Source organism: Rhinoderma darwinii, chromosome 2, assembly GCF_050947455.1.
Source record: "Rhinoderma darwinii isolate aRhiDar2 chromosome 2, aRhiDar2.hap1, whole genome shotgun sequence".
In the NCBI taxonomy this organism is placed as follows: domain Eukaryota; kingdom Metazoa; phylum Chordata; class Amphibia; order Anura; family Rhinodermatidae; genus Rhinoderma; species Rhinoderma darwinii.
Genome location: NC_134688.1, coordinates 289,750,348 through 289,822,436, shown reverse-complemented (window position 1 = coordinate 289,822,436; position 72,089 = coordinate 289,750,348). Strand labels below are relative to the sequence as shown.

General features: G+C 43.3%; 1 protein-coding gene across 5 annotated transcripts; it reads left to right on the top strand.

Moving 5' to 3' along the window:
* Positions 1 to 21,651: 21,651 nt before the first annotated feature.
* WDTC1 (WD and tetratricopeptide repeats 1) lies at positions 21,652 to 63,809 on the top strand. Of its 5 annotated transcripts, none has more exons than XM_075853443.1 (16): positions 21,652 to 21,789; positions 23,988 to 24,107; positions 31,005 to 31,088; positions 31,192 to 31,238; positions 38,233 to 38,344; positions 39,456 to 39,643; positions 39,742 to 39,924; positions 42,193 to 42,284; positions 46,181 to 46,296; positions 48,650 to 48,725; positions 48,884 to 48,968; positions 57,610 to 57,783; positions 57,872 to 58,107; positions 60,123 to 60,288; positions 60,455 to 60,647; positions 62,688 to 63,809. In XM_075853443.1, the coding sequence occupies exons 2-16, from the start codon at positions 24,060 to 24,062 to the stop codon at positions 62,904 to 62,906; spliced, it is 2,019 nt and encodes a 672-aa protein (XP_075709558.1). In that variant the 5' UTR covers positions 21,652 to 21,789; positions 23,988 to 24,059; the 3' UTR covers positions 62,907 to 63,809. The 5 variants fall into 5 exon arrangements, with proteins under 5 accessions (XP_075709558.1, XP_075709557.1, XP_075709560.1 ...); XM_075853442.1 differs by having other exon boundaries at positions 21,652 to 21,912; XM_075853445.1 differs by having other exon boundaries at positions 21,652 to 21,941; positions 48,887 to 48,968.
* Positions 63,810 to 72,089: the final 8,280 nt, after the last annotated feature.

Here is a 72,089-nt window from a genome sequence, read left to right as displayed (position 1 = left end):
TGTTGGATACTCAACTGCACTGCTAAATACAGCTGTAGAAACTCCTTTATACTGCAACTTCTATATTATATATATATACATATATATATATATATATATATACATATAGTCCAAAACTAGATGGACACAGCACTCCAATGTTTCCAAGATCAGGCCATGTGCTCGTCACCAGGGGATGAATGATTTCCCCAATTTAGAATAGAGAAAAACAGAGAACACAGTAACGGCACCAGGACTTCAAGGTAGATGAAAAAGCAGGGTGGATTTATTCACCTCAATACAGCAACGTTTCGGTTCAACAGGTTTTTGAGAAAGGTTCCTGTTGAACCGAAACGTTGCTGTATTGAGGTGAATAAAACCACCCTGCTTTTTCATCTACCTTGAAGTCCTGGTGCCGTTACTGTGTTCTCTGTTTTTTTCTATATATATATATATACAGTGAAGGAAATAAGTATTTGATCCCTTGCTGATTTTGTAAGTTTGCCCACTGTCAAAGACATGAACAGTCTAGAATTTTTAGACTAGGTTAATTTTACCAGTGAGAGATAGATTATATATATAAAAAAAAAAGAAAATCACATAGTCAAAATTATATATATTTATTTTCATTGTGCACAGAGAAATAAGTATTTGATCTCCTACCAACCATTAAGAGTTCAGCCTCCTCCAGACCAGTTACACGCTCCAAATCAACTTGGTGCCGGCATTAAAGACAGCTGTCTTACATGGTCACCTGTATAAAAGACTCCTGTCCACAGACTCAATTAATCAGTCTGACTCTAACCTCTACAACATGGGCAAGACCAAAGAGCTTTCTAAGGATGTCAGGGACAAGATCATAGACCTGCACAAGGCTGGAATGGGCTACAAAACCATAAGTAAGACGCTGGGTGAGAAGGAGACAACTGTTGGTGCAATAGTAAGTGTCACGAAGCGGGTTAGTGGACCCACTAGGCCGCACCGCCGCAGCGGGGAGGCAGCTGGCCAAACAACAGGACACCCCAGAAATACAATGTCCCGCACAAGGGTACCTGAATAGTCCAGATGGTGGCCGCAGCTCTGGCACAGATGAGATGGGTGCAGCAGATGGCGCCAAACGTGGCGGATGACACAGGAGCCGCAAGTTGCGCCAGATGTGGCGGATTCCTCCGGATGTGGCAGATAACACAGGATGTGGTGGATTCCTCCGGACGTGGCGGATTCCTCGGGACGTGGCAGATGAAACAGGACGTGGCGGATTCCTCCGGACGTGGCAGATGACACAGGACGTGGCGGATTCCTCCGGACGTGGCAGATGACACAGAAATTAGCGGATTCCTCCGGACGTGGCAGATGACACGGGACGTGGCAGATTCCTCTGGACGTGGCAGATGACACAGGACGTGGCATGACTAGATACTAGGGCAAAGCACGGGAAACAGGAACGGGGAACAAGGTACGGGTAAAAACAGGAACGGGAAACACAAAGGGACCATTTGCAAGACAGACTGGGAAAACTAACAACGCTCAGGCATCGAACTATGGGGCTGGACCCCTCTTATAGCCCAGGGTACTCACGGGTCAAAGGTCGTTCAAGATGTCCGGTGCGCGCGCTGCCCCTTTAAGAGCGGGGACGAGCGTGCGCACGCACCCTGCGGGCTCCGGCGGAGGTGACTGGATGCAAGCGCTGGCGTCTCCTGAGGAGGAGGCTGGGCCAGCGCTTGCCGACTCGTGGCTGCGGCTGTCAGCGGGAGGCTGGAGCTGACAGCCCGCAGCCACGGACATTACAGTATCCCCCCTCTTACGCCCCCTCTTCTTGGGACCAGAGAGAGAGAGAAACTTCTTTAGAAGAGTAGGGGCATTGAGGTTCTCCTCTGGCTCCCTGGACCTCTCTTCGGGACCAAACCCCCTCCAATCCACCAAATACAAGGTCTTTCCTCTCACTCTTTTTGTGTCCAAGATCTCCTTTACCTCAAAGATGTCAGAGGAGCCGCTGGGAGCAACCGCAGGGCTGGGAGTCTTGGAATAGCGGTTTAGGATCACAGGCTTCAGGAGGGAGACGTGGAAGGAGTTGGGAATCCTGAGGGTAGGAGGCAGCCGAAGCTTGTAGGCGACAGGGTTGATCTGCTGCAGGACCTCGAATGGTCCAAGGAACCTGGGAGCGAACTTGTATGAGGGCATCTTCAAGCGAATGTTCCGAGAGGACAACCAGACTTTCGTCCCCAGAAGATACTGAGGCGGCTCTCTTCTCTTAGTATCTGCCTTTCGCTTCATGCGATCTACTGCCAGCAAAATAGAGGACCGGGTCTGTTGCCAGATTTGCAGGAAGTCCCCATATGCAGAGTCAGCACCGGGAACCTGGGATGAAGTCGACACAGGAAGAGGGACTCTGGGATGTTGACTGTAGACGATGTGAAACGGAGAGGAAGTGGTGGACTCACTTGTGTGGTTGTTGTAAGAAAATTCGGCCCATGGTAGAAGCTGTACCCAGTTATCATGCTGTGAAGAGATGAAATGGCGGAGATAATTTTCCATGATCTGGTTCATCCTCTCAACTTGCCCATTGGACTGGGGGTGATAGGCAGAGGAAAAGTCCAATCTCACATCCAGGAGTTTACAGAGGGCTCTCCAGAACTTAGAGGTAAACTGAACCCCCCGGTCGGACACAATGTGAAGAGGCAAGCCATGCAAGCGGAAGATGTGCTGGATGAAGAGACTTGCCAGACGAGGAGCAGAAGGTAGGCCGGTCAGCGGGATAAAATGAGCTATCTTAGAGAACCGGTCCACCACCACCCAGACAGTGTTACATCCTGCTGAGGGGGGGAATGTCAGTGACGAAGTCCATCTCAATGTGCTGCCATGGGGCATTGGGTACAGGCAGAGGTTGAAGCAGGCCGGCAGGCTTGCTGTGAGTCACTTTGTTAGAGGCACACACCGTGCAAGAAGAGACAAAGTCCAGAACATCCTTATGTAGCGTGGACCACCAAAAGTGACGAGCGATCAGGTCTCGGGTTTTACGGACACCGGCGTGCCCAGCAAGTTTAGAACTATGTCCCCAGCGGAGAATTCTTCTCCTGTCCGCCAACCGAACAAAAGTCCTCCCAGGAGGGATGTCTCTAACCTGCAGAGGATTAGCAGTGACGATGCAGGACGGGTCTATGATGGTCTGGAGGGACTCCACCGTGTCTTCCGTCTCAAACGATCTGGACAGGGCATCTGCCCTCACATTCTTGTCCGCGGGACGGTAGTGGAGCGCAAACAGAAAACGGGTGAAGAACAGCGACCACCTGGCTTGACGAGGATTAAGTCTTTGAGCGGACTGAAGGTAAGTGAGGTTCTTGTGGTCGGTGAAGATCAGGATGGGGTGAGCAGCGCCCTCCAGAAGATGTCTCCACTCCTCCAGAGCCAATTTGATGGCCAGCAGCTCCCGATCTCCAATGGAGTAATTGCGCTCAGCAGAGGAAAACAGTCTAGAGTAGTAGCCAAATACTACAGCCTTTCCTTTGGAGCTCCTCTGGAACAGAAGTGCACCTGCACCGACAAAGGAAGCGTCCACTTCCAGTGAGAACTGCCGAGATACGTCAGGGTGATGGAGGATCGAGGCTGAAGTGAAGGCACTCTTCATGGCTATTAAATGCAGACTCTGCCTCTGGAGTCCACACTGTGGCGTTCAAACCCTTCTTGGTAAGGGTCGAGATGGGAGATGTCAGAGAAGAGAAGTTAGGAATAAACTGCCGGTAGAAATTGGCGAATCCCAGGAACCGCTGTATGGCCCTTAAGCCTTGGGGACGTGGTCACTCCAGGACAGCCTTCACTTTCTCAGGATCCATCTTGAGGCCTTGATCCGAGATGATGTAGCCCAGGAAGGGCAGAGAACTCTTCTCAAAGACGCACTTCTCCAGCTTGGCGTATAAATGATTCTCCCTCAATCGTAGTAGAACCTGACGAACATGCCTCCGATGAGTCGTCTGATCTGGGGAGAAAATCAAAATATCATCGAGATAAACAACAACACAGACATAGAGTAGATCTCGGAAGATGTCGTTAACGAACTCCTGAAACACTGCTGGAGCGTTACACAGTCCAAAGGGCATCACCAGGTATTCGTAGTGCCCGTCCCGGGTGTTAAATGCCGTCTTCCATTCGTCACCCTGGCGAATCCAGACTAGATTGTAAGCCCCACGCAGGTCTAGCTTAGAAAAAATTTTGGCCCCACGTATGCGATCAAATAGCTCAGAGATGAGTGGCAACGGGTATTTGTTCTTAACTGTGATCAGGTTGAGGCCTCTGTAGTCAATGCAGGGACGAAGGGATCCATCCTTCTTTCTAACGAAGAAGAATCCAGCCCCGGCCGGGGAGGAAGATTTTCGTATAAAACCCCTCTCCAGATTCTCCTTTATATAGGCCGAGATGGATAGAGACTCAGGCAAGGAGAGAGGATATACCCGTCCACGGGGAAGAGAGGTATTAGGAACCAGTTCAATGGGGCAGTCATAGGTGCGATGTGGAGGCAGCGTCTCAGCCTCCTTTTTGCTGAAAACATCTGCATACTGAGCAAAATGGGGAGGCAGTCCCGACAGCGACTGAGGCAGAGAAGGCTTGACAGGATGGATCTGCAACAGACAACGACCATGGCACTTGGAGCCCCATTGGAGAACCTCTCCAGAATTCCAGTCCAGGACTGGGGCATGAAGTCGAAGCCAAGGCAGGCCCAGCAGAACAGGATTAATGGCCTTGGGCAAAACAAGGAACAAAATAAATTCAGAGTGAAGTACTCCAACCTGGAGCTTCAATGGCTTGGTTTTAGAGATAATGGGATCAGGCAGATGCAGTCCATTAACTGAGGCCACAGCCAAAGATGTCTCCAGGGGAACTGTGGGCAGCTGAAGATGATCCACAAGCTCTTTCTGGATGAAATTTGCAGCAGAGCCAGAGTCAAGATAGGCAGAGACTTGATGCGGCCTGTCGCCGGATACTAGGGTCACAGGAATAGTCAGTTTGGAAGCGAATCCTCTGTTAGATTCTGTTCCACCTAGTGTTGTCTCTCCAACCAATCCTAGGCAATGGGGTCTCTCCGGCCTCTGGGGGCACAGACGCACAATATGGCCTCCATACAAACAAAGTCCAGAAGTGCGTCTGTGTTGTTTCTCCTGGGTAGACAATTTAACATAATTACTCTGAGGAGGATTGCGGGACAGCAGAATCCAGCCTAGGAAGTTCTCTCTCCCGGAGAACCTCTTGGGAACGTTCCCGGATCCTCATGTCGACGCGGGAGGCGAGTAGGATAAGATCGTCCAGGGTAGATGGCAGATCGCGAGCAGCCAGCTCGTCCTTGATCCCTGAAGACAGTCCCTGCCAGAATGTAGCCAACAAAGCCTCGTTGTTCCAGGTCAATTCAGCAGCCAGGATACGGAACTGAATGGCATACTCGCCCACGGAGTGGTCTCCCTGGTGTAGGGTTAGCAGGGATGCAGCAGCCGAAGAAACTCTTCCGGGTTCCTCAAAGATCGAGCGGAAGGTCCGTAAGAAGCACTGCAAGTCCCTGATGTTCCCACAGAGGATTGGCCCATGCCAGGGCTTTGCCGGTAAGGAGAGAGATGATAAAGGCAATCCGGACGTCATCTGAGCAGAAGGACCTGGCATGTAGTCTGAAATGGATCAGGCACGGATTCAAAAATCCCCTGCAGGACCTCGGATCTCCGTCATAGCGTGGAGGTAGCGGCAAGAAACACAGGGGGTTGGTACCGGTACAGACAGGAGGTGTAGCAGGCGGAACCGCAGGAACGGGTGCGGTGATGACTGTGGACGGAGCAAGCAGCCGATGGGCTATGGCGTTCACCGACATGAGGAGCTGGTCTTGTCGTGACTGGAGATCCTCCATCTCAGCCAGCATGGCTTGTGTAGTCAACGTCTCAGGTTGACTGAGCGTACTGTCACGAAGCGGGTTAGTGGACCCACTAGGCCGTACCGCCGCAGCGGGGAGGCAGCTGGCCAAACAACAGGACACCCCAGAAATACAATGTCCCGCACAAGGGTACCTGAATAGTCCAGATGGTGGCCGCAGTTCTGGCACAGATGAGATGGGTGCAGCAGATGGCGCCAAACGTGGCGGATGACACAGGAGCCGCAAGTTGCGCCAGACGTAGCAGTTTCCTCCGGATGTGGCAGATAACACAGGACATGGTGGATTCCTCCGGACGTGGCGGATTCCTCCAGACGTGGCAGATGACACAGGACGTGGCGGATTCCTCCGGACGTGGCAAATGACACAGGGCGTGGCGGATTCCTCCGGACGTGGCAGATGACACAGAAAGTAGCGGATTCCTCTGGACGTGGCAGATGACACGGGACGTGGCAGATTCCTCTGGACGTGGCAGATGACACAGGACGTGGCACGACTAGATACTAGGGCAAAGCACGGGAAACAGGAACGGGGAACAAGGTACGGGTAACAACAGGAACGGGAAACACTAAGGGACCATTTGCAAGACAGACTGGGAAAACGAACAACGCTCAGGCATCGAACTAGGGGGCTGGACCCCTCTTATAGCCCAGGGTACTCACGGGTCAAAGGTCGTTCAAGATGTCCGGTGCGCGCGCTGCCCCTTTAAGAGCGGGGACGAGCGTGCGCGCACACCCTGCGGGCTCCGGTGGAGGTGAGTGGATGCAAGCGCTGGCGTCTCCTGAGGAGGAGGCTGGGGCCAGCGCTTGCCGACTCGTGGCTGCGGCTCTCAGCGGGAGGCTGGAGCTGACAGCCCGCAGCCACGGACATTACAGTAAGAAAATGGAAGACATACAAAATGACTGTCAATCGACATCGATCTGGGGCTCCATGCAAAATCTCACCTCGTGGGGTATCCTTGATCCTGAGGAAGGTGAGAGCTCAGCTGAAAACTACACGGGGGGAACTTGTTAATGATCTCAAGGCAGCTGGGACCACAGTCACCAAGAAAACCATTGGTAACACATTACGCCGTAATGGATTAAAATCCTGCAGTGCCCGCAAGGTCCCCCTGCTCAAGAAGGCACATGTACAGGCCCATCTGAAGTTTGCAAATGAAGATCTGGATGATTCTGAGAGTGATTGGGAGAAGGTGCTGTGGTCAGATGAGACTAAAATTGAGCTCTTTGGCATTAACACAACTCACCGTGTTTGGAGGAAGAGAAATGCTGCCTATGACCCAAAGAACACCGTCCCCACTGTCAAGCATGGAGGTGGAAACATTATGTTTTGGGGGTGTTTCTCTGCTAAGGGCACAGGACTACTTCACCGCATCAATGGGAGAATGGATGGAGCCATGTACCGTCAAATCCTGAGTGACAACCTTCTTCCCTCCACCAGGACATTAAAAATGGCTCGTGGCTGGGTCTTCCAGCACGACAATGACCCGAAACATACAGCCAAGGCAACAAAGGAGTGGCTAAAAAAGAAGCACATTAAGGTCATGGAGTGGCCTAGCCAGTCTCCAGGCCTTAATCCCATCGAAAACTTATGGAGGGAGCTGAAGATCCGAGTTGCCAAGCGACAGCCTCGAAATCTTAATGATTTATAGATGATCTGCAAAGAGGAGTGGGCCAAAATTCCATCTAACATGTGTGCAAACCTCATCATCAACTATAAAAAACGTCTGACTGTTGTGCTTGCCAACAAGGGTTTTGCCACCAAGTATTAAGTCTTGTTTGCCAAAGGGATCAAATACTTATTTCACTGTGCACAATGCAAATAAATATATATAATTTTGACTATGTGATTTTCTTCTTTTTTTTTTATATATATAATCTATCTCTCACTGGTAAAATTAACCTAGCCTAAAAATTCTAGACTGTTCATGACTTTGACAGTGGGCAAACTTACAAAATCAGCAAGGGATCAAATACTTATTTCCTTCACTGTATATATATATGATAGATAGAGATAGGAGAGCAGGATTTTCCTCTTCTATAAGTGCTGTGTATAGAAGACATGATAGCAGTTAGGCCGCGCCCACTGGCTCAGAGACAACTGAGAATTAGAGCTAGAGCCTGCAGAGGGGAAAACGGCAAACAAAAGAAATTCCATATGCATGTCATATAATGGCCAGAAATAGTGTTATTTCTCACATATAACAGCTTAGTCTGAAAAGTCACCTATAACGTTAGGTATGCTTTAATGCACAGCTGTGGTGGGTGCCGCGACAGGAAAGAGCAGCAGTGAATATAATCCAGGGATATTCAGCAGAGCTCGGTTTTACCAGAATATAGCTAAATATACCAAGATTATGTTCACTTCTGCTCTTTTCTCTAGTTTAGCGGCTCCCACTACAACTGTGCATTAACACACAGACTGTTTTGGGATCTTCTGATACCCAGATGTTTTCCATGATCACAATACCACTATAATCCTAGAGTTCATATTTGCTTATTGTGTTGCAAATGTTTTGTTTACCTAATTCTTTGACCCCAGTATACTTGGACCATTTGACATAATTTTTCCTGCAATTTTTACCTATATAAACTTTGTCTTTTTTAATTATTGTTTGTACCCGATGAAGGATCCGGTTCGAAGACGCAACACGTAGAATCTTATCATAAATTAATTATTTATAAATACTGATGACTACTAACTTCATCCTGCTGTGCTTCACAATATTGTGCCCGTATTGCACAATTAAATATGGTGGACATTTCGGGTACAGATTTAACCATCAGCATATAATCGTCTTATACATTATTATGCTATAGAGCGAAGTGTTTTTCTGTTTTCTTCTAGTCCATATAATACAGTAGCATACATGTTCCATAGGCTCTGCTGTTACAAAAGTATACAACACGGTATGTTTTGGTTTTTTTTCAACTAAAATAAACAACTATACCCACCAGACCAATTTCCTGCCCGCTCACTTGAGAACGCTAGCCTGGTCCACCGCTGGGCTCTGCATCCTAGCCTCTAGTGATGCTGTGTCACTTATGACAACAAATCATTGCTGGAGGCCAGAATGCAGAGACCAGCGGGGAACCAGGAAAGTACTGCCATGAGAGAGCTAGTGTAGTGAGAATAGTGTTTTTTTTATTTATACCACTTGCCTGCTCATCCACAGGAAAATCCGCACGATTTGGTGGCAATTGCCCTGCGAATTTCCCTTACGTCTGTTACTGGATATTTTCCACAGCAAATCCGGTACGCACCTTATTGGAGCCCTTTGGACACCTTTAGCGTGTACCTCTGGAGCTTTCCTTGCATACACGCTGAGGGTATGTTCACACACAAACTCAAAAACGTCTGAAAATACGGAGCTGTTTTCAAGGGAAAACAGCTCCTGATTTTCAGACGTTTTTTAAGCCACTTGCGATTTTCGCGGCGTGTTTTATGGCTGTTTTTGGAGCTGTTTTCTATAGAGTCAATGAAAAACAGCTCCAAAAACGTCCCAAGAAGTGTCCTGCACTTCTTTTTCGCGGCCGTTTTTAAAAATGGCCGTGTAAAAAAACGGCCCATCGGAACAGAACGCAGTTTTTCCTATGGGCAGATGTTTGGAGGCGTTCTGCTTCCGATTTTTCGCCCATTTTTCGGGCGTTTATGGCCTGAAAAACGGCCGAAAATAGGCCATGTGAACATACCCTACGAGTAGGCTAAAAATGTGCTGCTAAGAGGGACTTATTTATATAGGACTCCAAAATAAAGAACTTAAATCTGATTAATTTGTTTCGGAATCTGTGGTGAATGTGCCCGATTCTGTGTTTTTACACTATTTCTCCACAAATGCAGATGTACAAAATGTTTATTCTGTGATATTGTTATCCCAGTTTTTTCACGTATGGGAGGATATTTAGGATATACAGTTTTGTTGGAGGTTTAAGCATGGATATGCCCAAATAATAGAGAGATGTGTGTTTTCATTGGCTCTTAAGATGTCTATATGAGATAATTCCATTGATGGTTGTTTCTGCTTTAGTTTTTATGTACTGAAGAAATTGTACGGTTGGGCTAATATTTTATTTGAAAAGTGTTGCATTTAAAAAGGGCCATACCACTGTTATAATGGTTTGGGGGTTAATGCTATTATTTGTTGTAGTTTAGGGCAGTAAGGGGTTTATTTATTTATTTGATATTTTCTTTATTACAAATATACTAACAAGACCTTCAAACACCCCTCACACCCTACTGACCCTGGTTCCAGCTTACTTCACCCCTCCAGATTACCCACCCACAGGAGAAAAAAAATATTTTGTAATTTTATTTACGCCAATGCCACAACATATAATTTGAAGGGGTTGTCACATGAAAACAACCCCCCTCCTAAATAGGAGTCAACCTGGTGACCAGCTTATTGCCGTGGGTCTGACTTCTCTTACCCCTGATGATCAGTTTTTATTACTGGGAGAAGCCACGTCCGGTCATACCTTTCCCTTGGCCACTGCAGGGAAAATGTAGTGTTGCATGCTGGTCATAGTATTAATACATGGATGGACCAGTCCACCAAAGCTAGAGCTACGCTATGGCTCATAGAGGGGAGTTACGAGCAGGGTACTCAAATTTATGACATCCATATGCCCTAATAGAACATATGGAAAGAAGTTGCCGTCACAAGAAAACCCCTGTAACTCTATGTGTGAAGGGGAGCAGGGGATTTAATGTCCTGTATCAGACAAATGGAACTTCAACCACTTTAAAGTAACATTTATGGTTGCCTGCAGCCACTACTAGGGTAAGCTCACTACATATAGATTTATACAACTCCCATTAAATACATTACTAGTTATATAAATCCAAATGACGCTAGCTCCCCTATTGCTGGTTTCAGGTAGGAGTGTGAATATTTCCAGAGCAATTTTAGTGTGTTAGGTTTCTAGGCTTCGTTCACATTTGCGTCAGGGCTCCGGTCCGTCGGGACCTTCTGTCGCAACGGAGCTCTGACTGACACAAACGGAAACAAAAAGGTTTCCATTACCATTGATTTCAATGGTGATGGATCCGGTGCCAATGGTTTCCGCTTGTCTCCGTTGTGCAAGGGTTCCGTCATTTTGACTGGATGAATACCGTAGTCGACCACGCTATTGATTCCGTCTAAACGACGGAATCAATAAAAGCAGGGACCGCGCATGTGCGTTACGGGTGGTACAACAGAACAGCCCATACATGGCACAAGTGACGTGTCGTATACCCAGAAGAGAATTGAAGATCAACACAGCGGCCTGATAGTGATGTCACCTGTCAATTACCCCACGGCAGGATCTAGAAACGGAGCCAATTTGGAAAATGTAAGTATATTAAAAATGTATTTACATTAATAAATTACAAACATTAACACATAGTCATTTTAACTCGGAAAACCTCTTTAACCCCTTAAGGACCCATGACGAAAATACACGTCATGGAGTGGAGGGGTGATGTTTTTGGAGCGGGTTGTTAAAGGAAAAATGGCTGGGTCGTTAAAGGGTTAAAGTCTATAGTAAAATATAGAATGCACTACACACAACTGCGTATTGGTTTGTGGCGGTTTTGTTTCATTTGGTCAGTGGCTTTTTTTTTCGAAACGCTGCATACTCTGGGTGTGGAGAAAAAAAAATACTCTGGGTGTGGCTTTTTTTCTGGTGTTTTTTCCATAGACTGCTCTATAGGAATTCAAAAACGCCATCCAAAAAGCATGTATGTAATTACACTAAATAAAAAACGCCATAAAAAACGCTGTTACATTATACAAAAAGTTGCCATATTTATAGTGCATTTGGAAAGTCTGTTCAGACCCTTTCACTTTTTTCACATTTTGTTATGTTGAGAACAGCAGGGACCGCACATGCGCGTTACGGGCTGTACAACAGAACAGCCCACACACGGCATGTCACAAGTGACGTGTCGTATACCCCGAAAATAATTGAAGCTCAACACAGCGGCCAGAGAGTGACGTCACCCGTCAAGTACCCCACAGCAGAATCTGAAAACGGGGCCAATTTGGGAAATGTAAGTATATTACAAATGTATTTACATTAATAAATTACAAGCATTAACACATATTAACTCAAAAAACTGGCCGCACTAAAAAACGCCAAAAATGGCATGAAAATTGCACCAAAAAAAAGCAGCAAATGTGTGAATCCAGCCTAGTGATGGACTGTTAAGCCTAGTTCATACAGAGTTTTTTGCCGCTGTTTTTGCCGCGGAAACCGCACCAAAAAAACTGCCGAAATCGCCTCCCATTGATTTAATGGGAAGCAGAGGCATTTTATTCCCGTGAGCGGAGAAAAATGCTCGCGGGGCAAAAAAGCAACATGCTCTTTCTTCCTGCGGTTCCATCTCTGACCTCCCATTAGAAATCAATTGAAGGAAGAGAAAGCGATTTTCATGGCGAAGAAAGTGCAGGCAGGTCAAAATCTCTGAGAAGCTATGCAGATCAGGGGCTATATACTCATAGCAGAAAACAGAAGTGTGTATATAAGTATTTTATAACGACAAATAAGGCCCTGGAAAGCAAAGTAATTTACTGTATTTAGTTATTGGTAAAACAAGTGGGGTAGAGAGTCAAGTGGCTTCAGGTAAAGAAATAATAGCAATGCCATTGCCACTTTGCCATTTGGGCACCATTGGGGGTGCGTCCAGACGGGGTGGACAATGTTGAGATAAATGTGCGGCAAATCCACAACTAATCTGCATATGTTAGATGCAGATTTTATGGTGTATTAAGCAGAGAATTTGTTGCAGGTTTCACCCTATGAAAGGTAAATGGTGAAATCTGCTGTGAAAATCCACTGCTTCTCCACACAAGAAAGAATGAGCATGCTGATTCCGATCATGATAAATGAGCATCCGAAACATGCTCTGCATTCAGTGCGGATTTTTTCAGCTACATGTGGATGGTGTTTTTAATAAAACTGTAAATTGCTGCGGATTTGCGATGCAGAGTCCGCACCACTAATCTGCCACATCTGGGCCCACACTAAAGGGTTTTTCCCACCACAGCCTTTTATAATATATGGGCTGGGTCCGTAAATATCTATTTTTGTAACTACCATTCAATTCAACTAAAATTTTTCCATTTCCCCTTAAGATTCCACAGTAAAAGTAATACAGACATTAGGCCTTGCTCACACAATGCAGATTTGCTGCAGATGTTGCATGTATTTTTTTCTCCAAAACCAGGAACGGAACCTAAACAAAAGAAATATATAAAGAAAGGCCTTATTTGGTCTCTTGGATCCAATTCTGGTTTTGACTTAAAAACTGCATGCACAATCTGCAGCAAATCTGCATTCTGTGGACAAAGCCTTAGGCCTCATGCACACGAACGTATTTTTTCCCTCCCGTAAATACTGGCGTAAATACGGGTCCTTGGTCACACGTATTCGACCTGTATTGCACCAGTATTTACGGACCCGTGGCCGTAAATAAGGGTCCGGTGTGACCAGTATTCCACCCATATTTACGGGCACGTTTTCGCTGCAAAATTGCACTGCACTAATCGGCAGCCCCTTCTCTCTATCAGTGAAGGATAGAGAGAAGGGGCAGCCCTTTCCGCAGTGAAAGTAAAAGAAATTCATACTTACCCGGCCGTTGTCTTGGTGACGCGTCCCTCTTTCGACATCCAGCCCGACCTCCCTGGATAACGCGGCAGTCCATGTGACTGCTGCAGCCTGTGATTGGTTGCAGCGGTCACATGGGCTGAAACATCATCCTGGGAGGCCGGACTGGAGGAAGAAGCAGGTAGTTCTGGGTAAGTGTGAACGTCTTTTTTTTTTTACAGGTTGATCTATATTGTGATCGGTAGTCACTGTCCAGGGTACTGAAACAGTTACTGCCGATCGTTTAACTCTTTCAGCACCCTGGACAGTGACTATTTACTGACGTCGCCTAGCAACGCTCCCGTAATTATGGGTGCACACACGTAGTCACCCGTAATTACGGGAACCCCATAGACTTCTATGGGCCTGCCCGTGCCGTAATTACGGCCTGAAATAGGACATGTTCTATATTTTTCAATGGCACGGGCACCTTCCCGTAAGCATACGGGGAGGTACTCGTGGCCAATAGAAGTCCATGGGCCCGTAAAAACGTGCCGTGATTACGGCCGGTAATTACGGGCATTTTTACGTTCGTCTGCATGGGGCCTTAGTATTTTCTTCTCCAAACACTTTTTTGGCCTTCTTGGGTCTCTACTGCTGTGTAGTAAGGATGTTTTGTCCACATTGATGTCACGTGGAAATTTCATCCATAGTGACATAATGTCACCGCAATCTCGTGACAAGAAGTCATGACTGCCACAGTATAGTACAGTTGTGAGCCATGAATGCCAGAGGCATGGGAACAGAGAAGAATGAGAAAAGCAGGTAATACTAGAAAATTTAGTCCTAAAAGCTTATGTCCTTCCATACTGGGGCATAAGGACTCCCTCGGGACTCTCCTATATTGCCCAATTAGGTGAGCTGCTAAAAAGAGCGTCTCTCTTTCTGAAGTACCCGACTTGTCCATACATTACATGACTGGCCCATTAATTTTGTTGCTGCTATGGACTTGCATTATGGTCAGATTTTTTTCGATGGTTGCAACATTGCTAGCAGCTTTTTTTCCTATAGGGAAATATTGAAGTTATGTCGCCCTATCTGTAGGGCCCATGCCAAAGCTAACTGCCCCCTGAATAGGAGTTCCTTCAGTTCCATATTAATGCACCATAGGCACTAGGTGTGCTGCTATATGATACCTCTGGGAAACACCATATTCTTTTGTAGAAGCAATGCTTTAATAAAGCATGCGGGAGAACATGCCACAGTACGAGCCCATAGCAGTCTATAGGCGCTGTAGAACATGGATCCATAACATGGCAGTGTGCACAAGACCTTACTGTGTTTTACAGGAGCGTAATATAGAGGCATTTCTATGCCTGTTTTATGGCTACAAATCCTTATGATGCTGTTCGCTCGGGTCATCAGACCTGCGGTCGCGCTCATATATTTGCGACTGCAATGTGGGTGCATTTCTGAGCCTGTATTATGCTTGTGTGAAACTGGCCTAACTGCTCTCTGGAAACAGGAATCCAGAATTTTGTATTCTGTCTGATTAGGGATTAAAACACCACATAATTAACCCCTTCCCGTCGTAAACAACTTTCAGATTTTAATTTTCGTTTTTTTCCCCACCTTCCATAACTTTATTTTTCCGTCGATATAATCCTATGAGGGCTTGATTTTTGCGGGACGAGTTGTAGTTTTTCGTAGCACAATTTATTGTGCCATATAATGTACTAGGAAACGGGAAAAAAATGATTTGTGGGGTGGAAAATAAAAAAAAAACAGCGATTCCTCCATTGTTTTTTGCGCTTTGTTTTTACGGAATTCACTGTGCAGTTAAAACAACTTGTTGCCCCACAGAATAAAGTTAATACAATTACGGCGATACCAAATGGGGTTCATGCGACATTTTGATCACTTTTTACTAAATTTTTTGTGGGAGATGAGGTAACCAAAAAAATAGCGATTCTGGCGTTTACATTTTTTTTTTACAGCATACACCGTGCGGGTTAAATAATGATATATTGTAATAGTTCTGACTTTTACGGATGCGGCGATACCAATTATGTTTATTTATTTAATATTTTTACTATGCTATAGGGGGAAAATGGGAGGTTTCTTGAACTTTTAATTTTTTTTTGCATAAAAAAAAAAAAAAAACTATTTTACTAATTTTTACCTTTTTTTATTAGTCCACCTAGGGGACTTCAACCAGCGATCGTTGGATCACTTGCACGATATACTGCAATACCAATGTATTGCAGTATATCGTCTTTCTGACACGCTTCTATTAAGCCCTGCCAGAGGCAGGGCTTAGTCGCAGTACAAAGATGGCGGACCTTCATTACCATAGCCACCCCGCGATTGCATTGTGGGGGGCGCGATCAGCTGCTAGAGGAGGTCTCCCCCCTCTTTCTAACGATTTAAATGCCGCGGTCGCTACTGACCGCGGCATTTATCAGGTTAAACGAGCGGGATCGTGCTCGAGCGCGATCCCACTCATTACTCTGAAGTGTTGGCTGGAACATACAGCCGACACCCGCATCGTATGGAGCGGATTCACTCCGTGAGCCTGTTCCATACTTCCCCTACCCAGCTATGATGTATGGATACGTCAAATGTCGGGAAGGGGTTAAAATGCAATACAAAATAAGTCCAGCAAAACATCTGGAAACATACTCAAATTTGAAATTTTGTTACAGTTTTATGCTGTAAGGCCTCATGCACACTCCAGTGCCCGTAATTACAGGCCGAGATTGCTGGCACGGACGGCCGCGGGCAGCCGTCCGCATTTTTGTCCCTTTCTCGCATACAAAGTATGAGAGCACGGACCGGGAAAAGCAAAAGATAAGAAATGTCCAAAAGACAACGAATCCGGGGTTTTAAATTATTGTTTTTTTTAAACCGTTCACTGTGTGAGTCAAATAATGCCATATTGTAATAGTTTCTGACTTTTACGGATGTAGCGATACTAATTTTTTTTATTATTTTTCTATTTTTACATTGTGCTTGGGGAAAAATGGGAAATGTTTTTTTTTAACTTTAATTATTTTTTTTACACACCTGAAAATTAATTTAACTTTTTTTTTTTACACACACTATTAGTTCCCCTAGGGGACTTGAAACAGCGATCATTAGATCGCTGGTACAATACACTGCAATACATGGATGCGTTATGGAAACAGCGTAACTAGCTGAGCTACGCTATTTCCGTAACTCCCATAGTAGTGAATGGCTGTTACAGAAGCAGCGCAGCATGCTACTCTGTTTCCATAACTACTATTCAGTTCTATGGGAGTTGCGGAAATAGCGTAGCTTGGCGAGTTACGCTGTTTGCGTAACTCGACCACGTAACCAGGAAGTGAAGTGGCCGGAAGATAGCGGAGCCGGGTAAGATAGAACGGGGCTTAGGGAGCCCCATTCTAGAGATAGATGCGGGTCCCAGAAGTGAGACAGACCTGCATCTATCTGACATTTATGACATATCCTGTGGATATGTCATAAATGTCCTTCATAGGAAATACAATATAAATGCCGTGGTCGCTATTGACCGCGGCATTTAACTAGTTAAACGGCCAGGAACAGCGCCATCACTGTTCCTAGCTGTTAGTGCAGCGTGTCAGAAGCTGAAACCTTCAGTGTATGGAGCGGGCTCAGCGTGTGAGCCCGCTCCATACATCATCTCCTCCCCGCTCGATGATGTGCTGGCACATCGCGGGTCGGGAAGGGGTTAAGTAAGGAGCGGTCAGGGTCCCCTGACTGCCGACTAAGACGTAGGGACTTTTTAGCAAGATTTATTCTTGCTAAAAACTGCGTCTTATAGTCCGAATAATACGGTAAAGTGCAGAAGTAACCAGTTTACGACTATCTTTTAGGGTTGTTATGAACTTTTGGGATAAACCCGTTTCTTTGAGCAGTGCCCCTTCAGGATCCAGGCTGATAAACGAAGGTTCTGGAGATTTTGGTGTCATAATGGCCCTTGTACTAGCAGATCTGGTTTTAAAGGAAGTTCTATAAGATTTTCCATTGCCAATTCCCTCAGAATTGGAAACCAGGCCTTTTTTGGCCAGAATGGAACAATCAAAATGAGTTTCAGATCTTCCTTGTAAAGCTTTTGAAGAACCCTTGATATCAGCGGGAGTGGTGGAAAGGTGTATGCTAGATCTATGTCCCAAGGCTGGGATAGAGCATCTATGTCTAGGGGACGATCCTGGGGGTTTAGCGAGAAGAAGAACTCTGTTTTGGAATTCAATCTGTTCGCAAACAGGTCCACTTGAGGAAACCCCCATAGCCATGTAAACTGAAGGAAGACTTCCTGATTAAGGGACCATTCGCTCGGATCTAGTTTTTTTCTGCTGAGAAAATCGGCCTCCGTATTCTCCAACTCCTTTAGGTGGACAGCTGATAGAGAAAGCAGGCTTTCCTCTGCCCAAAAGAATATTCTTTGAGATAGTGAGAGCAGGGTGGGAGATCTGGTACCCCCCTGATGTTTCAGAAAAGATACTGTCGTCATGTTGTCTGATAGTATCTGGACATGGTGGTTTTGAAAGCTGAAAGAACTTGACTTCAGTGTTTCCCAGACTGCTCTCAGTTCTCTGTAATTTGAGGATTGAGCAGCTATGGTCGATGGCCAAGTCCCCTGAATATACTTGTCTGGGAGTTTGGCTCCCCAACCTTTTTTGCTTGCATCTGTCAGAACTAGGATTGCTGGAGACTCATGCCAAATTACACCCCTCCTGAGATTTGAGTGCTCTGTCCACCAAAATCGGGAAGTTTTTATCTTCTGAGGTATCTTTCTCTTCCGATCTAGTGATAACTGCTTTTTGTCCCATGAGGAAAGTATCCACTTCTGGAGTGGAAGGGAATGGGTTTGGCTCCAGGCCACTGACTGAATGCAGGTGGTCATCTGACCTAGTATACTTATTGCCGCTCTTATTTTGTAAGAGGTGGCTTTTTGAAAATTCCTGATATTGGAGATTATAGACCTTCTTTTTTCTCCTGGTAACAAGGACGTCTGTAGGGTAGAGTCCGGTATGACCCCAGTGTCTGGAATCAAGTTTGATTTTTGATAGTTTATGATCCAACCTAGTTCTGCTAGTTGGCTTGTCACTAGCTTTACCTGAGTGGAAAGAATCTCCTGGGTCTCTGCTGTAATTAGGCAGTTGTTCAGATAGGGAACTATAATAACTCCCCGCCTGCGAAATGAAGCGATCACTTCTATCATAATTTTTGTGAATACCCTTGGGGCAGATGAAATTCTGAAGGGGAAAGCTGTAAATTGTTAATGGACCACTGGGCCTGTCGAGTCCTTTACTGCAAACCTCAGGAATCTCTGCGAGGAGGGATGAATGGGGACGTGGTAGTAAGCATCCTTTAGATCTAGGGTGCACATGTATGCCCCTTTCTTTATTGAGGGAGTGGTGGATGCTACTGATTACATCTTGGACCTCCTGTAAATTATCCAGTTGTTGAGAGGTTTCAGGTTTATTATTAGCCTGTATGAACTGTCTGGCTTTTTAATAAGAAATAGAGAGGAGTAGTGACCTTCTCCCCACTGATTTTGTGGTTCCTGAGATATTACTCCTCTCTGGTTTAGATTTCAGATGTTGTCTAACATCTGATTTCTTAGAAATTGTGAGGGTTGTTTTGTCAGAATAACTCTCTTCGGAGGAAGGGTTGACAATTCTATTCGATAGCCGTTTCTTATTATGTCTAGGACCCATTTTTTCTGGGTGATGTTCCATAGACGGTAGAATTTTAACAACCTTCCTCTGACCTTGACGTCATGCTCTGTTTTCTTGTCTATTTGGGTTGCGCAAGAAGCCTCTACCCCTCCCCCCTTTTGGATAACTCCAGCAACCTGTCTTTCCTTTCCCTCTATAGTTCTCACTCTGGGGTCTTTGTGGATGAAAGGAAAACTTCCTTTTAGCTGGTTTATCCTCTGGAAATCCCTTTTTCCTATCCGCCGCCTTCTCTAGGATCTTGTCTAGGTCTGGGCCGAGAACTTATTCCCCCCTAAAAGGGATGTAACAAAGCCTATTTTTGGAATGGGTGTCCCCCCTTTGCCAGTATCTTAACCACAGAGATCTTCTTGCGGCATTGGTGAGGGCCCCTTCCTTGACTGCGAACCTGATGCATTCCGCCGAGGCATCTGCTAGAAACACTGTAGCTGCTTTTAGGAGAGGAATTGACTCCGCTAATTCATCCATGGGCGTCTTCACCCTGAGGTGGTTCTTTAGCTCACCTAACCAAACATATAGGGTTCTAGCTACTGAAGTGGCTGCTGTTAGACTTCATGCAAAACATTGATGTTTCCCAGGCCTTTTTTAGGAGACAATCAGACTTCCGATCCATGGGGTCTGTTAACTGGGCGGCATCTTCAAATGGCAAGGATGTTTGTTTAACCACCATTGCCATCTGAACATCTACTTTAGGGATCTCGTCCCAGATGCCTGTATCCTCTTTATCAAAAAGGAGGCGGTTCCTAAATTCACGGGAGACTCCCAGCCTTTTCTCTGGGTCCTTCCATTCCTCATTTAGTAACTCTAATAAATATTCGTTAATAGGAAAAACACTTTTCTTCCTTGATCTTAGACCACTAAACATCTCGTCTTGGATGGTTTTTTGTTTTGCAACCTCCTTACCCCTGATTACCTTTAGTATATCATCCATATCCTCAGAGGAAAAATAGTATTTCTTCTCATCGTCCTGATCTCCTTCAGGATCTATTGACCCCAATTCGTCGATATCCTCTGGATCTTTAAAGGAACAAGAGGCCCCTTCGGTGTCTGAATCAGATGGGAGTTCGTTCACTAACTACACCTTCTTATACGGGGGAGAAGTGGCCGCGTATTGAGGCTGTTTAGAGGATAGGGAGGATTGTAGATTCCTCTCTAATCATGGAACGTAAGTCATCCAAGAGGGAAGGTTGTTCATCCTTGGTTAATTTATTACTGTATGATGAACATAGCTGTTGTGTATGCGTCTGCCAGCTTCTTGGAGCATGTAGCACACTTTTTGGATCTTCTAAGCTCTCCATGCTTAGGTTTTTGGAGTCCATCTTTCTCCACCTAATAAACAAGAGAGACAGGGAGACTCAGCTAGTATAGATTACATTTATGTGACAGGTATTGTCCCCATGGGGAAAACTCACAGAAGTGGATGGGTAGAGGCCTCAGATTCAGCAAACTGGGACCCCACCAGATCGGCACCAGGAACGGACATGCTGGGAAGCACAGACCTCAGAGCAGGATGCACGTGGCAATCTGTACTGAACACGCCGATCTTTTACCTGCTCTGCGTTCCCACTGCAGTCACCGTTTGCGACGTCACTTCCGTCCGCGCGGTCGTATGACGCCCCTTCCGCCGTATTTAGTCTGCCTGGTTGAAACCCACGTGGCTAGAAACATCGGCGGAAGTGCTTCACTCCGTCCGGCATTAGTCTCACGGCACCGCAGACAGACAGGTGGTATCTTCGACAAGGGGGGAGCGAAACCCTTAGGTATGCTTCCCCCCAAGTGGAATCCCGGTCGGAAGGAGGCCCCCAATCCTGACCTCCACATCTAAGGTTAGAAAACCTGTGTTCAATCCGCCCCCCCTTTTAGGGGAAGGGGATCCACTCTTCATCCTGACGGGACAGGAAATACACTGGTGGTAGGTTGAGGGTGGGGCCCTTTTAACCTCAGTTTCTGTCCCAACAGAGGTCAAGGGATCATCCTCCTAGTGTGCTGTCATGGGGGACGAAATGGAAAAGAGGAGTTTTCCTTTAATAAAGTTAACCATTGTGTTTCCTGAGGTGAATGACTTTGTACTGTAATCCATATGTATACATTGTGTATGAACACTTCTATTAACAGACAATGTAGGCTTGTCATTGTAATATTCTAGGGAAAGCTGTACGCTCTAAAAACAAAGTGCACAGACCGAGCTCAGCCGACTCACGTACACTCAAGTGCCATCACTGCCAAGCCGAGTAGTATCGCTACGCAAAGGTCAATACCATTAGAATATAAACTACAATGTCCACAATGCTTTGCGCGGGGCGTAACTGCGCAAGTGCTGATTCTACAAGCCAACCTAACCTAACAGCTGATCTGGCCAACCTCTCCTATTCGCTCCAAGGGCTGTCATTCTAAAAAACGAAGCCTGTTATTGGATGACATAGCCTTTCCTTTTCCTCCTCACGTTGCCAGGGAGCCGTAGTATTAAGTTAGTAAGCCGAGACGTATTCCTGAACGTCCGTATGCGCAGTTTACGTGGCGTAGTCTTTACACTTGATGATGCCAGTACGCTGATTACGTAGTTGGAGAGTGCTTGGCGTGAGAGCCACCCGGAGAGGTAAACACGGGTAACTGGGCTGTCAGGGGCCTGTTCGCTGCTGAAGGCAGATACATGGCTAGGGAACTATCCATGAACAGTAATTGCGTTGCTGTTATTGTTTTCGGTAGCCATTTATCCAGAGTGAGTAGTGAGCAGAGGCTGGGATCTTTGTAAGTCAGCAATGTATAGTGATTACTGTAAATGCCTGTAATGCTGCATAAACTTCTGCATGTATATGTGTATAGAGGCATTCTCTTGTATTGTGTTGATAGCTTATACGTCATGATTACATGTATTATATGTATCTACAATAGATCGCTACATAAGGAAGCTAGGTTAAAAAAAAAGTTACCTCATTGACACATGACAGGAGCCCATATTCGTTTTTTGCATTTTTTTTGGGCTTACTCTTTCTAGTGTGTAGCTTTCCTTTGGAGCCGCCTTATAACCAAATATTAGGATGTTGCCTTTTAAGCAGTTTCATGATACACTTGAGTAGAAATACACCATGGCTTTTCTGCAGTTGTCCTTTCTCCCAGCGTGCTACCATTTTATTGTAGCCCGGAGTCTGAGATCTATTAGCCCACAATAGGCTGCTGTCTGTAGTTGGCAGGGAATGGGCGTCGCAGAAATGTTGAGATCCAGCAGTGAATATATCCTGATCACTTTGCTTTTGCAATGTAGACGTGTTGCTAATGTAAATGTATTAGGAAATTGGCATAAAAGCATTTTTTTTTTTTTTACTAGAGACATTGATGGCATGTCGATTGGAACCCCCACCCCCCCATGTGATCTGTGAGGTTCTCACTTCTGAAAAACGCCACCACTGCCTAGAATTAAAGGGTTGTGACTCGTACGTAATTCTCACTCCATTCTGCTCCAAGACCGGCGTTGTGTAGAGAATTACAACACAGGCCAATTAAAGCTAGTGGCATAGTGCTTTGCTTAAAGGGGGTTTCCAGCCAATAAAAATTCTCCGGATAGGCCATCAATAGCTGATGGGTTGGGGCTCCGACTCCCAGGACTATCAGCTGTTTTGAAGGGGCCGCAGCGTTCGTACGAGCGCTGCGGCCCCTTCATTACGGTCCCTTGCTCACACGGTGAATCGCCGACACAGCAGTAGCGGCGGTTGACAGTATTACAACCTTCTCCAATTGAGGTGAATGGGAGAAGACTGTAATAATGTGAACCGCCGCTACGGCCGTGTCGGCGATTTACAGTGAGCAAGTAAGGGTAACTGAAGGGGATGCAGCGCTCGTATGAGCGCTGCATCGCCTTCAAAGCAGCTGATTGGAGGGAGTTCGGGAGTTGGACCACCGACCCATCAGCTATTGATGGCCTATCCTTAGGATAGGCCATCAATTTTTATTGTCTGGAAAACCCCTTTAAGGCCTTATTCACATGAACGTATTTATCGTCCGTGAGCTGTCGAGAAATACGTTCAGCACACTGACCCATACAAGTCAATGGGGCTATTCACAGGTCTGGTTTTTTTCAGTGAAACGTGTGTCAGTTGCGAAAAACTTACAGTATGCCCTATTCTGGTCTGTTTTTTCAGTCCAGACTTGGCCATTGAAGTCTTTGGGTGCGTGCAAAAAAACAATATCTGTGTGCTGTTTGTTTTTTACGGATCAGTTGCTAAAGAAATGCATCGAAAAATAATAGTGACACCAGGAAGTGCTTGAAGAGGAGAAATACGTACGAGAAAAGCGGACGACACACGAATGCATCATGGACGTTTATGTGGATGAAAAATGGTCTGTTTTTTTGCGGGCACAAATTGGACATGCTCATGTGAATAAGGCCACTGTGGCTCCTTCATTCTAGGCATAGGGGTTCCCTCCAATCAGACACTGATGACAAACCCAATCAATATGCCCCCAATGTTTCAGCAGTCAGCCCCCCATCGATCAGACTTTTATACTACGTATAATCAATATTCCGTAAAATTTGATTTAGTCCCTTTAGCAGTCTAATGTTAAAGTGTCCCTCCAATTCCCTTCTCCTGCCCGATCTGATATCCGGAGTGGAAAGACGCTAGTGCATGCTGGTCAGTACAGTTGCCATGATAACCGTACGACGCCTGGAGAGTATCGAACATTGGACGCTTTATGTATTCTATAGATGTTACATAATGTGAGCACCATGTTGAATGAGACATATCTGGATGACAGCCATAGAACGCTATTTAATAATTGTATTTTATTATCTTGCAGGTTTATGTAATGATAATGGCAAAGGTACAATTTCAATCTTTGGCGTCGTGAGCTACGTATTTTAACTCCAAGATGGATAGAGCCAACATTACACAGGATCTCATCCAAAGGCAAATCCGGGTACGTGGTTTATGGCCAAAACAGTAAATGATGTCGGCCCTTATAGCTAAGACTGATTATAACTGAAGATGAGCACTGGTAGGATTAAACTACCGGCCAGTAATAGAATTTCAGAGATCTGCGGGCATAAATCTAGCCGTTTGTGTTCTTCTGTAGTGGTGGCAGCAATCGTGAGCAGGGTTGCAGAGGATGCCATAACCACATCTACTGTAGCCATGTCCTATGCATATAATATAGTCTATCAAGTTTAAACCAAGGGTGTACTGTTTTTATTTTAACTATAAGACATTTAATCTTATCACGCCTTATGCCATGACCGTTGTGCCACTCGGGCCTTTTTTGACGGCATCCGAGTGGCACCCGATAGTCTTCACGGAACCATTCACTTTAGCGGGTGAATCGGGTCGGTGAAAAATGATCCAAGTCTCCGATCCGTGGAAAGATAGGACATGTCCTATCTTTCCTCGGATCACTGACGGGACTCGGCCGGCGCACACGGTCGTGTGCATGAGGCGTAAGACTAACTGGGTATCATGAAGAAAAAAAAACGTTATCTTTGTCAGAATGATGTCTATATAAGGCCCCGTGCACACGACCGTATTTTTCATTCGTAATTATGGACCCATTCATTTCTATGGTCTACGGACAAGTTTCCGTATTTTTATGGATGGGTGTCCGTTCCGTAGAAATGATCCGTAAAATATAGAATATTTCCTATTCTTGTCCGTAATTACGTTAGGTTTGCAGATGTTGCACATCGTTTGTGGTTTTCTTTTTGCGGATCCGTATATACGGATGCACTACGGATTGTATTTGCGGATGACTACGAATCCGTGTTTACGGACACTATTTACGGATGGATGAAAATATGGTCATGTGCATGGGGCCTAACTGTGCATTACAGATGCCCGGTGTCGGTTATAGTACTACTATTGAACATACAAAAGGCCTCGTGCACACGGCCATGTCCGTAATCACGGCCGCAGCCCCTATTTTCGGCCCGTTCTTCCATACAAAATATGGGAGCACCGCTCGTAAAACGCGAAAGATAGAACATGTTCTATCTTTTACGGTGCAGTTCTACGGCACGGACACCTATCCGTAGCGATACGGAAAGGTGTCGGCAGCCAATATAACTGAATGGGTCCGTAATTGCGGACTGTATTACAGTCCGCAATTCCGGAGATTTTTTACGCTCATGTGCACGGGGCCATATACTTTTAAGAGGCCCACTTTCCTGCGTTGTAATAACAATATGTACAAAATCACTTCTAGTAATGGATGATCAGCTTTACTTCTTTTGGAAAGCTTTCCCTACATTGTCCTGACCGTATTTGATCTCGTTCTTGCCACTAAAGATACAATGCAGCCATAATGATCTAGGCAATTTGTGGCAGAGCTGCCATTTATTTTCTGCCCTGTGCTTGTATTCATAGTTAGCTTCCTGTGCCACTCCCCACCTGCCACTTCATCGAATTCTAATAAAAGCACATTTTGGGCCATATGATGCAGGAATATTTTGACACCCAAGTTTTAGTTGTTAAAAATGCATCTTTTAGTCTTAAAAATACTGTATTCTGTTATGCATGCAGCATAGCTACAATAGAACTGGAGCACCCTTCTCATTTTCTTGCCATGCCGATCTTAAACTTCAGTAAGCAAGAGAGTGACCTAAAGATTTACATTACTGAATACATCCCTTAAAGGCTCTTTTCTTATGTAAATGTGAAGTACATGGTAGTTCTATAGCTATAAGTTCTACTTTGTCATAAAAAAAACCAGAATAAAAGGCCTTTAAAGGGAATGTGTCGTTAGAAAAAATTTTTTATTTTTTTTGGTAGTTAAACTGTTAGTATATAAATGATTAAACATTGTTCTAATTTTTTACATTTTTTCACGAGTCAGGAAATATTATAAATTAGATTCTAATTTATAACTTTCCCAGTGATGGTCACTAGATGGAGCAATTCCCAAAATTGCAGCATTGGCATGTGGTAAAGCAACCTCATTGCTTTATGCTGCAAAATTTGAGAATACACACTCGCTCTAGTGAGCTCACAGAATCCCCCCTCCCTTATCCTGGCTAGTGCCAGGAGAAAGGAGGGGGTTGAACGTTCAAACCTCCTACACGGTGTGTCGCCATTTTTTGAGCGAACACAGTGTAGTAGGCTTACATACAGTGGTAATCACACACTAAGGGGGGATTCACACGAGCGTGTATTCGGTCCGTGCGGGCCGCGTGGTTTTCACGCGGCACGCATGGACCAATACAAGTCTATGGGGCAGTACAGACAGTCCGTGCTTTTTGCACAGCGTTTGTCTGCTGCGCAAAAAGCGCGACAGGTTCAATAACTGCGTATTTCGCGCATCACGCACCCATTGAAGTCAATGGGTGCGTGAAAATCACGCGCACCACACGGAAGCACTTCCGTGGGACGAGCGTGATTCGCGCAACAGCAGTGAAAAGGATGAATGAAAACAGAAAAGCACCACGTGCTTTTCTGTTTCCGAACATCCAAACGGAGTGTCTTTGCGATGAGCGAAGCCGGACAAGCGTACCGAACTTCACCGGGTTCGGCCAAACTCGTTTTGGCCGAACCCGGCAAAAAAATTATCGGTACGCGACGTCAGGAGATAGTCACTGTCCATGGTGCTGAAAGAGTTAGGCCTCATGCACACGACCGTGTTTTTGCGTCCGCAATTCAACCGCAAATCCACGGGTTAATTGCGGACCCATTCATTTCTATGTGGCCATACCCACTATCCGTGTTTTCACGGCTCTCCGCATGTCCGCACATCCGTGCCGCAGAAACTCCGGACATGTCCTATTATGGGCCGCAAATGCGGTGCGGACATGCCAATAGAAGTCAATGGGCCCGTGGAAATTGCGGATACACCGCCGTGTGTCATCCGCAGTTTGCGGATTTGCGGATCATGTGACCTTCTAAAGGGGGTTTGACCAAGCTTTTGGCATCCTGTTTAAAAGTCCTTTTTTTTTTTTTTTTTTTTCATCCGCATTTTTGCGGATTACATACGGATGAACTGCGGATTACATACGGATGAACTGCGGATGACATTCCACGGAACACGGTCCTGGAATTTGCGGACCAGAATAACACCACGGTCGTGTGCATGAGGCCTTAAACTGTTTCAGCACCATGGACCGTGACTTCCGATCCCAATATACATGAACCTGTAGAAAAAAAAACGAAGTTCTGACTTACCGCTAACTCCCGGCTTCTTCCTCCAGTCTGACCTCCCGGGATGACAATTAAGTCCAAGTGACAGCTCCAGCCAATCACAGGCCAAGCACAGGCTGCAGCGGTCACATGGACTGGCGCGTCATCCAGGGAGGTGGGGCCCGATGTCAAGAGAGGCGCGTCACCAAGGATGCGTCACCAAGGCAACGGCCGGGAAGTTCTCGGTAAGTACGAACTTTTTCTTTTTTTTCTACAGGTTTTGCGATATTGTGTTCGGCATTCACTGTCGAGGGTGCTGAAAGATTTAGCTCTTTCAGCACCTTGGACAGTGACGGCCGTCGACTAGCCTCATCTCTATGATGGCGGCTGCGCGAAAATCACGCAGCCGCGCATCAGACACGGATGACACACGCAGCTGTCAAATGGTTTTTGCGCGCGCAAAACGCTGCGTTGTTTGCGCGCGCAAAAACGCAACGCTCGTGTGAATCTGCCCTAAAACACGTACATACACAGAAATAATTTACCTGCTCCTTCTGCCGCCGCTCCCTCCGGTCCGTCCGCTCCGTCTGCTCCCTCCGCTCCTAGTGCTTGCATTAGAACACATGTCCGGAAGCCGCGACCGGAAGTAGTAATCTTACTGTCCGGCCGCGGCTTCCGGTCCACAAGAAAATGGCGCTGGACGTCGCTCGGCCGAAGACCTTCCTTTTGGACTGTGTGGGAGCTGCGCATGCGCCGTTCCCACACAGACGGCGTACGCTATAGTGAATGGAACGGCTCCCATTTGCACTCTCTATGGGGCTGTATGTGCCGTATTCCATCTCTGTATGTGTCGTTAATCGACACATACAGAGATGAAAAAAAAAATGGCAGCCCCCATAGACAAGAAAAACTAAAAAAAAAAAAAAAAAAGTAAAACAAACACACAAATAAATTACAATTTTTTTAATAAAACACTAAAAGCAAGTTGATATAAAAAAATTTTTTTTCTCGACACCCTTCCTTTAACATTGCATATTTTCAGATACAACTCAGACCTGAACTGAATGGGGGCTTTAGTCTGCGTTTACATGTTGCAGATTTTTGTAGCAGACGAGCCGTGGATCTCACCCTTTGCATTGTAAAAGGTGAAATCCATTATTAAAATCCGCAAAAGAATTGACATGCTGCGGTTTTGAAAATGCAGCATTCTCTGAATACCTTGCAGAATTTTTACGCTACATGTAGATGGGTTATTCAAAACCCCATTTACATGTGTTGTACTGGAATCCGCACCAAAAATCGTCAACATGTGGACCCATCCTTAAAGAGGCTCTGTCACCAGATTTTGCAACCCCTATCTGCTATTGCAGCAGATAGGCGCTGCAATGTAGATTACAGTAACGTTTTTATTTTAAAAAAACGAGCATTTTTGGCCAAGTTATGACCATTTTTGTAGTTATGCAAATGAGGCTTGCAAAAGTCCAAGTGGGTGTGTTTAAAAGTAAAAGTCCAAGTGGGCGTGTATTATGTGCGTACATCGGGGCGTTTTTAATACTTATACTAGCTGGGCGCTCTGATGAGAAGTAACATCCTCTTCTCTTCAGAACGCCCAGCTTCTGGCAGTGCAGATCTGTGACGTCACTCACAGGTCCTGCATCGTGACGGCCACATCGGCACCAGAGGCTACAGTTGATTCTGCAGCAGCATCAGCGTTTGCAGGTAAGTCGATCTTACCTGCAAACGCTGGGCGTTCTGAAGAGAAGAGGATGTTACTTCTCTTCAGAGCGCCCAGCTAGTGAAAGTATTAAAAACGCCCCGATGTACGCACATAATACACGCCCACTTGGACTTTTACTTTTAAACACACCCACTTGGACTTTTGCAAGCCTCATTTGCATAACTACAAAAACGGTCATAACTTGGCCAAAAATGCTCGTTTTTTTAAAATAAAAACGTTACTGTAATCTACATTGCAGCGCCGATCTGCTGCAATAGCAGATAGGGGTTGCAAAATCTGGTGACAGAGCCTCTTTAAAGGCTATGTGCACTCTTGCGACCAATTTTAAATTGCTACTATGAATCTAAAAAAAAGAATGAGACCACTTTGCAAATGGTCTTTGTTTCAAATATCCTCCAGTTTAGTGTACACAGCTTCTATGCATACCTATGGGTCTCCATGATTACAGACTGCAAACAAACTGTGTGTGATCTAATCCTATAGATCCCTTTCTGCTGTCTGTAAATTAGAAAGAAGAGTGGGCAAAGGGAGGAGTAGCACAACTAAGGGATCGAACCGCACACAGAGTTTTGAATCGTCTGTAACCATCGGGACACATTGGACTGTATACACAAAACGGGAGGATATTTTTATTTAAGATTATTTGCAAAAGTTTTTTCATTTGTTTTAGAGTCGTTGGAGCACTTTAAAGAGGCTCTCTCACCAGATTATAAATGCCCTATCTCCTGCATAAACTGATCGGTGCTGTAATGTAGATAACAGTGGTTTTTATTTTGAAAAACGATCATTTTTGGGCAAGTTATGAGCAATTTTACATTTATGCTAATTCATTTCTTAATAGACAACTGGGCGTGGTTTATTTTACCAACTGGGCGTGGTTTACTTTTTACCAACTGGGCATTGTGGAGAGAAGTGTATGATGCTGACCAATCAGTGACCAATCAGCATCATACACTTCTCATTGTTCCAGCCCAGCTTCGTTCTCTGCACAATCACAATGTAACAATGGACTGGAACAATGAGAAGTGTATGACGCTGATTGGTCACTGATTGTTCAGCGTCATACACTCCTCTGTACAACGCCCAGTTGGTAAAAAGTAAAAACACGCCCAGTTGGTCAGTAAGAAACTAATTAGCATAAATCTAAAATTGCTCAGAACTTGCTCAAAAATGATCGTTTTTCTAAATAAACCACTGTTATCTACATTACAGCGCCGATCAGATTATATAGGAGATAGGGCACTTATAATCTGGTGACAGTCTCTTTAAAATTGGTTGTAAAAGTTCAAATAGACTTGGGGTTGTCTCATCACACTGTCCAATCAGTGTGATCACTGTGACTCCTGCTAATCTCTGGAACGAAGTCGAAGCGATAGTAGGAAAGTGCCTTACCACTTTGTCTCCTGTCGACTCCGCATAGACGGCCATTATGGTCAAAATGCCAGAACATGCCTTTTTTAATGCTCAGAATGTTGACATTTGGCATGTTAGCCTATTATGCAGCTAAACAACACAGCTCTGACCTGACAATGGGTAAGCTATTTTATTATACTGTTTTAAAGAGAGACAGTAGCGAACGTTGTATGGTCAATTTGTAACATTTTGCTAGACATGTTAGACACTTTTCTTTTTCTTATGCCACCTATTGGCTGGCGTACTTTATGTGAACGGTGAAAAATCTGCTGCACTTTACGACACTTCTTAGCCATGCCCCTTTTTCTAGACACTTTTCATAGTTGTATCCAGGACAGCCTAAAGCAATGACCGGTCATCACATTTTGTGGGATACTTTGCAATTCTGTAGCTGCCACTGAGACTATATCCTGCTGGATTTGTCACAGAATTGTGCCCTAGTTGTTCTCTTCATTTTTTTTAATCAAGATTAAACATTGCATTGTTTTCTATCTTTGCTTTCTTTATCATGATGAGGGGCCTCAGAGGAAGATGTGAATGTCTGAAAAGTTTGGTTCTCTTTTTTAGGAAAGACAAGCTAGAAGTTTTCAGAGACGTCATCATGTAACAGATCCGTTAATTCACCGCTTGGGACTAGAAGCAGAACTGCAGGTACATGCATAAGAAATATACTCTTTGGGATGATATAGGAAGTAACAAATTAAGGAATAGGTTTGAGTAGAAATTATTGAACTTCTCTTCTGGATTTTCATAGGGCCATTCTGGTTGTGTCAATTGTCTGGAATGGAACGAGAAGGGGGAGTGAGTATGAACTTAATGTTTGAATGTTTTCTATATTGTTGGAAGCATTTGATAACTTTCCTTTTACTGGAATACATTTTAAGATTTTTGTCAGGTTTTATACTAGATTTTCATGTTTATATTTTGTGAGTTTGTAAAGGTAACTAGTAACATGTCAGAAGAACGGTGGTTATCACTGTTGTCTTGCAGTACTGGAGACCTTGGTTCAAATTTGACCAAGGGCAACATCTGCATGTTTTCACTGTGTTGGCGTGGGTTTCATGCGGGTTCTCCAGTTTATTCCCACACTCCAAAAACATAGATATGGAACTTAGATTGTGAGCTCCACTAAGAACAGTGAGTGAGGCCAACCTATGTACAGCCTTGCGGAATATGTTGGCGTTATTTAAGCAACATAAATAAAATAAGTTCTGATCTGTGGAGGTCTGGGTGCTGAGACCCCCACCAATTGCTGGAAATAAGGGGTTTAAACCATATGCTGAGCACTCTACCCTGGCATTTATCAGATCCCCTCAGAGAGCTACGTACACGAATCTCCGAGAAAAAGCTTTATGAAATGACCGTGACTTTTTAGGAAAGCTTTTGCTTCTCTACACTACACTGTTTTTTTTGTTTTTTTTAATAAAACCTTTGAGCTGTTATATTATGTTTTGCTAGATTTTAACCCCTTCCCGCGATTGGGCGTAACTGTACGTCCGAAATCAAAGTGATTTCCCGCAGACGGGCGTACAGTTAAGCCCTGCAGATAAAGCGAGCACAGGAGCTGTGCGCGCTTTATCTTCAGCGGCTGTCAGCTGTTATACACAGCTGACATGCCGCTGCAATGGCTGCGATGGCTGTTACCGCCGATCGCAGCCATTTAACCCCTTCAATGCGGCTGTCAATGACGTCCGCCGCATTGAAGTGGTTTACAGAGGGAGGGTGCTCCCTCTGTAACCCCCGGGCCCCCCCGCGGTGGATCGCGTGTGGCGATTGTTGCTATGGCAACCAGGAAGCCGTTACTAGGCTTCCTGGTTGCCCAGGTACGGTAGCCTATTAGGTCCTACCCGAGGCAGGACCTAATACGCTAACTGTCAAATGAAGAATGACAGTTACGATACACTGCACTACATAAGTAGTGCAGTGTATTGTACCGGGGATCAGAAGACCAGATCTTCATGTCCCCAGGTCAGTGTAAAAAATGTAAAAAAAAATGTGAAAGAAAAATAAATAAATAAAAGTTAATAAATAATAAATAAATAATAAAAACAACACTTGCCCTGTTTCCCTGATCAACTTCTTTATAATTAAAAAAAACCTGAAAATCTGAAAAAAAACTATACATAATAGGTATCGCCGCGGTCGGAACGGCCTGATCTATAAAAATATCACATTATTTTTACCGCACGGTAAACACCGTAAAAAATGTTAATAAAAAACAACGACCGCATTTTTTTTTTTTTGGTCATATTGTCTAAAAAAAAAGTGATCAAAAAGTTGCAAGTAACGCAAAATGGTACCAATAGAAACTACAGTTCGCCACGCATAAAACAAGCCCTCCCGCAGCGATATCAACGTAAAAATAAAAAAGTTACGGCTCTCAGAAAATGGCGACACTAAAACATGATTTTTTTAGAAAAGAGTATTTTTATTGTGGGAACAAAGTGAAACGTAAAAAAACGATTTCAATTTGGTGTCGCTGTAATCGTATCGTAACATGTTGTTTATACTGCACGGTGAACACTGTACAAAAAAGAAACGTGCTGGAATGGCTGTTTTTTGGTTTCCTCATCTCCCAAAAAATTGAATAAATAGTGATAAAAAAATCGCATGTAACCCAAAATGAAACCAATAAAAATGACAGCTCGTTCCACAAAAAACGCGCCCTCACACAGCTCCGTCACCGGAAAAATAACACGTTATGACTCTCAAAACGCAATGGTGCAAAATGATTCTAAATGACGGCCCAGACTCATTTTTAGGTCCAGTAGAATTTCACTAAATATCCAACATCGTCATTTGCTGGACCCCACAGGTGGACCCTGTAGATGCAGCAGAGATGAGGAAACTTTAGGGCATTGTGCTGCTTATAGGACTAGTGAAGAAGTCAAATATAAGGCAACACTGGAGCGCAGATATTTTGTATAATACCCAATAAACCCGGCCTGTGCATAAAGGATTGGTTCAAAGCGACCACACCAATCCATGGATTCTTCATTCACCCCATTATTACATCATCCTATTATGACCTGTTGCACTCCGCCCAGCTTACATATACCCTGATGTACTCCGCCCAGTTTACATAGACCCTGATGTACTCCGCACAGCTTACATATACCCTGATGTACTCCGCACAGCTTACATATACCCTGATGTACTCCGCACAGCTTACATATACCCTGATGTACTCCGCACAGCTTACATATACCCTGATGTACTCCGCACAGCTTACATATACCCTGATGTACTCCGCACATCTTACATATAGCCTGATGTACTCCGCACAGCTTACATATAGCCTGATGTACTCCGCACAGCTTACATATCGCCTGATGTACTCCGCACATCTTACATATAGCCTGATGTACTCCGCACAGCTTACATATACCCTGATGTACTCCGCACAGCTTACATATACCCTGATGTACTCCGCACAGCTTACATATACCCTGATGTACTCCGCACATCTTACATATAGCCTGATGTACTCCGCACAGCTTACATATACCCTGATGTACTCCGCCCGGCTTACATATACCCTGATGTACTCTGCACAGCTTACATATACCCTGATGTACTCTGCACAGCTTACATATACCCTGATGTACTCTGCACAGCTTACATATACCCTGATGTACTCCGCCCAGCTTACATATACCCTGATGTACTCCGCACAGCTTACATATACCCTGATGTACTCCGCCCAGCTTACATATACCCTGATGTACTCTGCACAGCTTACATATACCCTGATGTACTCTGCACAGCTTACATATACCCTGATGTACTCCGCCCAGTTTACATAGACCCTGATGTACTCCGCACAGCTTACATATACCCTGATGTACTCCGCACAGCTTACATATACCCTGATGTACTCCGCCCAGTTTACATAGACCCTGATGCACTCCGCCCAGCTTACATATACCCTGATGTACTCCGCACAGTTTACATATACCGTGATGTACTCCGCCCAGCTTACATATACCCTGATGTACTCCTCCCAGTTTACATATGCCCTGATGCGCTCCGCCCAGCTCACATATGCCCCCACATTATATGCTGAAATACCACTAAAACACCAAGCAAAATCTGCGCTTCAAAAGCCAAATGGTGGTCCAACTGAGCCTGGCAGTGTACCCAAACGGCAATTTATGACCACATATGGGGTATTCTGGAGAACCCGCTTAACAATTTATGGCATGTGTGTCTACGGTGGTGCAAGCTGGGCACAACACATTGGGCACTGAAATGGCATATTTGTGGAAAACAGCAATTTTCAATCTGCTAAATCTATTGTTTACTCATTTTTGCAAAACACTTGTGCGGTCAAAATGCTCACTACACCCCTACATCAATTCTTTGAGGGATCTAGTTTCCAAAATGGGGTAATTTTTCGGGAGTACCACTGTACTGATACTATAGCTCAATGCAACATGGTGTCAAAAAACAAATCTTATAAAATCTCCACTCCAAATACTTAATGGCGCTCCTTCCCTTTAGAGCCTTGCTGTGTGTCCAAATAGCAGTTTATGACCACGTGCAGGGTATTTCCCTACTCTGAAGAAGTTGCTTTACAAATGTTATGGTGCTTTTTCTCCTTTATTTGTTGAGAAAATTAAAAAAATTTAACTAATGCTGCGTCTTATTTGAAAATAATGTCATTTTTCATTTTCACTGCCCATTTCTAATAAAATATATGACACACCTGTGGGGTCAAAATGCTCACTACCCCCCTAGATGAATTCCTCAATGGGTGTAGTTTGCCAAATGGAGTCACTTTTGGGTAGTTTCCACTGTACTGCTACCTAAGGGGCTTTGCAAAAGCGACATAGCGCAGAAAAACCAATCCAGCAAAATCTGCTCTCCAAAAGCCAAATGGCGCTCCTTCCCTTCTGAGCCCGGATGTGTATTCATACAGTACTTTATTACCACATATGGGGTATTTCCGTACTCTGGAGAAGTTGCTTTACAAATGTTACGGTGATTTTTCTCCTTTATTTGATGAGAAAATGAAACATTTTTACCTAAAGCTACGTCTTAGTGGAAAAAAATGAAATTTTTCATGTTTACTGCCCAATTCTAATGAAATCTATGAAACACATGGGGGGTCAAAATGCTCACTACACCACTAGATTAATTCCTCTAGGGGTGTAGTTTTCCAAATGGAGTCACTTTTGGGGGGTTTACACTGTACTGGTACCTTAGGAGCTTTACAAATGCGACATGGTGCCGAGAAATCAAACCAGCAAAATCTGTACTTCAAAAGCTAAATGGCGTGCCTTCCCTTCTGAGTCCTGCCGCTTCCCCAAACAGCCGTTCATGACCACATGTTGGGTATTTCTGTACTCTGGAGAAGTTGCTTTACAAATGTTGGGGTGCTTTTCATCATTTATTTGTTGAAAAAAATAAAAATTTTGAGGTAAAAATACATGGTATTGGAAAATAATGTAATTTTTCATTTTCACTGCCCAATTCTAATGAAATCTATGAAACACCTGTGAGGTCAAAATGCTCACTACACCCCTAGATGAATTCCTCAAGGGGTGTAGTTTCCTAAATGGAGTCACTTTTGGGGGGTTTTCACTGTACTGGTACCTCAGGGGCTTTACAAATGCGACATGGTGCAGAGAAATGAATCCAGCAAAATCAGCGCTCCAAAAGCTAAATGGCGTGCCTTCCCTTCCGAGTCCTGCCGCTTGCCCAAACCACAGTTTATGACCACATGTTTGGTATTTCCGTACTCTGGAGAAGTTGCTTTACAAATGTTGGGGTGCTTTTCCTCATTTATTTGTTGAAAAAATTAAAAATTTTGAGGTAAAAATACATGGTATTGGAAAATAATGTAATTTTTCATTTTCACTGCCCAATTCTAATGAAATCTATGAAACACCTGTGAGGTCAAAATGCTCACTACACCCCTAGATGAATTCCTCAAGGAGTTTAGTTTCCAAAATGGGATATTTTTTGGGGTGTTTCCTTTTTTCGGCACCACAAGACCTCTTCATGGTGCCTGAAATATAATCTAAGAAAAGGAAGGCTCTAAAAGGCTCTAGGTGCACCTTTGCTTCTGAGGTCGGTATTTCAGTCCAGTAGCGCACTAGGGCCACATGTGGGATATTTCTAAAAACTGCAGAATCAGGGCAATAAATATTCAGTTGTGCTTCTCCGGTAAAAACCTTCAGTATTACAGGAAAAATGGATTAAAATGGAATTTCTGCCCAAAAAATTAAATTTGTAGATTTCCCCGCTACATTGCTTTAATTCCTGTGAAACGCCTAAAGGGTTAAAAAAAACTTTCTGAATGCTGTTTTGAATACTTTGAGGGGTGAAGTTTTTAAAGTGGGGTGATTTGTGGGGGTTTCTAATATATAAGGCCCTAAAAGCCACTTAACAACTGAACTGTTCCCTAAAAAAAATGGGCTTTTGAAATTTTCTTGAAAATGTGAGAAATTGCTGCTAAACTTATAAGCCTTGTAATGTCCTAGAAAAATAAAAGGATATTCAAAAAATGATGCCAATCTAAAGTAGACATATGGGAAAAGTTAGCTAGTAACTATTTTGTGTGGTATTACTATCTGTCTTACAAGCAGATACATTTGAATTTAGAAAATGCTAATTTTTTGCAAATTTTCTCTAAATTTTGGTGCTTTTCACACAAAAATATTGAATATATCGACCAAATTTTTTCACTAACTTAAAGTACAATATGTCACGAGAAAACCATCTCAGAATCGCTTGGATAGGTAAAAGCATTCCCGAGTTATTACCACATAAAGTAACACACGTCAGATTTAAAAAATGAGGCTCTGTCATTTGGTCCAAAAGTGGCTCAGTCCTGAAGGGGTTAATATCTGGCTAATAGCTTTTATTTACAGAAAATTCTTTGGGGTTTGGTCAGCGTCTTCAATAGCGCAAGAGATCTGACAGTCAATATAATAAAAAACTATAGTACTGCCTGTCACTTACTCCCAAGTGAGGCTGATATTAATGCGATGGATATTTAAATTTTACATGTAGTCTGAAGCATAAAATCAGAAAAAATAATTAAATACGGAAAAGAGCAAATAAAAGAAGGAAGTCGCAAACTTTCCATAAGCTTATAAATATTACAGAAGAACAAATATATGCATAACATAAATTGGAATTTTGACCATTCCCAGTGCTGCCAGGTATAGTGAAAATATATGGTCACAGGTTGTATACCCATCCACGGACCAGATCTGACGAGATAGTAAAGTAGGATTGGTGGATCCCAATGAAAAATGGGTAACATACAAAAACTATTTGACATTTTTATTGATGACTGGGAAAACCCCTTTAAGCAAAGAGATTTTTTGGGGGTTTAATTAATTCTAGTGTATGCATATGTTTACAGACTGTATAATTCACATTGAATGCTGAGCAGACCCCAGGCTGTAAGAATTTCTGCATACCTCGGTGTATGATGAAATATATGTATGCAGCAATTCCATAGACTGGCTGTATAGATGAGCTCCACTTGTGTGTAGCCAGGGTCCCCAAAATATCTGGTTTTGGGGCCACTTGACATATAATTTTAAATACAACGTTTCAGACCATTTACACGAGCATACACAGGTAAAGTGTACTGAACTCCTTTATTGCTCTTTTTATGTTGCACAAAACTTGCTGTCTTGGACGATTGTGTATTTATTGTGTATTTCAAGGTTTATTTAAAAAAAAAAAAAGCCCATAATGCTGGATTATAGTGAATTGTGATATGACCCTTTGCTCTATGTAATGGTCAGTCGTACTTATTGTTTTCTCTGCCTAGCTTGCTGGCCTCTGGTTCAGATGATCAGCACATGATGCTGTGGGATCCTTTTCGTCATAAGAAACTGTTATCTATGCACACAGGTCATACTGCCAACATCTTCTCTGTTAAGGTGAGTAGCATACAATGAATTCTCAGTGATAAGTGTATATGCGTGTGTGTATATAGATGTAGTTGAGCTAAGATAGTCACTTGGCACATCCTATCAATGTTTTATCAGTTGTTTTAAATAGTAATGCAGGTAAATGATTAATACAGCATCTGATGATCCAAAAAGTCAGATTATCCAGCACTTATTTCTTGCACAGAACTGCAGTATAATGAAGAATTTCACAAGACCCGAAAACTGAGCAGAGAGCCAACGTAGAAACTTCTCTGATTAATAGACAACTGCATACTTCTCTATGACCATCCGATAACCCGGATGAAGGAAATTCGTCTATGTTTTGAGATCGATATATATATATATATATATATATATATATATATATATACCACACAAAATGGCGACAGCACACTGCGAACACTAATGCCACCTAACCACTAAATATAAATAAATATGCATTACTGCTAAATTTACTTACAATAGGGAGGTTCTTAGCGCACATTTTGATCAAATTGTGTGAGCCCACCTGCCATGACAAGGCGACCTCTATGAGGTTGGAACCTACTCTGCACATACATCCAGAACTGGGACTAAGCTTGCATATACTTGGGGAAGGTAGGAACCAGCATTAAACTAATTAAAGTCAACCAGGGCAGAATGGGAGGAGTGTAAGATAAAAAAAATGGAGGCAGCCACTAACCCCACATATATGAATCACATAAACAACACAAAAGTTTGAACAGCAAGTTCCAACAAAATGAAACAAAACATGTATACAGGTGCAAGGACGCCTGTGACTGCAAATTTATACAGCACACTGCGAATGCTATTGCCACCTAAGCCGCTAAATATAAATAAATATGCATTACTGCTAACTACTTACAATCGGTAGGTTCTTAGCGCACATTTTGATCAAATTGTGTGAGCCCATCTGCCACGACAAGGCGACCTCTGTAAGGTGGGAACCTACGCTGCACATACACCCAGAACTGCGACTATGCCTACATATACTTGGGGATGGTAGGAACCAGCATTAAACGAATTAAAATATATATATATATATATATATATATATATATAATATTTTTCTTTCTTTCTTGAATCTCTTCCCCTTCAGTTCCTCCCGCACACTGGAGATCGTATCTTGATTACTGGAGCAGCAGATGCCAAGGTTCATGTCCATGACGTTAACTCAAAGGAAACGCTCCATGTTTTTTCTGAACATACTAATCGAGTGAAACGAGTTGCCACTGCCCCTATGTGGCCGAACACTTTCTGGAGTGCAGCAGAGGATGGTTTGATCCGGTGAGAGAACTTTGCTGAGAAGTGAGAAATATTTTTCAGAGCGTGTAACCGTATTTGTTTGTAATTATGCAAATATATTTATTTTTCTTTTTCTTCAGACAGTATGACTTAAGAGAGAGTAGCACTCATTCTGATGTTTTGATTGATTTAACGGAATACTGTGGCCAGCTGGTGGAAGCAAAATGTATAAACATCAGCCCCCGGGATAACAACTGCTTGGCAGTAGGAGCCAGTGGGCCTTTTGTGAGACTGTACGATATCCGCATGATCCACAGCCACAGGTGAGTGATTGCTTGTTAAGAATGGTAGTTAAAGTAGTTTTCCAAGCTTATGAAAAACACAGACACGTGTGTGTGTGTGTATATATATATATATATATATGTGTGTGTGTATATGTATGTGAGTGTGTGCGTGTGTATGTGTATATATATATATATATATATATATATATATATATATATATACAAAAATTGTCAGCCACACGGCCAGAAATATAGTAGTGGTGGGGGTGCAAGACCGCCAGGGACCCGACCAAGGTCACCCAGACGTATAGATCCAAAAATCAAGCAGCACTCCAGAGATGTAGCAAAAAAGGTAAAGGTGCTTTATTAATCCATCAGTCTGGTGCAACGTTTCAGCTCTACAATAGCGAGAAAGGCTCTATTGTAGAGCTGAAACGTTGCACCTGACTGTTGGGTTAATAAAGCACCTTTACTTTTTTTGCTACATCTCTGGAGTGCTGCCTGATTTTTGTGTGTGTATGTATATATATATATATATATATATATATATATATATATATATATATATATATAATGCTACCGTAGCTCTGTACAGTACTGTTGTTTTCATTCTGCTAGGGCCTGCTGTGGGTGCGATTACCATGTAAAAAAAACTACAGTTCCCGTGATTCCAGTCCCCTATCACAGACATTGCCTATATTTAAAGCTGGCTGCATGCCCCTCTGTTACAAGATATAAGGTAGTGGTGTGATTGCTCACTGTCTGCTACTGAGACACAGTTTTGCACTTTGCTTCCCAGCATGTGAAACACAGTACTACCAGAGACAGGGAGGAGGGGAACAGGGAGCAGTGGAGATAAGAGGCATGTAATGTGTTCTGTACTGCGGGGAGGGGGAAGAGGGGAAATAAACACGAAGGAAGGATATGTCCGTCCTGTGCAGGTGCTAATTCCCGCAAAAGGACGCATATACACTGACAGGCAATAATGCTTTGGTATACTAAGTATACCAAAGCATTATATATGCGATCGCATAGTGAAGTCCCCTGGTGGGACTAAAAAAATAAATATGTAAAAGCAGTTAAATAAAGTTTATGAAAATATATATATATATATATATATATATATATATATATATTAGTCAAAATAAAATAAAACCACTTTTTTCCCCCAAAAAGTGGTTTTATTTAGTAAAAGTGTCAAAACAAATAAAACATACAGATATATGTGGTTGTGTTCAGATGGCACTGGTTTCTTTTGGGTGCTCGAGGTAGGGTCCCAACCCGGGTATAGGTTAAGAATTTGTAGTCGGCACACCTTGCTTGTGTTACAAAAATATATATCTTTATTGGATGGATGCCAGAGGCTACATGTGCGACGTCGACGTTTCGGTCTCGGTTTCTGTTTCGGCGCTGCTATAGTGAGTACTGGGCGCCCATCTAGAGCGGTAAGCCGCCCAGTACTCACTATAGCAGCCCTACATACGCATTATATTTTGCACCGATCCAGTCCCCAGCACGGCTCAGTGCCCGACGAAGGTCTTATCGACCGAAACCTCGACGTCGCACATGTAGCCTCTGGCATCCATCCAATAAAGATATATATTTTTGTAACACAAGCAAGGTGTGCCGACTACAAATTCTTAACATACACATATATGGTATCCCCACGATCGTAACGACTCGAACAATAAAATTAATGCATTAGTTAAACCGCCAGATGAACGGCGTCCCATTCCCCCCATAAAAAATAAAATGAAAGTTAATCTATAAGTCCTATGTACCCCAAAATAGTACTAATGAAAACTACACATTGGCCCGCAAAAATCAAGCCCACATACGGCCACATTGACGGAAAAATAAAAAAATTACAGCTTTTGGAATGCGGCGATGCAAAAAACAAGTAATTTTTTTCTAAAAGGGTTTTTATTGTGCAAATGTAGGAAAACATATAAAACCTTTACATATTTGGTATCCCCGTAATCGTGCCGACCCATAGAATAAAGTTAACCTGAAAATCAATGTTGGAATAGCTGCTTATTTTCAATTCTATCCTAAAATAAAGTTAATAAAAGTTAATCGATATATTATATGCATCCAAAAATGGTGCAATTGCAAAATACAACTCGTACCGCAAAAAAGAAGCCCTTATACGGCTATGTCGACGGAATTTAAAAAAAAGTTACGACTGAGAAAACAAAAAAATAATCCTTGGTCATTACGCGCAAAATGGCCTGGTCATTAAGGGGTTAAGGAAGTATTGTTTATAGCAGGGTTTTACCGTAATGTGTTACATATTCTTCATTACAGAAAGAATCTCCAGCAGACAGAATCTGGGCTTCACACCTTTTGCTCACGGCAGAAGCCCATTCCGGAGGGAGCTGCACAGTATTATGTGGCAGGTGGGATTCTATTTCTCTTTGTTCTTTTTTTTTTTTTCCTTTTCTTTTCTCATCCTTTTGTCTATATGAATACTATCATATTTTCATATGTGAATTCATCTGCCTGATTCCCCAGTTTAAGACTCGATTTACAGTTTGCCTGTCATAAATTCAGTGAATTTAAATTCCACTTTTTGTATATTAAAGATTATAAGAAGCAAATTATATCCATTTTATATATATATATATATATATATATATATATATATATATATATACATACACTACCATTCAAAAGTTTGGGGTCACCCAGACAATTTAGTGTTTTCCATGAAAACTCACACTTGTATTTATCAAATGAGTTGCAAAATGACTAGAAAATATAGTCAAGACATTGACAAGGTTAGAAATAATGATTTTATTTGAAATAATAATTTTCTCCTTCAAACTTTGCTACGTCAGAGAATGCTCCATTTGCAGCAATTACAGCATTGCAGACCTTTGGCATTCTAATTTGCTGAGGTAATCGGGAGAAATTTCACCCCATTCTTCCAGAAGCCCCCCCACAAGTTGGATTGGCTTGATGGGCACTTCTTGGGTACCATATGGTCAAGCTGCTCCCACAACAGCTCTATGGGGTTGAGATCTGGTGACTGCGCTGGCCACTCCATTACAGATAGAATACCAGCTGCCTGCTTCTTCCCTAAATCGTTCTTGCATAATTTGGAGGTGTGCTTTGGGTCATTGTCCTGTTGTGGGATGAAATTGGCTCCAATCAAGGGCTGTCCGCAGGGTATGGCATGGCGTTGCAAAATGGAGTGATAGCCTTCCTTATTCAAAATCCCTTTTACCTTGTACAAATCTCCCACTTTACCAGCACCAAAGCAACCCCAGACCATCACATTACCTCCACCATGCTTGACAGATGGCGTCAGGCACTCTTCCAGCATCTTTTCAGTTGTTCTGCGTCTCACAAATGTTCTTCTGTGTGATCCAAACACCTCAAACTTCGATTCGTCTGTCCATAACACTTTTTTCCAATCTTCCTCTGTCCAATGTCTGTGTGCTTTTGCCCATATTAATATTTTCCTTTTATTAGTCAGTCTCAGATATGGCTTTTTCTTTGCCGCTCTGCCCCGAAGGCCAGCATCCCGGAGTCGCCTCTTCGTTGTAGACGTTGACACTGGCATTTTGCGGGTACTATTTAATGAAGCTGCCAGTTGAGGACCTGTGAGGCTTCTATTTCTCAAACTAGAGACTCTAATGTACTTGTCTTGTTGCTCAGTTGTGCAGCGGGGCCTCCCACTTCTCTTTCTACTCTGGTTAGAGCCTGTTTGTGCTGTCCTCTGAAGGGAGTAGTACACACCGTTGTAGGAAATCTTCCGTTTCTTGGCAATTTCTCGCATGGAATAGCCTTCATTTCTAAGAACAAGAATAGATTGTCCTAGTTTCACATGAAAGCTCTCTTTTTCTAGCCATTTGGAGAGTTTAATCGAACCCACAAATGTAATGCTCCAGATTCTCAACTAGCTCAAAGGAATGTCCGTTTTATAGCTCCTCTAAACAGCAAAACTGTTTACAGCGGTGCTAACATAATTGCACAAGGGTTTTCAAGTGTTTTCTAATCATCCATTAGCCTTCTAACACAGTTAGCAAACACAATGTACCATTAGAACACTGGAGTGATGGTTGCTGGAAATGGGCTTCTATACACCTATGTAGATATTGCATTAAAAACCAGACGTTTGCAGCTAGAATAGTCATTTAGCACATTAACAATATATAGAGTGTATTTCTGATTAATTTAATGTGATCTTCATTGAAAAAAACTGTGTGCTTTTCTTTAAAAAATAAGGAAATTTCTAAGTGACCCTAAACTTTTGAACGGTAGTGTATATGTGTGTGTGTGTGTGTATATATATATATATATATATATATATATATATACACACATCCTATAAATAGCGATTTAATATTAATGGATTGGTTCATCTAATCATTATGTTAAGGCTATGTTCACACATCGTGATTTATTGCAGATTCTGAGGAGATTTTTAAAGAGGCTCTGTCACCAGATTCTTAAACCCCTATCTCTTATTGCATGTGATCGGCGCTGCAATGTAGATAACAGCAACGTTTGTTTGTTTTTTTAAAACGTTGATTTTTGGCCAAGTTATGAGCTATTTTATATATATATATAAGCAAATGAGCTTTGAAATGGACAACTGGGCGTTTTTTTTTCGTTATGTCCAACTGGGCGTGTATTGTGTTTTTAACTGGGCGTGTTTATGTGTATGACGCTGACCAATCAGTGACCAGTCAGCGTCATACACTCCTCAACATCTGCACGCTCCTCTCCTGAAACATTCTGTGCTGCTGTGAACTCTGCTCTTACCATTACGTAGCTCTCAGTCTGTTACCTCTCCTCCATTCCTGTCCTCAATAACACCTTCACATGATTGGCAAGTCACCACCCCGCACAAGATCCGCACGCTCATCTCCTGAAATACTCTGTGCTGCCTTAAACTCTGTGGACAGGTCAGGATCCTGTTTTTTTTTTAAAGTGTTGCTGGCTGTGTGTTCAGCAGAGAGTCCAGAAATACCACATAGGGCCATGGAGAGTCTGAAAGAGAGGGAGGTTAAAGTGAGGGGGCACTAGGTGCAGAGGGGGGAAGAGGAAAAACAAAACACAATGGGGCAGATTTACTAATACTGTGTAAAATTTAGATGGCTTAGAATTGAGGTGGTCTAACACGGCCCGACGTGGGTCGTGTGAACGAGCGCCGATCAACGAGTCAGCTCATTGATCGGCACTAGTTTGCTCCTTTCACAAGGAGCTAGTATGGGGACGAGCGCTCGATACTACGATTGCTCGTTCCCATACATTTCTATCTTGTTGACAGCAAGTCAGGGGGAAAGTACACCACCTGTTATCGATCACATCTAAGTTATGAACTTAGATGTGATTGGTAGCATCTCGATCCTGCATGTCAGAGACGTGCAGGACCTGCTGACACTGAACCAGGTTTCCGCGCTAGATACAGCTGCTCTGTATACAGTATGCAAAGCAGCTGTATCTCATAAAGTAAAAATAATTTTTAATAAAAAGTTGCACAAAACAACAACACTGATAGACATTTTTATAAAAAAAATAAAAATTTCAAAGGTGTACATAGCCTTTAATAAATGTTCGATTGGTGGGGTTCCGACTGTGGGACTCCCACATGAAGGTCCGGTACCTTAACCCGTATCATAACCTATACAGTAGAATTGTCACTGACAGAGTTTTTGCTACATTTGGGGATCCCTTTGTTTCCTCACTATGAACGTGATCACCAGGGTTCACATGTGATTATTTCTGTTAGGGTATGTGCACACATAAAATCCAAAACATCTGAAAATACGGAGCTGATTTTCAGAAGTTTTTTTACGCAAAGTTCGCTGCGTTTTTACAGACGTTTTTAGATAGAGCCAATGAAAAACAGGTCCAAAAACGTCTCAAGAAGTGACATGCACTTCTTTTTCGCGGCCGTTTTTTTACGCTGCTGTTTTTTTACGTCCAGTGCTTCCGATTTTTCAGCAGTTTTTCAGGATGTTTACGGCCCGAAAAACTTCTCAAAACACTACATGTTCACATACCCTTAGGGGATATTTTAGGTAGAGCTGCTAAAGTCTGACTGGCTCGCCATTGTGAATTACGTTTTATATTACATGTCACATTTTCAAAAATGTGTTACACATTACACAAAATATAGGTTTTAGGGCCCAAAACATCTTGGGCGCCATTATATTGTCATAGGGCCTTTTTTGATTTTATTTTTTTGTTTCTATTTCCACACTTACCTATGTGATTCTATATTTTGTCTCCACTGGTACCGTACATTCTCACATTAGTTAAATTTATTTATTTTTTCCAGGCCACCTTCCAGTCAAACTGCCAGATTACAATAACCGATTGCGGGTTTTGGTGGCAACGTATGTAACTTTCAGTCCTGATGGCACTGAGCTGCTTGTCAACATGGGAGGGGAGCAGGTGAGTTTAGTGATTAAGATTATCTCTTTTATCACTGACACAAGAACCTTTTTCTTAAAGGTGTATGTGCCGTGTACTTCGCGTTACCACAAGTTGTTCCAGTTTTTCATTTTAGTTTTTGTCAGCGTGTTTAACCCCTTCCCAACATCCACCGTATGTATACGGCGCTGTGGGGAAGGTGTTCAGTACAGTTACGTCGTGGTGATGGTGCGGGCTCAGAAGCAGAGCCGGCACCATCACCGCGGGGGTGACAGCTGTATTATACAGTTGGCACCCTCCTGTAAATGCCAGGACCGGAGCTATTCTCCGATCCGGCCGATTAACCCCTCAGATGCTGCGCTCAATAGAGAGCAGCATCTGATGGGTTTTAACCCGACCGGCAACTCAGCGATGTAATCACTGGGTTGCTATGGCAATCGGAGGGTCCTAATAGGCTTTCTGTCAGTGAATAACTGACATCGCTAATACACTGCACTACGTATGTAGTGCAGTGTATTAGAGTAGCGATTGGGGGCATCAGGCCCTCAAGGGCCCTAGTTGGACAAGTTAAAAAAGTTGATAAAAATGTCGTAAAACAATAAAAACACAGAAGTTTCAAGTAAAAAAAAAAAGATAAACTGCCTTTTTTCCCATAATAAGTATTTTATTATGGGAAAAACCATTAAAATTGTTAAAAAACTATACATAATTGGTATCGCCGCGTCCGTAACGACCCAAACTATAAAACTATTTATCCCGCACGGTGAACGCCGTAAAAAAAATAATATGAAAAACAACGCCAGAATCTTTGTTTTTAGGTCACATCTCCTCCCAAAAAATGCTATAAAAAGTGATCAAAAAGTCACATTTACTCCAAAAAAGTACCAATAAAAACGACAATCTGTCCCGCAAAAAATAATCCCTTACACCCCTTTGTCCATGCAAAAATAAAATTGTTATGGGTCTTAGAATATGGCGACACAAAAAACAATGATTTTATTAAAAAAAGTGATTTTATTTTACAAAAGCTGCAATACATAAAAAAAACCATATAAATTTGGTATCACAGTAATCGTATCGACCCGCAGAGTAAAGTTAACATGTAATTTAGGGCGCACTGTGGATACCGAAAAAACACTCCAATAAAACACTATTCCAGAATTGCTTGTTTATGGTAATTTCCCATACCAAAAAATGAAATAAAAAGTCAGTCATATTTGTTCCAAAATGGTACCAATAAAATCTACAGCTTTTCTCGCAAAAAACAAGCCCGCACCCAGCTCCATCAACCGAAACTTGCAAGATTTGATCAATTATATGCTACCGCTTTTTGTATACAGTTCCTATGCAGACTTGTTTGTCTCTGTGGTTGCAAACTTCAAACAAACCCTGTGTGTCGTCTGATCTTGCAGTCCTGTATTATTCCTCATTCTCTGCTCCCTCTTCTTGCAAATTGACAGATAGTAGAAGAGGGTGCAGATGGAAGGAAGTAACACGTGATTACAGAAAAAGGCTATACACAAGGTTGGTTTGTAGACTGTAACCCTGGAGACACATAGACCTGTACAGGAACTGTAAACCGAAAACGGTAGTATATTTTTAATCAAAGCTACTGGCAAAGTTGTTTCTTTTATTTTATTTTAGCGCACTACTGGAGCAATAAAAACTAGAATAAAAAAAAATCTACTTCCACCCCCCCCCCCCCAACATAATTATGCCAGTTACATGTAGACACCCAATCTGCTTGCTTTTTTATATAGTCCTCTTCTAATTTCTGAGTTTAGCAGCCATGTTTTTCTTTACTCTGAAACCTAACCACAAGAGATAGCGGTTACCTTGCTGTCAAATAGACTATTGATATACAGTTAGGCTGGTTTCACACGAGCACATTAACGTCCGTAATGGACGGACGTATTTCGGCCGGAAGTCCCGGACCGAACTCAGTGCAGTGAGCCGGGCTCCTAGCATCTTAGTTATGTACGATGCTAGGAGTCCCTGCCTCTCTGCAGGACAACTGTCCCGTACTGTAATCATGTTTTCAGTACGGGACAGAAGTTCCACGGAGAGGCAGGGACTCCTAGCATCGTACATAACTATGATGCTAGGAGCCCGGCTCCCTGCAATGTGTTCGGTCCGGGACTTGCGGCCGAAATACGTCCGTCCATTACGGACGTTAATGTTCTCGTGTGAACCCAGCCTTACTCCTAGTCAGTAACTTCATATTCTTATAAAAAAATAAAATGAGGACGATAATAACGCAAAGAAACCAAAAATATTTCAGTACATCTGGAAGCGGTTAAGAATTATATAGAATAAATTACCTGATTTCTTTCTTCAGTGTTTGAAATGATTGTTGTATCTAATTGTTCTGTAGGTTTACCTTTTTGACTTAACTTTCAAGGAAAGACCTTGCACATTCCTGCTACCTAAATCTCACCTTACATCTGGAGGTGAGCATACCCCAAAAATATCTTGTGGGAAGTACTTATATTTTATTGTCAGGATTTGCAGAAATATTGTCTAATTTTGGCAATTATGACTCGTTTACATTAATTGATTCTTTAAAACTTCTAGTAATGACTTGTCTAACTAAGTTTTGCTTCCCCAGAAGTCCAGAATGGCAAAACCCCAACCAATGGGTTTCATCTTCACAGTAATGGGATCCGTGTGAGTGATGCCAAGAACGTGGTGGGGTAAGAACAGAAAAGTCTAACCTTTCTATTTGTTTACTAATTATTACTGCATTTATGTATTTAGTTATAACATGTATATTATCCATGTGAAAAAGTAATTGCTCTCTTAAAGGGGTATTTCCAACTTAGACATTTATAGAATATCCACAGATCCGTACTGCAGTTTAACATTATTATTCCCTAATCCATGGACTTAAAAAAATGATTATATTGCAAACTCCTGCACAATAATCATTTTTCTTTTATAACTGGAGGTACGTTTTAAGTAAATAAAGCTTAATTAGTGAATAATGAAATGTTTTGCAACTTTCTAATATACTCTTTGTAATTTTTTACCATTTCAAGATCTCTGCCAGCTGTCTGTGAATGGAAAAATTATTATAAACCTAAAAACAAAGCAGATTGACGGCAGAAAAATACCACATGTTCCATCTAGGCTGCCCTTACATTATTTTATTTTTATTTTCATCTTGGATCACATATATTTTTCTTGTTCGTTTCATTGGGGGATACAGGAAACCATGGGTATGGGCTGCTGCCACTAGAAGGCTTGACACTAAGAAAAAAAGGTGGATTCTACTTCACAGGTTACACCTATAATGTTTTCATTTTTTTAAATGTATTTAATTATTCTCTCCCTTTCTTCTAGGTTCAGGGCAACAGGGAGATTTGGTTCTCCCTGCCCTCCCTACCGTGTGATGAGAGAACAGTGCTGAGAAAGTCACACTGTCTCCCCTCACTCGGCAACAACTGGACTCTGAATGAGAATAGGCCAGTTCCAGGTGCCCTGTTTACCCGCTGAGTTTGCAACAGTCCGTGCCCAAAAATTGCTCCTGCCCTCCCACCTCTCAGAGCGTGGTGCATAGCAGTGAGGCCTCAAGACCGGCTCAACAGATGACAACACGAGGATGGATGAGTGTACGCCAGGATAGGTGAGTATATCCCCCTCGTGGTGCTCCCAAAGTGCCCCTTGCCCTCTCCAGGCCCCCACACCAGGGCTCACACCTCCCCCTCAGGGCTACTGCCTCCCCCACCCCCCAGGGCTGTCGCCTCACTAGGTTTTCCCTGCGGCCTACAGATCTGGCGCTCTGCTAGTCCATGTTAGTTAGCCTTATGGAGAACTAACAAGAAGGCCTCACCAAGCCTACTTCTCCTGCTATTCGGCATAGCACTGCTCCGGCAGGTGCCCTCCTCCCCTTTCTGGGGCAGGGCCGATTAATTTAGGCCGTGGTTCCTTGCGGCCTAATATCCTGACTCACCTCAGCCCTGCTTCGCTCTAGTGGTGATGGCACCACCTCCAGGCTGACTCTCCTTGCTCTGCTAGAGCTTACCTCTTATTTGCTGACACATAGTCAGAGACCTGGGGCCTCCACCAACACTCCACCATATCTGTCTAGGAGGACAGATTCCCTTCACTTCCACCTCCTCTGCTCAGCGCTTCTTTTCCATTTCAGACCCAGACGAAGCTGGGTCGCGGCTGCAGCACCTTCTAGCATCCGGGACCCGCTAATTCAGCCCCTGGTTTTCTAATTTATGGTTTGGCTTTGGGAAGCCGTCCTGTTTAACGAATCTCCTGTGGCTCTCCGTCCACCTCCTACGGTGAGTCTGATCAGCCAGGACGGAACTCATGGCGTGTCAGCTTCCACAAACTCTTCAGGGCCTAATGGTTCCCTATGGCCCTGACTACCTCTCATGGGTCTCGGTCTAAATTAGAACCAGACCCATTCTAAATTAGACCTAGACTTCCTCTCTATGATAAGAGATGCAACAAGTAGCCTTATCCTGCTGCCCAGGATACATATTTACCTGGCGGCGAGGATACCCTGCTTACTAAGGTTGCTCTCCCAGGGTGAGACTCCTCCATTGCTGACCCCTGCAATTTCCCTAAACGCGGGATACTTCACTGCATAATTGTGGTAGTGGGAGACTGCTTTTGCGTTTTCCTTGTCTCAAAATCAGGGATGTAGAAGCTGCTAACTCCTAAGAGGAGGTCTTCTTTGAGCACTCCAAGTGTTTGCACGATTCCAAGTTCACGTAGGTCTTAGCCAAGGAAGGGAAATCCCCCTGATAAGCGTTTTCAAAAAGCCAAATGCTAGGGCACTCACTGCCTCCTTCCCTGTCAACCTGGTGTCTTAAAGGACATCCTCTCTTATATTGGTTCCTACAATATCCCAATTCTCTAAGTCTACCGCACTCCTCATGACGTACGCAGCCACCTTATTGGGGCCTATGTTTGTGCTGATTGAGTTTCATGCCAATTCTGCCTTTGAACTGTCCGTTTTCAGTTCCCTGCTCCGGTTTTGCATCCTTATTGTTCTCCAAGGCAGTGCCTGCTTGGGCCAAAACAGCTACAACATGGGATCCTGACCAGGGCTCCAGCAGAACACGCAGCGGATCTTGCTAACAAGATTGCCCACGCTGGCATAGTTCTTTGTATGGCTTCCCTAATAGTCTGGCAGATGTTCCTCTACTAGCTGAAAATTTGTGGCCTCTGCTTAGGATCTGTGCCTGCAGACATGGGACGCTATTAGTGCGTTCGGCCAGCCTTCCTTCTTTCAGAACCAGTTAACTCGCAAAAAGAGCTATTCTCTACCACAATTTAATTCAGAAGTTTGATATCTCTTGAGTAAGGGGGACATTGTCTTTACTAGGTAAAAGATGGTGTTGTCTTCCTATCCCTAGAAACCGGTTCCTCCAGTCCCATACTCTCCTATCTTCCTATTTTGCTCAGGTTTTTGCCAAGCTTTACGTTCGATAACTGACTGAAGGTGTCATCATTCATAGTCTCGCCTCAGGAGAGCTTTTGAGGTTTTCTCAGAACCATTTTTGGTACCGTCTCCTCCACTTTCGATGAAGCCCCTTCTACAACCTGTTTCCCTTGAATGTGTATATCTCATCCCCATCGTGACCTTTCTATGGTATAGAGGGGTCGAGGTCATCCTTTATCTGGATGACCTCATCAGGGCCCTTCCCTCCTCCACTCCAGAGATGAAAGGATCTCTACCTGGACCATTAGTGAGTTTGCCTGGAAGATTAATCAGTTAAATTTCGTCCTTCTCTTTCCTACTGCTTGCCCTTTTTGGAGATGCTATTCGAACAGTCGTTCCCAGACGACAAAGTGGTTTCTCTGGTCCAGAGTCTGGGCACTCCGATGACCGCCACCTCTACCTCTCCGTCTCTGCATAATTATCCTGAACAGCAGAGTAACTACCATGCGAAGGGTTCCCTTCTGGATTGGCCCATCCTGCTTCCTAGAACAGTTTGCCATCTCTGCTTTAGTGGCTCCATTTTCTATTGCCATTGATCCTTCAGGGGCATTACTTCCTCCTGGTTTACATGCTCCGTCTGTCCTTGGATGCCGGCTTTCTGAGTTAGGGGGGGGGGGGAGTGGTTTTTCACTATCACAAGAACCATGGCCATTGGAATCTTTTCTGCTCGCCAACATTCTGGAGCTCAGCGCAATCTCTTTCAATGGACTATGCCACAGCTGCGGAGTACTCTAACCACCTGGGCAGCTCGCAGAGCAAACCGTCAGGAAGGATGTTGCTCGGACCCTCTTTTGGGCAGCACATCTTTTTTAGGCAATATCAGCTGTCTACATTCTTGGGGCAGACGTTCGAGGCACCAACAAACAATTGTGTATGGCTTGACCCCAGAGAGGGTGCTTCTTACCCCAATTTCCTCACAAAGCTATGCGAGTGTTAGGGCAACCCGGACGTTGACCTTATTGTTTCTCAGATTTTCCGAAAGGTTCTGTGCTTCGTCCTTAGGCTCCGCGATCCTATGGTGGTTGCCATGGAGGCTCTTAAATCCCTGTGGGCTCTGTGTTCACTACCCTACCTCTTACCCCACCTTTGCTTCTTCCTCAGGCTCAAAAAGATCAGACGGATGGAGTTTAAGTCCTTCTAGTAACCCAGCACTGGCCGAGACACTCCTGACATAAGAACTTTGTCAGCCTCATCACAGAAGGCCCCTGGTGCCTTTCCAGCTCTTCCTGACCTGCTATCTCATAGCTCTCTCTTCCCCCTGCAGGTTTTGTCCTAGGTCAAATGAACCATGATTAAGGTAAGGAATGTGGTTTCTTTTCACATTTTCAACTGTGAGTCGGCCTACAACGAGGTGCCTTCCTTCCTCATGCCGGTCATTTCCTGGTCCTTCTTCCTCACCCATATCAACATGCTAGAGGGTAGACACTTTAGCATCAGTTTTCCCGCCTTGAGGGACTGATTCAGGACATCCTATTGTTCCTAAATGCCCCATTGAATGTAACGACAAATTAAAAAATTTTGTACTCACCATAAAATCTCTTTCTTCGAGACCTCATTGGGGAACACAGCATCCCACCCATTTTTCTGAGGTTTTGTTGCCCCTAGCGGTGTGGTGTTCTTCTTTTTTTTTTTTTTTATTAATTTTTTTCTGCCATTTCTTTGTGCTCCTTCTGCTGATGAGGTACACACCTGGTATAGTCTGCCAACTTTTTTTTTTTTTATTAGTGTCTAGTCTACTAGTGGCAGCAGCCTATAGCCATGGTTTTCTTTGTCCTTTAATAAAGTCTACGAGAAAGGAGAGATTTACGGTGAGTACAAAAAAAATTCTCTAATCCCAGGCATAATTAAATGTCATTCCATTTTTTTTTTTAATCATATTGCTTTTAATATGATATTAACATAAATTTTATTTATTTGTGTTCTCATGTTCTACTTTTTACTTTGTTCTTACTTTTACTTCTTTATGGGGGCTGCCATTTTTTTTTCATCTCTGTATGTGTCGATTAACGACACATACAGAGATGGAATACGGCACATACAACCCCATAGAGAATGCGAACAGGAGCCGTTCCATTCTCTGAAGCGTAGGCCGTCTGTGTGGAAACGGCGCATGCGCCGCTCCCACACAGACCAAAACGAAGCTCGTTCGCAGAGCGAAATCCGGCGCCATTTTCATGTGGACCATAAGCCACTGCCGGACAGTAAGATGACGAATTCCGGCCACGGCTTCCGGCCATATGTTCAAGGAAGCGAAGGGCAAGGAATAGGAGCGGAGGCAGCGGCAGGAGAAGGTAATTTATGTTCGTGTATGTGATGTGTGTATTAGGTTCGTGTATGTTCATGTTATACTGTCTGCTGAGCACTGTATCTAATCCTCCTACACTGTGCAGTCGCTCAGAAAATGGCGGCACACAGTGTAGGAGGTTTTGAAGATTCAAACCCCTCCTTCTCCTGGCACTAGCCAGAATAAGGGAGAGGGGATTGTGTGAGGACACTAGAGAGAGTGTGTCTACCCCAAATTTGCAGCATAAAGCAATGAGGTTGCTTTACCACAATGACCATGCTGCATTTTTGGGAACTGCTCCCTCTAGTGTCCAGCACATGTAAATGTTATAAATTAGAATCTAATTTATAATATTTCCTGACTTGTGAAAAAATTTAAAAAATTCAAACAATGTGTAACCACTTAAATAATAATTGTTTTAACTGAAAAAAAAAATTCTAGCGACACATTCCCTTTAAGTTTACTTACTGTTGATTCTCCAATCACATCTGCTGGAAGTATGTTCCAAGGTTTTTCTACTCTTTCAGTAAAATCCCCCAACTAATTTCAGTTTGTGCCCCCTTGTTCTTGCGCCCCCAACTCTCCTGAGCCTAATTTAAAACTTTCACCTATTTAAAGGTAGCAATCATACCCCCCAATCCCTTCTTTCCTCTTGAGTCTGAGAACCCTATATCCAGTTTAGATAATTCTCTGTGAGTTACTCATTGCAGCAGCACAAATCATTCCCATGTCCTGGTCTCTAGGCTAATAGCTCTTGCCTAACCCACAGTGTAATAAACTCATTGGGGTAATAAATGCACTTAACAAGCCACACACTGGTTTCAGATGAACATAAAGACAGGTTTGCAGCCACTGGCTATGAACAGGGATTCACTGACAGCAAACAGAGATCTTAGAATTAAAACACTAAGTATCTTTAAAAGTTGACACATTTCTTGTCATTATACAATGAATAAGCTTGATTTACATAAAACTGGAAAACCAGTGATATCTGAGTTGGAAACAAATACTGTTTTGAAGAAGGTACTTGCAAAGATGATAGTTGTTTGGACAATCACTACTTGTTATAAGGGTCCCTTGACAATAAACTGATCACAAATTGTCTGCCTACTGGGACCCCCAGCGATCAGCTGTAATCTGGCAGTAAGCCATCACAGGGGAAATTTCGCATTAAACGGTTCAAATCAAAGATTTGCGGGCCGTTGATGGGTGACAGAGGGAGCCCCCTTCCCCTGTAAACCATTTAAATGCCGCAGTCGCTATTGACAACAGCATTTAAGGGGTTAAACGGTCACGATCTAAGGCGACTTTAACTCTACCGTTAGAGCAGGAGCCGGGGTGTCATCAAGACAGCCAAGCACCCTAGACTAGGCTGCTTTGAAAAGGCGGCGGCTTAGTCTAAGGGCCTTGTCTTTCCGTTCCGGGGTTCCGTCTGAGGTTTCCGTCGGGTGAACCCCGCAACGGAAAGTCAAACTGAAACCACAGCTTCCGTTTCAGTCACCATTGATATCAATGGAGACTGAAACATTGCTAATGGTTTCCATTCGCCACTATTCCGGCAGGTTTCCGTTTTAACGACGGAATCAATAGCGCAGTCGACCATTAGCAATGTTTCCGTCACCATTGATATCAATGGTGACTGAAACGGAAGCTGTGGTTTCAGTTTGACTTTCCGTTGCGGGGTTCACCCGGCGGAAACCTCAGACGGAACATCGGAACGGAAAGCCAACGTTGATGTGAACATTCCCTAAGGCCCATTAGTGACTGCCGTGAAAAGGCGTATTGGTGGTCACTAACTGGTTAACAAAGTTAGTTGTTGTTACTTTTACCTATAGCATTCCTTTGCTTCAAATATCTATTTATATGTTATTTTTCTTCCCAAGGCTGAAAATCGTATACTTTTAAGTAGGGCTAGTTGATTAATTGAATGCATTTGATTAATTTGCCATTTGGGGGACTCACAATTGTGTTTTTGTACATGATAATTAAATCAGCGCACATAGTGGAAGCCCCGGCGCTTCCCACATATACAGTGTTATTGACCTCGCTTCCATGGCAGCTTAGTGTTGCTGCTGCTGGCGGAATGCATATTGCGCAATTGTTTCAGGACGCAGTGTCGCGGATATTTTTTATCCTCCCCGCACTGTAATTAAGGCGAAGAGGAGACGGAAACCTGTTAAGATGGACTATGGGGAAGTGACTGGAGACTAGATTCGGGTGTGCAAAATTGCAGGGTACGATACTAGGAGGAGGGTGCAGTGGCAGCTGAGCGCTGAGATTTTCTCCTGGGAAAATCCCTGTGCTGTGGTGTCACAGCAGGACAACATGAGAGGCAGTGGAGATGTCGGTAGCAGGGCAGGATGGAGATGAAAGATGTGGATGAACCCTACAGGGTGGAAGAAGGTAGTGGTGCACCTGGAGATGCCCGGCCTGGAAAATATGTCCCCATTGTGTAGGTGACTTTGTGATCATTACACTTTGGGATTGCGGAGTGTTTGTGGCAGGTTAATCCTTCCTGTAGCCGTAATTAACCAAAACACCTCAGCCCTAAACAGCAGGTCCTGTAACACATCAGCATAGAGCAGAGCTTGGGGTTCAATGCAGTAATATCCATATGATCATGCGTTATTGAATCCCATTCTTTTACATAAGGGAATTGTATGCACAGCAATTCCTTAATATATTCTGATTATCCATAGAATGTATATACTACTTGACTGAACCCCGTCCTTTTACATAAATGCAGCATGCACAGCAATTCCTAAAAATCATATCTGTTATGTCTCCTATTAAATAGTGCCCTACTTTTACTTAAAGGGGTATTCCCATATCTAAGATTTATGGCTTAGCCACAGGATATTTCATAAATGGCTGATAGATGCAAGTCCCACCTCTGGGAGCCACACCTATCTCCAGAACGGGGGTCACCAGACCCCATCCCATCTGGTGAAATGGCCACTGCATCCAGGCGGAGTCGTGTCTGGGAATTACGAAAACAACTGTTCTTGCTGTGCTTCATTGTTTCCGTAACTCCCATTCACATCTGTAGGGGTTACAGAAAAACCGCCAAGCACAACAAGGTGGACCGTGGTTGGGAGATCCCTGTTTGGGAGTTAGATGTGGGCCCCAGAAGTAGTACCTGCATCTATCAGACATTCATAGCATATCCTGTGGCTATGCCATAAATGTCTGGGAAAACCCCATGAATGTGGCTGCATCAGGCTCCGATTCACCACGCACAGTTCAGTGATCTGGTGTCGGGAGAAGGAGCCTGATATATTCCGTACGGGCTTCCTTCTCCACCAGCTATGATGCCAGTTTCTTTGCCATAGCTAATTAGAAATGGTTGTTGGAATGAAGAAGCCTTCATCAAATATATCCAAATCCTTATGGCTTTGTTCACTAAACTTCTTTTTTTTTTTTTTTTAAGTTTCAGCAAAAAAACAAAAGTAGAGATTAAAATCCAGTATCGTCCCTAAGGTTGAAAAAAAATGGCGCTTTTATTTTTAGGCTATATCGCTCAGCACTACTTTTTAAGTTCTATTTACTCTATTATTTCACAATGCTTTTGCTGGCTTTTTTGCCCTAGGTCAACGAATGAGCTTCCACCGCATCTGGAAAAAGCAAAGCAAAAAGCTAATGATGCTTTTGCTCGGCAGCAATGGAGCCAGGCAATTGAACTTTATAGTCATGCCATGCAAAGGGCCCCTCAAAGTGCTATGTTGTTTGGAAATCGGGCTGCCGCATACATGAAGCGGAAGTGGTGAGAACAAAAGATACTGGAATTGGACAGTAAGAGTGGTGCAGAGCTATATTTGATTCTTACTCTTGCCTTTTTGTTCTAATGCTAGGGATGGGGATCATTATGATGCATTGAGAGACTGCCTGCAAGCTCTGGCACTGAACCCAGCCCATCTGAAAGCACATTTCCGTCTGGCACGCTGCTTGTTTGAACTGCGCTATGTTTCTGAAGCGCTGGATTGTTTGGAGGAATTTAAGGCAAAGTTTCCAGAACAGGCCCAAAGCAGTGCATGTGATGCTCTGGACAGGGACATAAGGGTTGCCTTATTCTCCAAAAATGAAAATCGTAAGTTCGCTTTATTTTAAAATATAATTTTACTAATCGTGTTGTCATGTGACTTGTTCGTTATAGCTGTTTGTATTTCATATATATCCCAGTTAGTGGCCTATTTACCCCTTTCTTACTCATAACATAAGCAAAAAGACTCTTTTGTGGCCTATGATATCACCATCACTTACTCCATTGATTACAAAACTAAAGCCATTTCATTTTTATTGTTGAGCTAGGCCCTAAGCCACTCATATAGTTATTAGGTTTTTGTCACCGCTATAAGAAATTCCAATTTCCATAAATGTTCCGAAACCTCTTTAGTCATAAAAACAAATCTGTCTAGAGAAGCACGGTAAATAGTAGACAGGAGGGGGATGCAGCTGCAGTCTCTCTTTCTGTCTCTCTCCAAAGCCAAAACTATACTCCCCTCCCCTAGCGCTCCCATGTCAACATTTCACATCCGACCTCCAGCGGTGAGGTTTTATCCAAAGCAAAATCTGCAAGAGGATTTGATTGCAAATTTCTTTCCAATAGGGAAAATCTGCAACAAAACCGTGCACTTTTTAACAACATAAATTGACACTGCAGGTTAATTTCTGCATTGAAAATGCCCGCAGCAGGTGGATGAGATTTTTTTCAACCACTTTGCTGCTACTGTATTCTGCTGTGGGTTTTCTGTCTGCAAATCCGGATGGAAAATCTGCAGGATATCCGCAGATGTAGCCACACATGGAGGCCTAAACACACAGATGACACACAATTACCAACTGCTTTACAGTTAACCACCAAAGTCGACGCTATTGTTTCTGCTAAAAAAACGGGAACCTTACGGAACGGAAACCAAATGCAATGGAAGCATTACCATTGAAATCAATGGTAATGCAAATGGAACCTATCGTTTGGCTTTCCGTTCATGGGTTCCTCCGACAGAAAGGTCAAACGGAACGCATAAACAGAAGCCTGACGCTGATATGAACAGGCTCTAAGGCCCCATGCACACCACTGTCATTTTCATTCGTAATTACGGCTGAAATTGCAGAACCATTCATTTCTATTGGCCACGGACACCTCTCAATATATTTACCGATGTGTGTCCGGGCCGTAGAAAAAAGCAGCAAAATACAGAACATGTCCTATTCTTGTCTGCAATTGCGGCACGGGCTCAGTGATAGAAGTCTATGGGCACTTCCGTAATGGCAGATGCCTACGGACGTGTATCTGTAGCCGTTAGATCCGTATTTGCAGATAGTAAAAAATATTATGGCCGTATGCATGAGGCCTAACACATTCAATTTGAAAAACATTTTATTTTTTTCAGTGTAGATATTTGTCTAATGTAAATATAGGTGTCACATAAATCGGGTCGCTTTTTAAAGAGTTATTTCCATCCTATAAAGTAATGGCATATCTCTAGGATATACTAGTGCTGCGGCCCCTTCATTCTCAGGATCGGTGAGGGTCCCAGAGTTTGGACCACCACCGATGATAAAGTTATGGCATATCCTAGCAGCAGAAGATGCTGCTTATTACATGAGCTGCTGTAGGGCAAAACTGTTTTGAACTTTTCCTCCAGCCATAATCCGTAGGAAGGTGGGGGGGAGAGTAAATATACTACTATATCTTCTTGGCAATACACTAGTCATTTTTGTTGTCCAGAACAAATATAGCAGTCGGTCCCGTTTTTTTTTTGTTTTTTTTAATTTTTTTATTACCAAAGACATCTCTTAAAAACCCAATCTGATCCGTTGTTCTTTTTTTGGGGAATATTGTTGAGTGCAATACGACAGATATTAATAGCCCAGGTTACAGATCTAGGCAGAAACGCAGCCTAGGTAATACATCAAGAAAGAGATTGATCAGCAATTTGTCCAGATGCCAATCTTCACAGACCACCCATAGAACAACAAGTTGTTTGGAAACAGGCCACGTGAAATTTCTAGTGAATTGCTAGATTTTAGTATGGTTGGGAAAACAAATCTCCATCAAATGCAGCGAAAGACCATTCATTCTTATCTGTATCTCCCAAACAGAAGATGATAAAAAAGGAAGCTCTGTGCGTCTACGATCTGGGGGCAGGAAGGATTCTCTCTCAGAAGATGAGCTGCTGCTTAGAGAAAGAAGCCTGGATTATAAACATAGATATTGTGGTCACTGTAACACAACTACAGACATAAAAGAAGCCAGCTTTATGGGAAGGTAAGACAACTAACTTTTTTTTTCTTTAAAAACCACTTCATGTTGCATATCATTGTTATAATTGCATTAACTCCAATTCTTATGTATTACATTTTACAAGCAAACATTACCTTGTTACCGGTATATATTTTTTACCTTTTAATGTTTCCCTTTCTGGTTTTCCTAGTAATGCACAGTACATAGTAAGTGGTTCAGATGATGGCTCGTTCTTTATCTGGGAGAAGGAGACTTCTGCTCTTATCCGGGTCCTGCAAGGAGATGAATCCATTGTTAACTGCCTACAACCTCATCCAAGCTACTGCTACTTGGCTACAAGTGGTATTGACCCTGTTGTGAGACTATGGAGCCCACGTTCTGAGGTTTGAAAGCAATTTTATGGGACCATGCACCTTTTACTTTACTGTACAGCTCCCTGCTTCAAAGGAGCTTCTAGACAGGAGCCATGACCGGGCTGTAGTATAAATAGGGCATCTTTAAAGTATTACTAAACTTTAATAAAGTGTCATGTCATAAGTTTTAATCGGTGGGGTCCAAGAGCTGAGCCCCCCCACCGATCACTAAAAGTGGTTGAAGCGCTCGGCCCCTCCGTTTCTGACCGGCTCGTCTCGGCAAGCCGAGTGAACAGTGTTTGGACTTTCTGTTGAGCCTGTACACTGCACTGAGTAAACCCAATCGGAAATGAATGGGCACAGCACTCAGAGGAGTGCTTCTGCCCCTTGGTTTAAGCGATCAGTGGGGGTCCCAGCACCCGGACCCCCACTGATTAAAACTTCAGACATTTCTCTATGACATGTCAAAAGTTTTATGAAAGTTTAGTTACCCTTCAAGAGTTCCTAAATTAACGCTTTCGCTGACAGTAGTTTCTGAACATTTTGGCCTTGGTAGTTTAGACAATATTCACAGTTCTAACTTGCAAACAAAACCTAAATTATGGAATTAGACACCAAACAAATGGCCACCCAGCACTTCACATGTAAAAGTCGTACTTCGTAGTTTTCAGTCATGACCATCTTCATGCAGCGTGACAATAACTTCTTACAAAAATGGCATGAAAGTTCAATTGACTTACTAAGAAGCTGAGCAGACCACAAAATCCAAAAATGAAAGTTGTGCGAACCCATGTCTACGTCTACATGCTCATCTTAAAAAAAAAAATAAAAAAAATATTGTAGGAATGCATGAATATAGTTTTAGGTTTGAGATGAAAAAAAACATGGGTAACATTAGCATAACCAGGATTGAACGTAAACCCCAAACTAGGTATTTTCTAAGAGCAGATAACCTTACAATTTCAATAGTCTTACTCCGGTGTTTACAGCCATGACCACCTACATGCAACTTGTAATACTAGTTAAAAATTATCGTTCATTCTAGCAATCAGTGTGTGGAAATCTAATTTCTGACTAACAGAATTTAGTGATGTTCATTATCGCTATAACTATATAACCGGTATTGGTCGAGAAGCGTTCATAGGGATTGTAGAGGCTCTGGGCCCGAGGAAATTATGACAGAAAGTATGCCCGTTGAGAACAAATGGACAAACAAATGTTTGTAATGTAACTCTGGGGCGCGGCCGATGACCGCGATCATGCCGGCCACAGTGCACGGCAACATTTTTTAACACTATCAAACCTGCAAATCACACTTTTAATACAACTTCAGGTTTAAGGGGTCTTCCAATCTTAGGCATGTAGGGCATATCCTTAGGATATGCCATAAATGTCCGATAGTTGCAGGTCCCAACTTTGAGACCCGCACCTATTTCGTGCATTGGGCTCCCCTGACCCTGTACAGGCCTGGTGAGGCATCGTTGCACAGTGAGCTCGGCTGTTTCTGTAATCCCAGCCACCTCTCCACTGAGTTTCTGTCTGCCAGGGGCTGCCTCACCAGGCGGGGTTGGGGAACAACCCGTTCTCGAGATAGGTGCGGTTCCCATAGCCGCCATCCATATCTATCAAATGTGTAGGGGATATCCTGTGGATATGCAATAATGTCTAAGATAGGAATAACCCTGAAATGATCGGCGACTGAAAGTTGTCTAAACCCCTGACTCTCCACATTAAGAGCCACAATTTGGGCACAATATAAGCTTTTCTAGTCAGAACGTGAGTACAGTCACTCGTTAAAAAAATAGTTTCCTGTCAGTACGTGACTCTGTTATGAAGGCAGGCTCCCTTGGAAGAATATAGTACATATCCATGGTAGTTCCATACTTTGTGCAGATCTGCCCACCACCTGTTTACTCTGTAGAGCCACTAAATTTTGAGGTGTCTATAGATAGCTGTCCTTTTTTGTTTTAGATTACTTGCTGTTGCAATCCAGTGTGTCATTTTTGTTCTTTTTTTTTATTTTTATGTTAAGCGTACTATACCCAAAGAAACGTTTTTCTTCCTTTGCAGAGTGAAGGGGCTGACAGGCGAGTAGTACAGGACATGGAGAGTGCTTGCCAAGCTAACCAAAGAAGAATGAATGCTGACCCCTTGGAAGTAATGCTTCTGAACATGGGTTACAGAATTACAGGACTGAGTGGAGGAGGTCCAGCATCTGGTGATGGAGGTTCAGATGATGATGATGATGAAGATTCTACTGAGGGACAAGTGCAGTGCCGGACCAGCTAACCTTGACAGGAAGAAGATATGTGCGGGATATGGGGTGTACACACCTATATAAAGACAAGCTTGACCATATTTTAATGGCCACTCATCTTGCTTTGAAAAAGTTCTGTACAGACCAATGTACCTCATATTGACAATGATAGAAAAGGTGGAAGTTGAAAAATAATCCTTCCACATTAAAGCCACCACCACTATAGATAACTTAACTAACAACAAGGCATCGTGTCACCCCCCCCCCCCCCCTCCCAAGCGCCAAAATAATTTGGATGCTGATCACTGCACAACCCCATCCTCTTCTATATTCACCGGGGTAAACATAATTGAAAAGACACTAAAAATAGGTAGTAATGCCTGTGTGCGCTATTTTTCTGGATATCCAGCATTTTCTTTCAAGATTTACAAGTTGGACTGAATCTGCATCATTTGAAGGGTTAATATGAGTGCTTGAGGCAGCTAAGAGAATTGCAGAAATAGCTATGACTTAGATTATTAAGCGGTGTTTAGCATATTTGCAAGAGAGATTACTTTTGGGCCTGGTTCAAAATGGTTAAGGTTACACGCAGGTAGGCCTTTTGTGATTTTTTTTTTTGAAGCCTATGTTTCTAGATTTTATCATCTAGAAGCATGGTCTGTAGATGTTATGCCTAGTTTTAACTAATGTGAAGACCTCTTTTGGTGGTCTAGAATATTGTCTAGACCCTGCTAATTGGCTTATTACTATAGGTTCACACCAAGGCTGCTCTACGTTTGCCCTCTCACAACCTGAGAGACTTTTCTGCTGCCAGCACCATCTCTCCCTGATTTTTGATTTTTCTAATGGGGAAAGCTGTCTTTGACTTGTGAGTGACTCTGCTCAATTTGTATTTGATGTACATCTACAAATAAAAAAAAGTTCTTTATTTCTGAGCAGAAGTGCTATGCATTCTAAGTTTTTTTTTGGACACTTACATACACCGGCTTGTGAAGTCAGCCACTTTCCACTCTTCTGACTGAAAACTACTGCTTAAAGAGACTCTGTCACCACATTATAAGTGCCCTGTCTCCTATATAAGGAGATCGGCGCTGTAATGTAGGTGACAGTAATGCTTTTTATTTAAAAAAACGATCTTTTTTCACAAAAAAGATTCAGAAGTGTCAGGATTCTGAATACACATGACGTCCAGGCTGGATTTCATGTGTATTCATTATCAGGACACTGTAGTAATGTTAGGGTTTGTGTATGTAGCTGCACATAGTGATATAACTATATCGCTAGTGCAGTGTAAATGAATGGAGAGGAGTGCATGATGCCGATTGGTCAGCGTCATGCACTCCTCTGTACAACGCCCACTTGGTCGAAAGTAAAAGTACGCCCACTTGGGCATTAAGAAAGCTCATTAGCATAAACTAAAATCGCTCCTAACGTTGTGAAAAAAGATCGTTTTTTTAAATAAAAAGCATTACTGTCACCTACATTACAGCGCCCATCTCCTTATATAGGAGACAGGGCACTTATAATGTGGTGACAGAGTCTCTTTAAGCAAGCCGTATATCATAAAGAACAGATGAAGTGCATTATTTACTATAGCTTACTCTCATTCAAATAAGTAAGGGTGTATTCACACGGTGCGGTTCATACCGCGCAGCCGAAAACTGCACCAAAAAAAGTGAGCGTTTTTAAATGATGTTTTTGGCCGCGCAGCAAATAACCCGACAAAACCGTACCATGTGAATACACCCTAAGGTAGCGTAGATGGTCACGGCCCTATTTACTGATTCCAGTATCACTGTCCTCTGATTGTGGAACCTGTAGACTTGCCTAGAAAGGCATTAACCATCTACATGGGAAATAAAGCATGTTTCTTAGGCAATGATAGGGTTTATTGTTGCGTCTGTATGAATGCTGCCCTTTTCTAAATTACAGCTGGAAAAATCCCAGATTGCTACTGGATCGTTTTCTATGAACCATGAATGTTTTAGAAACTGCTGAACTATTAAAAAAAAAAATCTTCTCCTGGAGTTGGCTAACTGGTTTCTAAGGCTATAGTGTTTTCTATACTTGGTTATACAGACTGGGAGTTTATACTGGAGGTAGCGTATAATTCAGTGGAAAATGGGTACCGTGTTTTTCTAACCTTCTGGATAGCCAGTAGAAATCTTGGTAAAATGAAACAAAAAAGAGAGACAGACGCGCTAAACATTTTGCAATTCAACTAATTGTTATAGAGCTTGTCAATAGAGCGCATAATGAATAGATAAGTGAACAATACACAAATATATCAATTCGCCTCAGAACTATAAATAAATTGATTAAAACCCTAGCGCAGTGTCTCATTTAAGCTACCATAATGTTTTCTACTATCGGTGTTCTCTTCTTCTGAGAGCGCATGCATCGGCCCTCCAACTCATTCCTGTGGGGTGTATTGATGGAGCCCGAAATGAATCCATTAAGAGGTGCATAATTTGATGACATTACATCTAGAAGGATTGAATGCAAGTATTTGTATCTCGGGTTTCTAGCCATTAACCACTATTATAATATAGAGTAATTCAATATAAGCCTCAACAATCCCCAATGTTCCTTGTGTCGGCATTTCAGGGCAGGACCATTGGGGGCGGGGGGGGGGGGGGTGTGCGTGCGTGCTGGAATTTTTTGTTCATCTTTGCAACTGAGGAAATTGGTTTCTATAATACAGCCTTACGTGTCAGAACAAAAATCGCTAGTTATATTGGCACCAACATAATTATAGTTAGAAAGGAAACTAATGTCATTTTACCGTAGAGGGGGATGAAACAATAATTCTGAGTCAGTAACTAGCAATATGTGAAATATAAACCGATTTTAAACATCTGAATTTAGGCAAAAAAAGACTACTTGGTTTATAAATCATAACATACACACTTTTTAATTGTTTATGAAGTGATTTTGTTTGATAATTCCAACCCTATTTGATATTTAAAGAAGACCTCCGGTGGAAACACAACTTTCCATATCTGCATTCCCCACCTGACTGTATACTACACACCACACTCCACACTTCTTTTATGTATACTGTTCTTATTTTTTTTTAATTGCTGCCTTGTCTGTCCTTGTCAAAAGTCTCCATCTTGATTCTTAGATTTCCCCAGCTTTCTCTTCCTGTCGGCTTTGCTATCAATCCCATGATGCTTTAGCATAGCAAAACATGACCAGCTAAAGACCAGACCATTTCTGCATGCTGGGGGACACTGTGAATATAAATCTCTCTGTATTCTTCTAAATAAGCCTAGAACTCCTAAGTATACAGACAGGGAGTCTGCACTATATTCTTCTACATTATACCTGTGTGATAGGAACTTCTACGGTCGTGTGCATGGGGCCGAAGTATCAGTGGTAACTGATAATAGACGTTTCTGTCCCCCCCTGTGCAAAACTAGTGTGGTAGAGGAACTGCTAAAGCCTGTGATAGGTGACACATACATCTCCATAGAATCAAGTAGAGAGAGCGTGTCACCGAGCCTGATTCACACTGCTGCTGAGCAACCATCCCAGTCTGATATATAGAGATACAAGCAGCAATAAATATAACAGGTGAGAGTCTGACACATGGAATACCAGAATGGTACACATGGGAAAGTTCTGTTTTGGCCGGAGTGTCCCTTTAATCTAAAGTACTCTCTTACATGCAATGGATAAGGAGATTTTTAGAAATAGAGGTTCCAGCAACGTTTTGCACCCAAATGTCCATGTATGTGATTTAGGCTTTGTGAATGTTTTTCTCTAAAATTCATCTAATAATGTTGTTAAATATATTTTATTGAGACTAGATATAATGTATAGAATTAATCAAATTTATGCTCTCTACATGAATCGTTCCATTTGTGCATCTATTTATTCATTCATCTTGCCTTAGTTGTGTTTTTAGTTATATCAAAAGTCCCTCCCCTTCCTTTTTATATAAATAAAATCTGTATTACCACTTATTTAGTCTCCAGAGGAAGCAATCGGTTGAATTGCGAAACATTGAGCTCTTTTTACAGTATCTTTTATTGTTGTTTTATTCTTTTTTCGCGTAAAAAATAATTGACATAAAGAAAACACTAGTAAGGATTTTCTTCCTGGGACCATTTTTTACCAGCTCCATTTACTTAAATGGGAAACAATTACATCGAGACTGGATCGCCTGGTCTATCTACACTGATCAGAAAATCTGTAGGTGTTTTTTAAATTTATATCTTGATTTTTCTATATTCTCAAAAATCAGGCGCAGGTCTGTCTTTCTCTTTTTTTTGTTTCATTTTAATAGGAAGAAAGTTGGAGTGAGATGCGACACATTTGTTAAGAGGCTGAATAAACCTCAATAAACCTCTTAACCCCTTACTGACCACCAATACGCCTTTTCACGTTCGCCTAGTCTAAGTCCTGCACGGGTCTCCCGTGCAGGCTGGAGCCGGGGCTCTGCTGTCTGATGACAGCTGAGCTCCTGCTCCAATGCCCGCGATCGAAGTTTACTTTGATCGAGGCCGTTTAACCTGTTAAATGCCGCCGTCAATAGCGACCTCGGCATTTAACTTGTTAACAGAGGGAGTGAGCTCCCTCTGTCACCCATCGGCGGCCCGCAAATGCAATCGCTGGTCTCCGATGGGGTGTCATGGCAGCCGGGGGCTTGATGAAAGACCCCAGGTCTGCCCTGGACATATGCCTATTAGGACGCGCCGGAGGCACGTCCTAATAGATTGCCTGTCAGATTTAGGGCTGATTCAGACAAATGTGGCGTTTTTGCGCACGCAAAACACGCGGCGTTTTGCCTGCGCAAAAGCCACTTGACAGCTCCCTGTGGCAGCAGCATATGATGCGTGGTTTTCGCGCAGCCGCCATCATTATGACACGCCATTTGGATGTTTGTAAACAGAAAAGCACGTGCTGCTTTTCTGTTTACATTCATCCTTTTGACAGCTGTTGCGCGAAACAGCCAGTTCGCACGGAAGTGCTTCCGTGCGGCATGCGTGGTTTTCACGCACCCATTGACTTCAATGGGTGCGTGATGTGCGAAAAACGCAGAGATATTGAACATGTCACGCTTTTTACGCAGCGGACAAAGGCTGCGCAAAAAGCACGGACTGTCTGTACTGCCCCATATACTTCTATTAGTCCATGCGAGCCGCGTGAAAACCACGCGGCCTGCACGGACGCAATTCACGTTCGTGTGAATCCGCCCTTACACTGACAGGCAATAATGCTCTGGTATACGAAGTATACAAAAGCATTATAGCAGCGATCTGAAGATCGCACAGTAAAGTCCCCTAGTGGGACCAATAAAATAAGTCATAAATGTGAAATAAAGATTCATAATAAAAATTACAGTAAAAAAAAAAAATAAAACCATTTTTTTCCCATAAAAAGTGATTTTATTTAGTAAAAGGGTAAAAAATAAATAAAAGTACACATATATGGTATCGCTCCGACCGTAATGACTCAATTAATAAGTTAATATGTAATTTAAACCGCAAGGTGAACACCGTAAAAAAAAAACGCAAAAAACCATGGCAAAACTGCAATTTTTTTCCATCGCTCCCCAAAAAAGTCATAATAAAAATGAATAAATAAGTCCCATGCACCCCAAAACAGTACCAATCAAAACTACGTCTCGTCCCGCAAAAAACAAGCCCAAAAAAATCACTACATTGATAGAAAAATAAAAAAATTACGGCTCTTGGAAAGCAACGATGCAAAAACAAATAATTTTAGTTCAAAGGTGTTTTTATTGTGCAAAAGTCGTAAAACATAAAAAAACCTCTACATATGTGGTATCGCCATAATCGTACCGACCCATAGAATAAAGGTAACATGTTACTTACGCCGCACAGTGAACGGCGTCAATTTAAAAACGCATAGAACAATGGTGGAATTTCAGTTTTTTTTTTTATAATCCCCCCCAAAAAAAGTAAATAAAAGTTAATAAAAAAAATTATATGTACCCAAAAATGGTGCTCTTAAAAAGTACAATCTAATCCCGCAAAAAACAAGTCCTCATACAGCTATGTAGACGAAAAAATAAAAAAGTTATAGCTCTTTGAATGCGACTATAGAAATACGAATAAAATAGCTGTAATGCCGGGGTAGGGAGACCGGCAGGTGAGCCCTAATCTACCCGCCACTCAGTCCCTGCCTACTTGCAACGGCCCGTCCTAGGCGACCGCGTACAACTGGGAGTTCAAAAACAGGGGTATGTTGCATAAAATAAACATTAGCACGAGGAGTGGAGTCGATACCCACTACCGGGACAGGTTTAGGCAATTCAATCAATGGCATAGCTAGAGACATAGCAAATTCCACATACATAATATTAGCAGAAGACCCTTAATCCACAAAGGCATTGCCGGTAGCAGACCTACCACCAAAAGAGACCTGAAAGGGAAGCAAGATCTTATTAGGTTTCATGTATACGGGAAATACCTGTGCGCCCAAGCGACCTCCCCGATAGTCACTTAGGCACGGAAGTTTTCCGGCTGCTTATTCTTACGCCTAGGACAGTTGTTCACTTGATGCTTGTCATCCCCACAGTAAAAGCAGAGACCATTCTTCCTGCGGAACTCTCTACGTTGTTGGGGAGACACGGAGGCCCCGAGTTGTATAGGTTCATCCGAATCTTCCGTGGAAGAACGAAGCAACGGCACCTCGGGAGCCATCATGGGGGAGCCAGAGGAGAAGGCACAAAATGTTCAAGTCGTCGTTCCCTGAGACGTCGGTCAAGACGTAGCGCTAAAGCCATTACCTGATCTAGAGAGTCAGAAGAGGGATAGCTAACTAACAAGTCCTTCAGGGCGTTCGACAGACCCAATCTGAACTGGCACCTCAAGGCAGGGTCATTCCACCGAGAAGCTACACACCACTTCCTAAAGTCCGAACAGTACTCCTTAACGGGTCTCTTACCCTGACGTAAGCTCACCAGCTGACTCTCGGCAAAGGCAGCCTTGTCAGTCTCGTCATATATGAGCCCGAGAGCAGAAAAAAAAAGGTCAACAGAGGAAAGCTCAGGGGCGTCGGGAGCCAAGGAGAAGGCCCATTCTTGGGGTCCGTCCTGGAGCCGGGACATAATTATACCCACTCGCTGGCTCTCAGAACCTGAGGAGTGGGGCTTTAGATGGAAATAGAGACTACAACTCTCCCGAAAGGAGAAAAAAGTCTTCTGGTCCCCTGAGAACTGGTCAGGCAACTTGAGGTGGGGTTCAAGAGGTGAGGTGGGGGGCACTACCAGGGTAGAATCATGCAGGTTGCCCCTCTGAGTCAGGGCTTGGACCTGTAGGGAGAGGCCCTGCATTTGCTGAGCCAGGGTCTCAAGGGGGTCCATAGTGTGTCAGGGACCAGGGTAGAAAAGGTATATGGGCCTGTGATTATGTAATGCCGGGGTAGGGAGACAGACAGGTGAGCCCTAATCTACCCACAGCTCAGTCGCTACCTACTTGCAACGGCCCTTCCTAGGCGACGGCGTACAACTGGGCGACGGTCCCTACTCTCACTATGTGCACGACAGACAGACAGACAAGGGTACAAAGAAGCTAAGGGAAAAGGGGCAGATGCCCACGGCAACACCGTGAGCTACAAGAGAAGTGAACGAGCCGAGTCAAACCAGGAGTGTACGAGGTACCAAACGCAGAGCAAGAGAGTAGTCAGTAAAGCCAGGGTCAATATGAAGCAGAGGACAAAAGTACAAGCAGCAGCAGCAGAGCCAGGAAACCAGCAGAATCACAGGCAAAGGAGAAGCAGGAAATGAGGGTATAAATAGACAGAGGGTGGGAGCTAGCTCCGTCTGGCTAGGCTGTGATAGGCTCTCCCACTACTCAGCCTCCCAGCCTGAGTGGTAGAAGAAGGAGTCACTCTATCAGACTTAGGAGCAGGTGCAGACTGAGTAACCACGGGCGTCGACACAGAAGCTGTGTATGGCAGATCCTTTTCAATAGCTTGGTCATTAGGGCTTAAAATGGGCTGGTCACTAATGAATAACTGAATGTGTCGCATCTTAATGCCGGCCGTGCGCTATATATTCACCCTAATCGGCCATGAAAATGTTTAAAAAAAAAAACATACCTCACCGTTCCTCTTCTCCCCCTCCGGGTCCCCTTAGCATGTCAAGCCGCTTATACAATGTCCTGACGCCAAGCAGCGTCAGGGCTTTATATGCGATGCAGTCATCAGTGCTGCATCGCATACAATGTCTTGACGCTGCCCTGCATCAGTGCATTGTATGAAACGCGTCAGCATGATGAGGGGACCCGAACTTGTTACTTTTAAACCGTTTTGCAACCATTCCATGCCAGAAAACCGCCGTTGAAAGGTTGATAACATTTCCCCATGTGCCTTTGTATGGCACTGTATTACGGAGACATTTTCCCTTAAAAGCAATACTTACAGGGGAGTATACTTCCATTAAAATGGCATCCAATGGAACATGGCATGATTTTTTTTCTGACAATCTGAGAAAAAAACAATATGCTTCTGCTGTATAAAATTGTAGGCATACAGAGGTACAGTAACGTAATAGCCCAATAGACTTCTATAGGTGGCGTATTACAGCTCCGTACAGCTTGAGGGTTGTATGGACCCATAATACGGTCGTGTTCGTCAGTCGTTACGGTTATTCCTAGAGGCAAGCGACACGGTTGTCCAGGTGTAACCATTTCATAATGTACATAAGAGAATGAAACAAAGAAAGCGAAAATGAAGAGTTCAAAGAGCAGATATCCAACAACACATAGAACCGATGTAAATCTTGTGTTACCCAGATATGTGAAGAATGCAGTTTCAATCGATCAATTATCAGTTTCAAAGGATGTTTATTCATTCAACTTGATAATGCCTATCATTAATGCAAAGTGATATCGTGACTTCAGATCACGATATCATGAATAGGTGCCGCTTTAAAAAAAGTACTAATAGTAACAACATGCTGTAAAAACAACATGTTAACTTTATTCTGCGGGTCATAACAATTCCGGCGATACCAAATTTATATAGTTGTGTTTTTTGTTTTTTACTGCTTTTACAAAGAAAAAATTATTTGTTAAAAAAGAAAAAAAAACTGCAGTTTTTCACGTCCGATATGCGCAGCGTGAGGGTGAATCAGGCCTTAGGCTAGATTCACACGATCGACTGTTTATGCACACAAATGTATAAAACAACAACCTCCGAGTGGTACGTAGCCATAATTTGGCCCCTGTACAAGTGTT

Bases quoted from the DNA above. Each gene is read 5' to 3' on its own strand.
- WDTC1 (XM_075853443.1), top strand. From the start codon at position 24,060: ATGGATAGAGCCAACATTACACAGGATCTCATCCAAAGGCAAATCCGG. The intron at 39,644-39,741 runs GTGAGAGAACTT...CTTTTTCTTCAG, and splicing joins GCAGAGGATGGTTTGATCCG to ACAGTATGACTTAAGAGAGA. The intron at 46,297-48,649 runs GTGAGTTTAGTG...ATTGTTCTGTAG, and splicing joins TCAACATGGGAGGGGAGCAG to GTTTACCTTTTTGACTTAAC.